This window comes from Boleophthalmus pectinirostris, unplaced genomic scaffold (assembly GCF_026225935.1).
Source record: "Boleophthalmus pectinirostris isolate CB_2022bp ecotype Guang Dong unplaced genomic scaffold, ASM2622593v1 HiC_scaffold_22, whole genome shotgun sequence".
NCBI lineage: Eukaryota > Metazoa > Chordata > Actinopteri > Gobiiformes > Gobiidae > Boleophthalmus > Boleophthalmus pectinirostris.
In genome coordinates this window covers 4,774,604-4,830,859 of record NW_026571190.1, presented here as the reverse complement: position 1 = coordinate 4,830,859, position 56,256 = coordinate 4,774,604, and the positions used below count along the sequence as shown (strand labels likewise).

Here is a 56,256-nt window from a genome sequence, read left to right as displayed (position 1 = left end):
AAAAGTAAATTTCAAAGCACTAATTAACAGTGTATGTGGATCTGGGCTCTTTCACATGATACACAACTGCCCAGGGAGCACAATGTGCTGATGGTAAATGCACAAATACAACAATAGATACATGCTCTCTGTGTATGTTGACGGGGATACGCGCCTACGCTCGTGTAGAGCGTCAAAAAATAGGATGGATCCTATTTTCTGAAATCTACACGCACAGGACGTGCTGCTCCGCGCGCGTATTATTTTACTTGGTACATATGTCAGTAACGCGCGTCACAATGCTTTTTTAACCTGGATTGAAATGGTGGGTTTTTCGTTTTTCTTCATACAAATTTGCTAAAATCACCGCGATATCAGCAGCGGTGAAACGCCGGAGGTGCGCCCGCGTAGACCGTGATCCTGAGCGAAAGGACCGACGCAGAAGTCCGCGCTCCACCGAGATAAACGCAGCTGACGCCCGATCGCACTCGGGGTTCTCTCAGGGGAGGTCCTAGATTCCAAGTTCTAGTCCAGGATTAGTCCTGGTTTGGTCCTGGTTTAGTCTTGGTTTAGTCCTGGTTTAGTCCTGGTTCAGTTCTGGTTTAGTCCTGGTTCAGTCCTGGTTCAGTTCTGGTTTACTCCTGGTTCAGTCCTGGTTCAGTTCTGGTTTAGTCCTGGTTCAGTCCTGGTTCAAGTTATTCTGGTTCTGGTTTAGACCTGGTTTAGTCCTGGTTTAGACCAGGTTCAGTTCTGGTTTAGTCCTGGTTTAGTCCTGGTTCAGTTCTGGTTTAGTCCTGGTTCAGTACTGGTATAGACCTGGTTTAGTCCTGGTTTAGACCTGGTTCAGTTCTGGTTTAGTCCTGGTTTAGACCTGGTTTAGTCCTGGTTTGGACCTGGTTCAGTCCTGGTTTAGACCTGGTTCAGTTCTGGTTTAGTCCTGGTTTAGACCTGGTTTAGACCTGGTTTAGTCTGGTTCAGTCCTGGTTCAGTCCATATACGGCGCAAAAGTTCAGCATCTTAACAGTTCTTTTGGTGAGAGTAAATTAAAAGTGCTGCAATAGTCATATAATGTTTTACATTTTAAATACAGTAATATTGTAATGTAACAAATGACTTTGAAATGACAGTAACAAGTCATAAATAACACATTACAGTTTTAAAATCACTTTTTCAACAGTGTATCTTGTAAAGTTGTTGTAAACTAGAAGTCAGTTTGAAAAATAAATGCAGCCTTTCATTTACAGATCTCATCTAAATATAAAATGAACTGAACTTTGAACTAGTTCAAAATTAAAATTGTGAACTATGAACATGAACTATTCACTTTGAACAAGTGTGAACTGAACTTTGAACTAGTTCATGAAAAGTGTGAACTTGCACAACACTGCCTACAGTTAGTACAATGAGCCCACATTTGGCACTATTGCCAAATAAATAGATCTTGCTGATCTAAACTGATGAGTTGATTCTCAGTCTAACGGTTGTTCTCTCCAACATATGTCAGCATGATTTCATTGTCTGAATCATCATTTGCACAATAGTTTGTTCAGTTGTCAAAATTAGTTAAGAACATCACACCATGAACATCATATATGCTATGTGTCTATGCATCTGTCTGTGTCTCTGTCTGTCTCTGTGCATCTGTCTGTGTGTCTGTCTGTTTATTTGTGTCTCTGTCTGTGTCTCTGTCCGTGCATCTGTCTGTGTCTCTGTGTCTCTGTCTGTCTCTGTGCATCTGTCTGTGTGTCTGTTTATTTGTGTCTCTGTCTGTGTCTCTGTCCGTGCATTTGTCTGTGTCTCTGTGTCTCTGTCTGTGACTCTGTCTGTGTGTCTGTCTGTGTTTCTGTGTCTCTGTCTGTCTCTGTGCATCTGTCAGTGTCTCTATCTGTCTCTGTCTGTGTCTCTGTCTGAGTATCTGTCTGTGTATCTGTGTCTCTGTCAGTGTCTCTGTGTATATGTCTGTGCCTCTGTCTGTGTCTCTGTCAGTGTCTCTGTCAGTGTCTCTGTCTGTGTCTCTGTCTGTGTCTCTATGTATCTGTCAGTGTCTCTGTCTGTGTCTCTGTCTGTGTCTTGTCTGTATCTGTCAGTGTCTGTGTCTGTCAGTGTGTGTCTGTCAATGTCTCTGTCTGTGTCTCTGTGTATCTGTGTGGTGTCTCTGTCAGTGTCTCTGTCAGTGTCTCTGTCAGTGTCTCTGTCTGTGTCTCTATGTATCTGTCAGTGTCTCTGTCTGTGTCTCTGTGTATCTGTCAGTGTGTCTGTCAATGTCTCTGTCTGTGTCTCTGTGTATCTGTTGGTGTATCTGTCAGTGTCTCTGTCAGTGTCTCTGTCTGTGTCTCTGTCAGTGTCTCTGTCTGTTTATCTGTCAGTGTCTCTGTATATCTGTCTGTGTATCTGTCCGTGTCTCTGTCCTGTCGTGTCTCTGTCAGTGTCTCTGTCTGTGTATCTGTCTGTGTCTCTGTGTATCTGTCTGTGTCTCTGTCTGTGTCTCTGTCAGTGTATCTGTCTGTGTATCTGTCTGTGTATCTGTCCGTGTCTTGGTCAGTGTCTCTGTCTGTGTCTCTGTCAGTGTCTCTGTCTGTGTCTCTGTCTGTGTCTCTGTCTGTGTCTCTGTCTGTGTCTCTGTGAATCTGTCTGTGTATCTGTCAGTGTCTCTGTCAGTGTCTCTGTCAGTGTCTCTGTCTGAGTCTCTGTGTATCTGTCTGTGTATCTGTCTGTATATCTGTCAGTGTCTCTGTCTGTTTATCTGTCAGTGTCTCTGTATATCTGTCTGTGTATCTGTCCGTGTCTCTGTCAGTGTCTCTGTCTGTGTCTCTGTGTATCTGTCTGTGTCTCTGTGTATCTGTCTGTGTCTCTGTGTCTCTGTCTGTATCTCTGTCTGTGTCTCTGTCAGTGTCTCTGTCTGTGTCTCTGTCAGTGTATCTGTCTGTGTATCTGTCCGTGTCTCTGTCCGTGTCTCTGTCTGTGTCTCTGTCAGTGTCTCTGTCTGTGTCTCTGTCTGTGTCTCTGTCTGTGTCTCTGTCTGTGTCTCTGTCTGTGTCTCTGTCTGTGTCTGTCTGTCTGTGTCTCTGTCTGTGTCTCTGTCAGTGTCTCTGTCTGTGTCTCTCTGTGTCTGTCTGTCTGTGTATCTGTTTGTGTCTCTGTCTGTGTCTCTGTCAGTGTCTCTGTCTGTGTCTCTGTGTATCTGTCTGTGTCTCTGTCTGTGTATCTGTCTGTGTCTCTGTCAGTGTCTCTGTCTGTGTCTCTGTGTATCTGTCTGTGTCTCTGTCTGTGTATCTGTCTGTGTCTCTGTCAGTGTCTCTGTCTGTGTCTCTGTGTATCTGTCTGTGTCTCTGTCTGTGTCTCTGTCTGTGTCTCTGTCTGTGTCTCTGTGATCTGTCTGTGTCTCTGTCAGTGTCTCTGTCTGGTGTCTCTGTCTGTTGTGTCTCTGTCTGTGTATCTGTCTGTGTATCTGTCTGTATATATATATACTATATATATATATATATATATATATATATATATATATATATATATATATATATATATATATATATATATATATATATATATAGTTATAGTTATAGTTATATTATGATTTGACAAATCCATATACAAGAAAACACCTTAATTTTGTTGAAATCATGCTTACAGTCTCAGAAAAAATGTATATTTTGCCTGTAAATTGTGTCTTCACTTCCTGCACTTAAAAAAATAACTTTTAAGATAATGACATTTGTCACTGATTTCATCAAATTGTAAATGTCTTAGTGCATGTCTCAAGTGTGTCAGTGCGTCTTTGCAAATGCTTCTGTACAAGTCGCCTACAGTTAGTACAATGAGGCCACATTTGGCACTATTGCCAAATAAATAGATCTTGCTGATCTAAACTGATGAGTAATAATTAGTCAAGAACATCACACCATGAACATCTTATATGAAGTTTTTGGAACATTTGATAAATTCATGACAGTAATTGTCAGTCAGGTGAAATTAGAACCTCCTATCACACTATGTGATCGTGTGGGACAGTGTGAATTTCCACTGTGGCTCATCAGGCCTGGTTCACTTCCATCTAAAGATGCTCATGGAGCTACTACTACCATACTTTCCTTTCCTCAATCTGAGTGAGTTTTATTCTGCTTGGAGGTGGAGAGTGTATGAACATGGGGCTCCAGACCTGAGGCCCCTGCTCCATGGAATCGATGCTGCATGTGAGGACATCACAGGGGAGGAGACGGTTGAGACATTTGTGTCGTTTCTTCCCTCCCTCTGATGACTTCTTCACAGTCATCAGAGGGAGGGAAGAAATGACAACTGCGACCAGTGAAAGTGTTACCGTAGAAACTTTATTTACTTTACTTACAGCACTGTACGCTAAATATAATATTTCTTTTTTGTGTGTGTGTTTATATTTGGTACATGTGCAGAATACTGTATACATTTTCTTTTTATTTACTCTAATGTGCGGAAGTGACTTTATGTGTGTGAATAAAATAGTTAGACTTTTGTTGGCAGTATGTGAGCAGTGTGTGTGATGTCACAGTTTGGAGGCTCTTGTGTTATTGTGTTAGAGGCCAGTCAGTCATTTTGAGCTGCAGTGACACGAGGCCAAAGGGACGATGCATTTTGGGGGCAATGACTATTTCTATGAGAAAGGAGTTTAGTTTTGACACATGGGTAAAGTGTTTTGGGAGAGATCTGAGCTTTTGCAGCTGATCCATGGTGCTGTGCTGAATCATCCAGGTTATTTTGACAAAAGCACTAAGTGAATGTAAAAGAGCCAAAGCAATTGAGAACGATCTTTGCAATTTTGATGGCACTGACTCTGTATATGGGAAAGAAATCTGCTTTGAAGCATGTGTGAACAGTTTTGGGAGAGATATGAGCTTTTGCTTGTGAGCTGTAGTTATAGTTTTAAGAATGTCATTTCTGTTTCAAGAAATGAGCCAAACCAAGTTAGACACTTGAGACATGCACTAAGACATTTACAATTTGATGAAATCAATGACAAATGTCATTCTGTTATGAACGACTGCAAGGTGTTTTGGAGATTTGTCCATGTTGTTTTGAGAATGTCATTTCTGTTTCAAGATATGAGCCAAACCAATGGAGAAAAACTGTAATAACTAAACATAACATGTCACTATTATATCAATGTTTGTTTAAGTTCATTAAGCAGATGTTAGGGGGCGCTGTAAATCTGGGCTCAAGCTTGGGTCAAGATGTCACTCAGAGTAGTTTGTACTTAGTCACAGTAGGTGCATGGACCCTGGATGAACTCTCTTTGTCTTAGGTTTTACAACCTGTCCAGTCAGTCCACTAGAGTTGGTGACCCCCACTTTACCTCATTAATATTAAATCACATAATTTAGTAACTGTTTATCTCAAATAATATAATCTATCATTTGTTTGTTTGACTTTATTTACTATATTTATCACCCATCAACCAATCAAAAGAAAAAGCAAAAACACAGTACTGAAAGGTGAGACATTTATTTATAATACATATTTTCTGCTTTTTTTCTCCTCCTTGAACCGTCACCTTATCGTGGTGGAGGGGTTTGAGTGCCCGAAAGATCCCAGGAGCTATGTTGTTGGGGGCTTCATGCCCCTGGTAGGGTCACCCAAGGCAAACAGGTCCAGGGGGACAGGTCAGACGAAGAACAGTTCAGAAGCCCCACATGATGAGTGTACCAATGAGGCCAGTTACGTCGCCCGGATTGGTGTCACCGGGGCCCCACCCTGGAGCCAGGCCTGGGGTGGGTGCTCAACAGCGAGCGCCTGGTGGCACAGTGGAGTGAAGGAGTGACGTGGGGCCATCCTTACATGGGCCCCATCACCTGCGGGAGGATCCATATGGGGCCGGCGCAAGGACATCGGCGGTCGAAGGCGGGGACGTGGGGGGGGGGGGGCCTGAGCTTCTGCGGGAGCTTGAGCGTTACTGAATAGATATAGTCAGCCTCACCTCCACGCACAGTTTGGGCTCTGGAACCCAACTCCTTGAGAGGGGCTGGACTCTCCATTTCTCTGACGTTGGCCGCGGGGAGCGGCGGCGGGCTGGTGTGGGCTCATTGCCCCACAGCTCAGCCGCCGTGTGTTGGAGTTCACCCTGGTGAACAAGAGCGTCGTGTCCCTGTGCCTTCGGGTCAGGGACAGGTCTCTCACTGTGGTGTCGGCCTACGGGCCAAACAGCAGTGCAGAGTACCCGGCCTTCTTGGAGTCCTTGGGAGGGGTACTAGACAGTGCACTGACCGGGGACTCCGTTGTTCTACTGGGGGACTTCAACGCCCATGTGGGCAATGACAGTGACACTTGGAGAGGGGTGACTGGGAGGAACGGCCTCCCTGATCTGAACCCGAGCGGTGTTTTGTTATTGGACTTCTGTGCTAGTCACAGTTTGTCCATAACGAACACCATGTTCGAGAACTAGGGTGTCCATAAGTGCACGTGGCACCAGGACACCCTAGGTCGGAGGTCGATGATCGACTTTGTAGTCGTGTCATGTGACCTCCTGCCGCGTGTCTTGGATACTCGGGTGAAGAGCGGGGCTGAGCTGTCAACTGATCACCACCTTGTTGAGAGTTGGGTTCGCTTTCAGAGGAGGAACCCGGAAAGACCTGGCAGGCCCAAGCGTGTAGTGAGGGTCTGTTGGGAACTTCTGGCGGAGCCCTCTGTCAGAGGGACTTTCAACGCGCACCTCTGGGAGGACTTCTCCTGGATTCCAGGCAGGCTAGGGACATGGAGTCCGAGTGGGCTTCATTCTCGGCCTCTATTGTCGATGCGGCTGCTCGGAGCTGTGGGCGTAAGGTCTGTGGTGCCTGTCGCGGCGGCAATCCCCGAACCCGGTGGTGGACACCGGAAGTAAGGGATGCCGTCAAGCTGAAGAAGGAGTCCTATTGGATCTTGTTGGCTCGTGGGACTCCTGAGGCAGCTGACAGGTACCGGCGGGCCAAGTGTGCTGCAGCCCGTGTGGTTGCGGAGGCAAAAACTCGGAGCTGGGAGGAGTTCAGGGAGGCCATGGAGGAGAACTATCGGATGGCCTCAAAGAGATTCTGGCAAACCATCCGGCGCCTCAGGAGGGGGAAGCAGTCCTTCACCAACACTGTTTACAGTGCGGGGGGAGAGCTGTTGACCTCAACTGGGGACGTTGTCCGGCGGTGGAAGGAACACTTTGAGGATCTCCTCAATCCCACCGTCACGTCTTCCGAGGAGGAAGCTGAGGCTGGGGACTCGGAGGCGGACTCAGCCATCACCCTGGCTGAAGTCACTGAGGTGGTTGGAAACCTCCTTGATGGCAAGGCTCCAGGGGTGAATGAGATCCGTCGTGAGTACCTTAAGTCTCTGGATGTTGTGGGGCTGTCTTGGCTGACACGCCTCTTCAACATCGCGTGGCAATCAGGGACAGTACCTCTGGACTGACAGACCGGGGTGGTGGTCCCTCTGTATAAGAAGGGGGACCGGAGGATATGTTCCACTTACAGGGGAATCACACTCCTCAGCCTTCCCGGTAAGGTCTATGCCAGGGTACTGGAGAGGAGAATCCGGCCGATAGTTGAACCTCGGATTCAGGAGGAGCAGTGTGGTTTTCGTCCTGGCCGTGGAACACTGGACCAGCTCTACACTTTCCATCGGGTGCTCGAGGGTTCATGGGAGTTTGAACAACCGGTCCACATGTGCTTTATGGATCTGGAGAAGGCATTTGACCGTGTCCCTTGTGGGGGATGCTCTGGGAGTATGGGGTCCGGGGCCCTTTGTTAAGGGCTGTCCGGTCCCTGTATGACCGGAGCAGGAGCTGTGTTCGCATTACCGGCAGTAAGTCAGACCTGTTCCCAGTGCATGTTGGACTCTGCCAGGGCTGCCCTTTGTCACCGGTTCTGTTCATTGTATTTATGGACAGAATTTCTAGGCGCAGTCAGGGGCTGGAAGGGGTCCGGTTTGGGGACCACAGGATCTCATCTCTGCTGTTTGCAGATGATGTTGTCCTGTTGGCTTCATCGAACCAGGACCTGCAATGTGCACTGGGGCGGTTTGCAGCCGAGTGTGAAGCGGCTGGGATGAGGATCAGTCCAAGGCCGTGGTTCTCAACTGGAAAAAGCTGGCTTGCCCTCTCCGGGTGGGTGGAGAGTTCCTGCCTCAAGTGGAGGAGTTCAAGTATCTCGGGGTCTTGTTCACGAGTGAGGGGAGGAAGGAACGTGGTATTGACAGGTAGATCGGTGCAGCTTTGGCAGCTCTCAATTTACCGGTCAGTCTTCGTTCCTACTCTCACCTATGGTCATAAGCTCTGGGTAGTGACCAAAAGGATGAGATGAGTTTCCTGAAATGAGTTTCCTCCACAGGGTGGCTTGGCGCTCCCTTAGAGATAGGGTGAGGAGCTCAGTCACACGGGAGGAGCTCGGAGTAGAGCCACTGCTCCTCCACATTGAGAGGAGCCAGTTAAGGTGGCTCGGGCATCTGTTCCGAATGCCTCCTGGACCCTTGGGAGGTGTTCCGGGCATGTCCCACCGGGAGGAGGCCCTGGGGAAGACCCAGGACACGCTGGAGGGACTATGTCTCTTGGCTGGCCTGGGAACGCCTCAGGGTCCCCCCGGAGGAGCTGAAGGATGTGTCTGGGGTGAAGGAAGTCTGGGAGTCCCTGCTTAGGCTGCTGCCCCTGGGACCCAGCCCTGGATAAGCGGAAGAAAATGGATGGACGGATGGATTTTCTGCTTTTGAGGAATAACCTCAAAAGCAGAAAATATGTATTATAAAAGTATTTACACAACAATATATTACATACATATTTACATCCTATAACTATTTTCTCATCATTCTAAGCCACTACTCCTTGGTGAGTGTTTCTCGGTTTGGGCAGTAAATTATGCCTTTAAACTGACCGGTCTATTTGTGTTTTTGTGGTGTATCTTGTGTTTGAGCAGTTATCAGTTGGAGTGCTTTCAGACGGTGGTGTGGAGATAGTCTCGTATGTTGTGTTCTGAGGTGGCATTAGCAGTGGTCTTAAAAAAAATGTCTGAGATGTTGGTAGTTTTGGTTGAATGGGCCTCAATTCTGCTCTGTCTCTCACATGCAGCTAGGTGTTAGTCTGCTCAGTTGTGTCAGGTGGCATTTTGTAAACATGTGCATGTCTGTGTGGAGTGACCTCAGTGTGCTTTGGGTTGATGGGGAGCAATGGTCCACTGGCAAGGGGCCGTTCACTGGGCAATGCCAGCCCTTGCAGCAGAATGGCAACATCTTGTGCCTTAAACCATTTATTATGCCACTCTATTAAGGTGGTTTGATTTACAACAAGATTACAAAACATAATTTAAACATAAAAAAAGGTTTTGGATATCGACCATCTGAGTGTGCTATGCATTTTTTTCACTTTTATATTCAACCCTGGAAGTGCCAATCTATTGCACCAAAGGTGGCTGTTAATGCGAAAACTACCACTACTTTAGAGTTTGAACTTAGTTTAGTTTAAACTAAACTAAACTAAACTAAAATTGGTTTGCCCCTCAAACCAAAACATCCACCCACAAAGGTTCAGGAGACTTCATCAAGAAGCTCACTGAGAGAAGGCCAAGGGTTTGAAGCACTGCTGACAAAGCAAAGGGTGGATACTCTGAAGATCCATCCCAGACTCCCAGACTTCCTTCACCCCAGACACGTCCTTCAGCTCCTCCGGGAGAACCCTGAGGCGTTCCCAGGTCAGCCGAAAGACATAGTCCCTCCAGCGTGTCCTGGGTCTTCCCCGGGGCCTCCTCCCGGTGGGACATGCCCGGAACACCTCCCGAGGGAGGCGCCCAGGAGGCATCCGGAACAGATGCCCGAGCCACCTCAACTGGCTCCTCTCGACGTGGAGGAGCAGCGGCTCTACTCCGAGCTCCTCCCGTGTGACTGAGCTCCTCACCCTATCTCTAAGGGAGCGCCCAGCCACCTTGCGGGGGAAACTCATTTCGAGTGCTTGTATCCATGATCTCGTCCTTTCGGTCACTACAAAGAACTCATAACCCTAGGTGAGAGTAGGAACGTAGACTGACCGGTAAATCGAGAGCTTCTCATTTCGACTCACCTCCCGCTTCACCACAACGGTCCAATACAACGACCGCATCACCGCCGAAGCTGCACCGATCTTCCTGTCAATCTCACGTTCCGTCCTCCCCTCACTCGTGAACAAGACCCCGAGATACTTGAACTCCTCCACTTGAGGCAGGGACTCTCCACCCACCCGGAGAGGGCAAGCCAGCTTTTTCCGATCGAGAACCATGACCTCGGACTTAGAAGAGCTGATCTTCATCCCAGCCACTTCATACTTGGCTGCAAACTGCTCCAGTGCACATTGCAGGTCCTGGTTTAATGAAACCAACAGGACAACATCGTCTGCAAACAGCAGGGATGAAATCCTGTGGTCCCCAAACCGGACCCCCTCCGGCCCCTGACTGGGCCTAGAAATTCTGTCCATAAATACAATGAACAGAACTGAATCTGAAGATCTATATATAAAATAGCAATAATTAATATTCAGTTTTTTATATTTATTTACTTTTAAAACTTTTTCATCTTCCATAAAATGTAAAAATGAGTAAACATGAAGAAAAAACAAAACAAAAACAAAACAAACAAACAAACAAAAAAACACTGAATGTGTGTCCAAGCTTTTGACCAGTAGTGTTTTTAATATTATTTCGCCACGAGATGTCACACTAAACCACAAGCCTGTAAATCACCCTTATGGCCCTCTGGTTTTCCAAAGTGGAAATCATTAAGTTGTTTTTAGGGGTATGTCTCTTTTCATTTTCTCCTTTTTCCTTCTCCTCTATTCCTCTCCTCAGTTCTGTAGAAAATGGGTGAGGAAACCTTGACCACAGAAGAGACACAGAGGAGAAAGGAGCAGAGAAGAGAGGAGCAGAGGACCAGTGCAGACACAGTGAGACATTGTTGGTCTTCTCTCTATGGGTTTCTTGGTGAAGTCTCCTGAAGCTTAGTGGTTCATGCTCAAAGTGGATGTAACAAAAAGGTTTACAGTATTGTGGACCAACAGTACATACAGTATCTCCTGGAAAGCCCTTAAATCTATCTGTCGATCTATCTACAGTGATGGAAGAACACTTTAAAAATGTGTTTAGTTACAGAATAGTGAGTACTGTATAAGTGTACCTGAATGCAGTCAGGGGTGGAGCCAGGGTGGGGCTTGAGGGGGCTCTGGCCTCCCCTAGACTGGCTGATGCTCCTCCACAGCTCCCACAAAGATTTCTGCCCCATTGTCATTGGATATGCAAACTTGAGTTAAATGTTTAAATGGCAACCACAGTTTGTGCAAAATGAGACTACAATAAAACAAACAATTAAACAAAATAATAATTCCATATTAGCTTTTATTAATCACTGCAGGGGATAACTACATATAAACTGGAACTGCGCTCACATCCATAAAATGAATGTTATGTGGGCACTCCCACTGAAGAAGTGTAGTATCTAGAAAATGTATAAGGGACTGGCCTGTCAGGCAGGGACATGCACAGACATTTGGTCCCTTTGATTTAAGTGCCCCACCACCACACATATACTGTAGTACCAAATCCAAGACTGTGGGAATGTTTGAAATAGATAGATGCTTTATTAATCCTCAAGACCATGAACTTAGAATACAAACTAAATGTACACAACACATAAACACAGATAGAAAGAGACACACAGAGTCCGCTCTACACCACCTTAAGCTTTGAGTTCGCTTCAAGTTCGCGATGTTATTTTGCAAAACCGCCGATGTGGAACACTGACTTCTAAAATAAGTGCATAAGTACAGGGTGATGCACCCATGGGTGCCGGGGCTCAGATCCGCCTATTTTAAACACGTGGACACGTGACAGACCCTCCCCCAAACAAAGCCTTAGGACTGCGCATGCGCGCGTGTCTGTTAGGTTCCACGCGTTTATTTTCAGCCTGTGGATCGGCTCGCTCTTTTCTCTTTCTGGGATTCTTGGGACTCATATTTGGAAATATCGATACTTCTGTGCAGTTATGTGAGATCAACGCGACGCAAACGTTTGGGTGACGCGGCGTTTCGGAGTTTGTGGTGACGTGACATGGTGCTGCGTGATCTGTGGGCTTTTCCACACGCACAGCCAGGCTAGTGCTAGTGCAGCTAACACCTGAACCCGAGCCCTGTGCCCGCTCTGTGCCCGCTGTGCCCGTCACACCGGAGACTCGGGGACGTCTTTATTCACAAGGTTGTACATTTAACTAAGAACACTTCCGTTCTTAGCCAAAGCCCGTACTTCTGATTGAACGATGTGCTGCGTTTGCAGCTAAGCTAATGCTAGCCACACTGTGCTGGGTTCACTAAAGAGGTCAGCTGGCACCAGAGCCTCAAATGACACCTAAGCCCAGAGCAGTGCCAGGGGGCAGAGCCGGGGGGCAGAGCCGGGGGGCAGCCTGTGCCCCCAAGCCTGTGCCATGGCCTTTCCTGGAGGAACAGGACACTGGCCCGGGCAGAGCTCAGACTGTAGAAGAATGAGTCGTACACGCTGCTTTTACTCACACTCATTCATTTCCATTTGATTATACTAAACACATGATTCATGACAATACAAATCTGTGGGAGACACAGCTCATACACGTTATAAATGAATATGCACAAACATACAGTGCCACAAGATGAAGAAAAAATGTAACTGTAAAATGATTAAGAAATATGTCAGGATTTATTTAACAAAGGTTCAGTTATTTGCACCATGTTATTATACAGATGGAGTAGTTACATATGATACATCAGTCCACAATAATTCACTCCTCTAGTCAGGTAACTCTGGTTAATCATCAATCATTTTGTGAATTTGCCTCTCAGTGTTATACAGCCCACTGTGTCTACTACTACTACTACTACTACTACTACTACTACCACTACCACCACCACCACCACCACCACGTGTATGTGTGTTAAACGTTGCATCTGCAAGTTGCTTGTTTTTATGGAGATGTTAATGCTTTACCTGAAATATTATGTAAACAATTATACGTTTTTATTATGGTGAGAGGTCTCCATAGAGATAAACATGTAATTCTTTAGATAAATTTAATGCCATATCAGGGAACATTCCAGGCAAAGTATTAACATCCCCATGGAGCCAAGTACATACATACATATATATACTATATATATATATATATATATATATATATATATATATATCCACAGTGCACGTCTGTGTCATTAAAAAAAAAAAGTAAATCAAAGAAACACAAGGGGGTCCGGTCAAGTGGTAACGGAGGGAAACGGGCAGATTTTTGACATTCAAATGTCTCTTATTCAGAAACTAGAGGGACTATTGAAATAAGTAAAGTATCAGAATGTAGGAAAGAGTTAACACTCCAACAGGGTCAAGTTAAACCTGTGATATTCTTTCAAGTTGTTGACAAAAAATTTAAAAACTCATGTCGGTAATGGAGGGAATGAAATATGCAGCACTTTTTGGGCAATAAATCCAAACAGTGATAACTCTTGGTTCTCACTTACATATCCTTAACAAACTGGTTTGAATATTTGCTTCATATAGTTTTCTACCATATGGTACAAGATTAGGTTGTAAAACCTCTTACTTTTTGACTCATGAGATTTTTTATTAAGAAAGGTCATGGTAACGGAGGGAAAATTGTGTGAGCAAGTAGAAGGTGCATGATTTTACATAATTTGTCGCTTTTTTCTTCCGAAAACTTTTATATAACTTCAAAAGGAAAGGAAACTATTTCTATAAAATATGTCAGTCCTTCCAAGCAAATTTTTATAATTTTAAATAGATTTTTTTTTTTTAAAAATCATGTACCTTCATCAACAGTTCAAAGATGGAAAAACACAAGATATGATGAAATACATCCATTTCTTTACATGATTTGCAGGTCTTTGAAATTTGGGAAATAATTTTTGTTCCATGTTTCATACATGGTCTGTTTAAAACGTATGTAACTTTAGAACCAAAAAAGGTCAACAGTTTCATAAACTAGAGTACATATACTATCTGTTGAATACAGTTTTATATCAGATTGATTAACTTGAATTTTTGGCCTTGCTGTTTACTTCTGCTTGACTGGGCCCAAGGAATGTATTGATACTATTATTGAATATCTTAACTGAAGAAATTGCTGTATGGGTTACATGGTATTGGTTAAGCCGATGTCCTGGTTGAGCCTTTAATTGGATGTAATAAGACTATTTACAGACTGATTTATTCATACAAAGCTGCTCAGTAGTGATATGAAAAAGAAATGAATTACATAACACAATTGGATCTCTTATGCAATAATTTAATTGTGTTTTTGAGAAATAACTGCCTGCTTACATCCCTACACTGATGGTTCATATCTGCATATGTTGAAAGTCTTGATATTGGTATCAGAACTGAGAAAGCTGTGTGCATCCCAAACATGATCTATAACATCTGAAAGGAAAAGATAAGCAGGATCTATTTTCTCCTGCCTGTTATAATCAGTCAAATTTTTTGCTGATTTCCTGTTCACTTTTCCAGACCCTACGTTCTTCTGACATGGCAGCCAGTGGCTACTCCGACCTGCGAGAGAAGCTCAAGTCCATGACCCCACACCGCGACGAGCACAAGAACAAGAGCGCGGAGCGGAGCAGCGACAGCGGCGCACGCAGAGGCCGCAAACGCAAACACCGCCACTCTGACTCCGACGACTACGACCACAGCGATGACAGCAGTGAGAGCCGGGAGCAAGAGGCCCGCCGCGTCCACAGCAGCGTCCAACAGAGGAGCATCTTCAGCCCCGAGGAGTGCCGGCACATAGAGGACAAGATTGATGAGGTGAGCATAATTTTTGTTTTGTTTTTTGCTTTGTGAGCTGTTAGCCATGCCAGAATATCCTCAAAAACTAAACATGGACTTTTTTTTGTTTTTTTTTATTCACCTTGAATTACTAAATGTCCTATACTACGCTTTCTAAGTGGTGTCTTTGTAAAGTTTTTTTCAAACCGTGCTGCTCTAATTAGCCAGGCAAGCATGGCCTGGAGTTTTTATTTTGTTATTTTGTCCATAAATCAATTCCTATTCCTAATTTGTAACTCTGCTCCAAATTCACAGTGAAGAATCATTCTGTCTGAAGTGAATACAACTAGGATGTACCGAGTGATTGATCAATGTAAGGACAACAGTCTTTTCACCCAGCCCTTTTAAATACAACCACTGATCTGTCAGGAGCCTACGCTACCCGAGTTATCCTTCTTGAGCAGAGGTTTGACCATGGCACCAGAGGGAAAACGTTGGAGACTCCTGGGCTAGAACTATTGCTGTAATGGAGCAGTTCCTGTATTGTCACTTACTTACATCAGTTTCAGTTTGAGAAAAGAACTCGGCCTTTGTTAAATATATGTGAATGAAACAAAACACAACTCCAGATATGTTTGTGATGAGGAAACATTATAACATGGATCAAAAATAGTGTAATATAGGCCCTGGACAGTACATATGAATCAAAGTGTCAGCGGCTTGTGTAGATGACATGGCTAGCCCTTTGGCCACCACATTCCAAGTAGAAAATGAGTGTGGGTATGAGAAAAAAAAATGGTTGCCCCTCTCTCTAACTGCTGATGTCAGGCTTCTAGACCTGTGACGCAGAAGCGAGTACCTTCTACAACCTCGCTTCTAATTGGCTCTGTATTGGCGTACTCGTATTTTCAAATATAGGACTTGGTTGCAGATGATCTGCTGCTGATGATTCCACTGCTAGCCTTGTTTGGCTTCATTTGGTTGCACCTGAGCGCTATAGGTGATGTCACACTCTGTAAATCCAGTCTATGGTCAGTAAGCAGCTGCAACATAAATATGCCGGTTTTAGCATAAACGAGCAAAATTTCATCCATTGTCCTGAGGCAGGTATTACATTAAAGTTTAGGCTCTTGACAATTCAATGTTTGTTTTTAAAGGTTGTATAGAAGATTTTCCAAGGAAAGAGAAATGCAGCGACTGTCCTTTTTCAAATGTCGTGCTTCACTCCTTTTCCCCTTCTCTTCTTGTTTCAGCAACATAAAAAAAAACAGACTTTCTTTTGTGGCGAACTGGGCGTGAATTCTTGTCTGCCAGTACAACAAACTTTGCGCAAACAGAGAGGAAGCTACAATTCGAAAAAGACTCTAAGAACCGCTGTGTTGGTTGAGTAAACAGAATCAGTGTGTGAGACTTGAATGTAAACCACGTAATCCGAGCGCGCCGGCGAGTCAGTGACACTAGAAACATAGGGAGCCTGATTGACAACCCAGCAGCCAATAGATAAAGAGGTAGCCTTGTTGGCTGATGTTTATCTGCCCCCACCACGTCCACAGTTGATGGATTTTCAGTCTTTTTTTTTTTGGTCATCATAATTAGAAGGCCGCTGCATCTTTATAATTCTGTTTTGAACTTTCATCAACAATTTGAATCAAACAAAAAAAAAATCTCCATACAACCTTTAAGGGCTGGGTGAGAAGACTGTTGTCCTCAGATTGATCAGTCACCTGGTACATCCTAGTTGTATTCACTGTATTCACAGACAGAATGATTCTTCATACTGCAACAGCTCTCTTTGTCATGCTCACCGCAGCTGCAGCTTTTCTGATTGTACACTGAGAAAGAAGATATCTGTAAACATGCTTTTTTATCATACTGAAAATATATTAGTTTAAATGTCAGGACAAAAAGTACACTAGAAAATATATGAAATAAAGCTCAACATCGCATGCTGTGTCTTATATAATGTTCATGTCTCACAAGGTGCTGGGGTGTAAACAGTTGTTTCACGTCTGTTGTGCTATATTCACTCACAAACATTAGCCAATAACCACTGTCACCCCTAAGTGCCTTGTTTTGTTGCAGCAGCATGCCATAGAACGCTTGTGTTTAATTCATAGTTCATCAGATATTAGATCTTTGAATCACAGATAAAAGCATGTTTGCTAAATGTTTGTGGACTGCCATATTTCTCTCCTGACATTTCTCCATCACATCTCATGAGTGTTTCATTATTGGATATTTTTGCACGACTAAATCAAACCCATTACAATCCCCCTTTGATTCTTGATAGTTTATCATAATACCTACAATATACATCTTAAACCACTAAATGTATTGTTCAACACATTATGTAGATTCATCTTAAAATGTCCGTATAGAACTCATCACTTCTAGTTACATGATCAGCCTGACTAGTTACAGCCTGAAAAAGGACAACAGTACCACTCTTTTCTGTTTTATCTTTAAATGTATTTATTTTGACTTATTTTGAATTGAAAATTTCATCAAATGCCCATCCCTATGTATGTATGTTTGTATGTATGTATGTATGTATGTATGTATGTATGTATGTATGTATGTATGTATGGTTGTATGTATGTATGTATGTATGTATGTATGTATGTATGTATGTATGTATGTATGTATGTATGTATGTATGTATGTATGTATGTATGTATGTATGTATGTATGTATGTATGTATGTATGTATGTATGTATGTATGTATGTGTATGTATGTATGTATGTATGTATGTATGTATGTATGTATGTATGTATGTATGTATGTATGTATGTATGTATGTATGTATGTATGTTGTATGTATGTATGTATGTATGTATGTATGTATGTATGTATGTATGTATGTATGTATGTATGTATGTATGGTAGAGCTGTGCAGAAATATAGAAATATCGATATATTGTATTGTTTAAGGTGATGACACAGTATCGATATTGTGGGCTGGTGTATCGATATATCACCAAGAGTATTTTTTGGTTTATTTTACTAAATTATTTTGTCACAGCGCTAGTGTTTTTTTGCTTGTTTAGTGGAAGGAAACTCGTTTATGTTACACATTTGACATTTTCACTGTTTTTGATGATTAAAATGTATGTGTGTTATATTAACTTTGCACAAGAAGTGGTTCAACAAAAACATTTAATATCACTGCCATCATTTAGCCTTTATTTTTTTTAATGAACCGTATCGAATCGATTTGAAATATGTATATTTAACCGAAAGTGCACTGTATCGAGATATGTATCGTATCATAGCCTATGTATCGAAGTATGTATCGTATCGGCAACTTGTTAATGATACCCAGCCCTAATGTATGGTTGTGTGGTTGTATGTATGTATGGTTGTATGGATGTATGTATGTATGGTTGTATAGATGTATGTTTGTATGTATGGTTGTATGTTGTTTGTATGTTGTTGTATGTTTGTATGTTGTGTGTGTTGTATGTATTGTATTGTAACTGTGTCTAAGAGAGAGTAAACTGTATGTTGTATGTTCTTGGACCTCCTGCTTCTCAAGGGGCTTTCCATGAATAAATTCAAGTCAATTCTTTGGTGTTAGTTGGTTTTGTTTATGATGGTCCATTTTTTCTAAAGATGATGTGTGTTTGCAGGTGGTAGCTAACGCGGAGGCGGGCTTGTACCGGGAGCACACTGTGGACAGGGCACCTCTACGTAACAAGTACTTCTTCGGGGAGGGCTACACATACGGGGCCCAGCTGGAGAAGCGCGGCCCGGGACAGGAGCGGCTCTACCAGAAAGGCCAGGTGGACGACATCCCTCAGTGGGTGCACGAGCTGGTCATCAAGAGGCTGGTGTCGTCGGGGGTGATCCCAGAGGGCTTCGTCAACAGCGCGGTCATCAACGACTACCAGCCGGGCGGGTGCATCGTGTCGCACGTGGACCCCCTGCACATTTTTGCCCGGCCCATCGTCTCCGTGTCCTTCTTCAGCGACAGCGCTCTGTGCTTCGGCTGCCGCTTCCAGTTCAAGCCCATCCGTGTGTCTGAGCCAGTGTACGTGCTGCCGGTGCGGAGAGGCAGCGTCACAGTGCTCAGGTGGGACATTCTATATTATGTACGTACAAGCCTGCATCTTAGAGATGGGCCAGTATGGTTTTTTGAGTCCGAAGTTTGGCCAATATCTGCTATTTGCTTTTAAAATCCATAGCAATGCCCCAAATGTATTCATATATTTTTACAGTAATTTTACGTTTACTGATCATGGAACCAATATATTGCCCATCCCTAAAGTATGTGTTAGTCACTATGTTTACAAGCACTGAGAAATCTGAGTGCGCTAAACAAATTCTGAGTTCAAATCAGACCATTTATCCTTTAGTTCATGAGATCTCATTTTGGCCAGTGCTGAAAATTATGCATCTAACAACTGGCTAAAGCCTACTATTCTTTTACATTGCTTTTTCTTTTACAGCATATTTTGTTACATGTTCAATTCAACCTACTGTTGCTCTGGACATTACAGCTTTTTGTGTTTTGTGCTGTAGTGCATTGTCATTTTAAAGCATTTCCACCATAAGGCTGTTTTAATAGCTCTTCAGTGCAGGTGGTTTTATTTTTAAAGGGTCACAGGAAGCGTATAGTTGATTTTGAAGGAACTTTGGAGGAACTTCCCCGAGGTTTTGGACTATATGTGAATTAACATGATTTGATGGTGTTCTTTCTTCTCAAAGAAAAACACACAGGTATGGTCAGGCACAGCAGCATTGGTCTGAGGCAGAAGGGAGAGATGTGAGAGGTGCCACTAAACTCCTTCGGCCCTCTGGCATCAAATTCTTGACTCTGGCCCACACAGGCTGCTGACTGACTCACCCGATTTCTATTCTACCACTGGATTCTGTTTGTCTTGTGTCTTATTATATGTATCCAGTCAGGTCTATACCACAGGGGCCTTTCTTTGTGCACTAAAACTGTATTTCCTTCGGGATCAATAAAGTATTTATCTATCTATTATGGGCTAGGAAAATAAAGGCTTTACTGTTTTTGTAGTGATTGGCTTGTGAAAGTCTTGACATAAAATATAAGAAAAAGAGATCACAATTTTGTCCCTGCAGGTGGATTAGAATGATAGATAGGATTCCTTTCCAGTGCTTAAATGCAGCCATTGGAGTGGCCCCATGTGTGTATTTGTTGAGTCCTGTGCTGCTGCTGTTTCTGTTGCTAAGTGCATGTGTTTGTGTTGTCTTCAGTGGGTACGCAGCAGATGACATCACTCACTGTATTCGACCTCAGGACATCAAGCAGCGTCGCGCCGTCATCATCCTGAGAAAGTGAGCAACACACTACACAAGCACACACACTTTTCTTTTCATGTCAACTTCACTGCTACAGCCATGGAGCTCAGCAGTGACCCTCTGCTCCGGTTCCAGAAGGACAGTTTCCATTCATTTATGGAAGTTTCAAGTGCAAGTCAAGATGTTTAAATAACTGTTATATTATTACAATTAAAAATTGGTCTTGTGGTTGTTAGTTAGTATGTAGCTGATTATCCCAAGCAAGCTTTCAAACTTTTAAAATTCATTTCTACCAGAAAGTGTATGAGAAAAAAGAAAAGGAAATTTATTTGCAAAATCCCTCAGTCGTCCACATAGAATCTGCTGCAAAGGAGAAATATCAGTTTGTGAACCGGACAAAAGTTTTTTGGTCAAATACGTTTCAGTTCATCCAAGCTGCTTCTTCAGTTGTGGTCAGACGCTGGTGGACACTGCCTTATATCTGCATAAAGGGAGAAGCTAACTACTCTACTCTGAAACTATACAACGTACTCTGGAAGTGTAAAGAAGTCGGTGTATTAGTTTCAGAGTAGTTTCATTGATAAAATTTCAAAAATACAATGTGCTCTGACTAAAGTGCAGATGTCGTGGCCATATAGCAGCTCAATCACTGATGTAAATGTAACAAACACACTCAAAACATCGATTTAACTGTAGTTAATGATTTTATTTTCTACATTCCACATTTCTAAGCAGTCAATAAACATTAAACACATGAACAGTGTTAAGCAAAAAGCATTTGGGATCATTTCTCTTCAGTTTACTCAATTGACAATACACAATAAACAAACTTAGTTTTTCAATCGTTATGAGACTATAGTTTAATCATTCAAATTAAACCAAAGAAAGAAAAAAGATACTGATGTAAAAGCACATTTATAGTTTAATTAATGCCTGGTTTGATTGAAATTAGCTGCTAGCCCGTTTAGCTGCAAAAATCCACCTTTGCAGTCAATCTGGAGTTTTGTAAATCGGGTTAAGGCTCAGGCTTTCTCCTGTCTTTGATCATGTTTTCATTCCAGTGCAACAATAATCCACAGTCTCTGAAACAACAATAAAGTTTGTTCATTGTGGCTCACGCATGGCCCACGCCATGAGTTTCTCTGGGAATACTCACTGTGACCCAACTGCCAGTGTGGGGTTTAGAGGTGCATTCTGGGACTGCGTGATGACAACTGTAGATCTACAGGCCAGTGTGAAGCTGTGGAACCTCCAAGTCCATAGTTCTACTACTGAGGGACCGTGTACTACAGGCTCTGAACTAGACCTGTCACAATAAATACTATATCTACTTATCATACAATACATGACAGATAGAAGATTTATTTTTGGGAATCACTATTTATCATGTTTTGTCTTTGTACTGCTTTCACATTTTTGCAGAAGGTAGAATTATGAACTTCTATGACTCATTATAGACACAAAACTACTTAAGTGTTGCATTCTGTTATCTATTCATTCATATTTATTTATACACTCATAGTTTTTAACACTGTTCTACATGTACTTTTTTGGAAAATTCTGCTTTATGATTTGGTTTGGTTCATCTATATTTACTTAATTAACGTATCGCACTTCAACATTTGTTATCGTGACAGGCCGCCTCTGAACAGGGAGCACTTAACATCAGGCAAACATACAAAATGTGCTCACCAACATGTTTGCCTGGGTGCACACTTACAGTACTGTCTCTTGATGTCTCTGTCATCCAGCCAAAGTGACCAAGGGACTTTACTGTGTACAAGACACTGTTCATATCATTTAAAGACAGGACAGTTCATATTTGAATCTTTACTCCAAATAGACCCCTTTCCCATTCCAAAATTCCCATAACGTCCCTTTAATGATTCACCTAACACTCGTGCACATTGTGATACACTTCAGATTGTAGCGTGTCTGTGTGTGTTGTTTGGCAGGACCAGACCAGACGCTCCTCGGCTGGACTCGGACAATTCTCCTCCTGAGAGACCTGTGCCGCTCAAAGCCAAGCGCTCCCACCGCAGAGCCGACCCGGACGCTGCCCACAGGTACTGTGCTGCTGCAACATTGGAATTCACTCACAATCTCAAACGCTCTCTTTTTATATATGTATGCTGGTTCAGAGGTGAAATGCTTGTCTTGTTGTTTTATTCTGGGCGGCAGTAGCTCAGTTGGTAGAGCAGGCATGTCCAAACTATGGCCCGGGGGCCAAATGCGGCCCTCAGACAAATTTTTCTTGGCCCTCAGGCTTCCAGGAGAATTGACCCAAATTATCTTGCATCAATTAAAACATAACTTTTTACTGCAAGTTTTTGGAAAATCTACCTTGATAAAGCCAATATTTCATATTTAGTGTGTGGTTTTGAGGATCTTAGCACGAATAAAGACTGATGGCTCATTCTAACATGTTAAACATGCACATATTTTAATTATTCACTGTACTGAGCACCAGTCTATGGCCCTCGATTGGCCCTCTGCTTCATCTGTGTTTAGATATGTGGCCCTTGATGAAAAAAGTTTGGACACCCCTGTGGTAGAGCATTCGCTCACTGATCTGAAGGTTGGTGGTTCGATTCCAGCTCTCGACATAAACATCACAGGTTGAGCGGTCAGATCCACTGACCCACAGGTTGGCTGGTGTGATTCCAGCTCCTACAGATGAATGCTGTCGTTGTGTCCTTGGGCAAGACACTTAACCCACCTTGCCCACAGTGTCTGCGTACACTGGTGTGTGAATGTGTGTGTGAATGGGTGAGTGGTTCCTTGTTGTAAAGCGCTTTGAGTGCCTTGAAGGTGAAAAAGTGCTATAGGAAAAATGTGACCGTTTACCATTCTGATCAGTTGGCCTAAATATTCTAGGAAAATATTTGACTTAAAGTTAAAGTTTCACTAAAACTTCACTCCAGCTAGGACTCTGCACTTAATCCAATTCTATTTGATTCTATATTTAATTGTTTCTGATGCACTTGGGCCTTTTATAATGAGGAGGTTTACAGCTAGTCCTCTGCTCTAAACTATATACATTTACTGAAGTGTACACTTTTTGACATGTCTTGTGTATATTCATGATGGAGATTAAATTGAAATCCATGACTGATGAGGAATAAAAAATAAAATACTGGGTGTCCCAAAACATTTGATATTTCGCTGGCCAATTATTTTGGTGATTCTCTTTGAAATAAACTCAAATTTTCACAGAATGTGCAGAAACAAATCAAGACTTTATATTTAATGTTTTATTTTTGTTCAGGTTGAGCTGTTCACTCCCAAAGAGAAGTCATTTTGTGTCTTGGAATCTGCTCGCTCACCGAAGACAGCTTGCCCTCAGTGCAAAATTTGGAGAAACTTCTCTAACTGGAATTTTGGCATAATCAGCCTTCCTTTTTACATTTTTGGTATCAAGTCCAAATTTGTTTGCCAGTTGGTGGAGTTTTCCTAAATTTGCACTGAAGGCTGCACAGTCTTGGGTGAGCGAGCAGATTTCAAAACATGAAATGACTTCTCTTTGGGAGTGAACAGCTCAACCTGAAAATGGAAGACAAATTACATAATTAATATAATATATAATATAATTCAACATTATAAAATTTTGATCTGTTTCTATACATTCTGTGAAAATTTGAGGTTATTTCAACAAGAACTGCCAAAATTATTGGCCTGCAAAATGTGAAATGTTTTGGGACACCCTGTATAAACTTCAAAATTTGTCATCATGCAAAGTTAAACAGAAAATCATCTTTTTTTGTTCAAATGAACTTGTTTAAAAAATGATGTAGATCAGTTATGAAATAATTTATTAACCTGCTGAATTCCCTTTCTTTCATTTAGACCCAGAGTTCTAGAGATGGACAAGGAAGAGAACCGACGACCGTCCCAGTGGCGCCCCCTGCGGCACAGCTCCGAAAACTACAGGAGGAGCAGCCACGACTCAGACAAACGCAGAGAGAGCCCCAGGCGTAAAGTCAAGATCAGGCGTCACTGAACTCTCCTGTCCTCCATGTACACTTATAAATATATCCTCTCTCCTTTTACAAGATGGAGCTTTTGTTTTGTCACAAAGCTGAATATAAGTTGTATATTTAGTTAGCCCAAAATAACTTCATTTAAGCTGCATATGCTTAAAAGTCCTATAAATTGTATTTTTTGTATCCAGATGTACAGATAGGCTAAAAAATTGGTTGTACATAGATAATGTACTGCAGACTAACTTGTACAGAGTTGTATAGTGTTGAATTGAGGCGTGAATGCAGTGGGCTCTTCCCTTTACTGTGCCGTGGCTGCACTGACCTGAAGTCTTCTGGACTGTGAAGACACTACAGAGGCGAGCATTTTCATTTGTGGACAGCTTTATTTCATACTAAGTGGCCTAAACGCATGAGACACTAGCCGTTTGGTAATAAACCCAAAACTGAAGTATTATCAAGTGTCTGTTGTCGTCATTGTTACATAAATGAAAGAATCATCTAATGAGTTCAGCCGGTTTGTTGATGTAGGTTATTTTAAATGTGTTTAAGGCGAATGATAATGAATGAAAATAAAACTTTTTTGCAGATTTTGGCCAAATAACAAAATATTGAAAGTAGCTGAACATTTTGTTTTTGCATTTTATGTGTAAAAATGCCCCATATGGAAGAGCCAGAATTATAATTTTGCATATCTTTGACATAATTAGATACAAAAAAGAAAAAATCTTTTAGACTTTTATGTGTTTTAAAGGAGGTAAAAGGGTGGAGGGTCTGTCACAGTATGACCATAAACTTATGATATCCATGGAGACTTGCAAGTCAAATTATAGGTTAGATTTATGGAGAGGCGACCCCACTGACAGTAAAAATGTATGTTTTTTTAAATACTTTTAAGCAATAAAAACTACCTGCAGTTGAATAAATGCAAGACTGATAGGTATAATACCAAACTGTGGACATTTAAACCAAAGCTTTAACATCTCCGTGGAGACTAGCACGTTGCAGACCCTCCACAGAAAAATTACACAGTGCACCTTGAACGACTTATATTGAGCTTTTTCTGTTCTGTTTCCTCATCACAAACATATCTGGAGTTTTGTTTCATTCACATGTTTTACAAATCCTACATATTTAGGCTGAATTCTTCAACAGAAAACACTGTTCCACCTTGTGATGTAATGTGGTAATACAGGAAGTGCTCCACTGTGTTTTTAAACTCTACATTCACTAGAATAACAGAAAATCTCAGCCCTGTCTGCCGTGGAAATAGACAAGTGACCATTCCTCCTCCTTTAGGCCAAGACCTGTCAATCAGTAGAATGATAGAAAAGTAGAGCTGAGGTCCTTTACTCCATACAGTACCATTACTCCATACAGTACCAGTACTCCATACCGGACCATTACTCCATACAGTACCATTACTCCATACAGTACCAGTACTCCATACAGTACCAGTACTCCATACCGGACCATTACTCCATACAGTACCAGCATCTCAGCAGCACTTCGACATGATTTCTAGATTGTCAAATTTACCTTAAACATTTCTTAAAATAATCTATATTTTTCTCAATCATTTGTGGTGACTAGATAGACTGTATATACAGTGTTGGGGAGTAATGGATTACATGTACCGGAGTTACGTAATCAGAGTACAAATTATGAGTAACTGTATTCGGTTACATTTACTGTTTAAGTGAGTGGTAATTAGATTACAGTTACTTTGTTGAAATAAATGGATTACATGATGGTATTTTCTGTTTTCACATTTCGTGCTATATCCCCCTTTTTTTTTTTTTTCCACGGTATTCCACTCATTGCCGGACACTGACCCAGGTCTAAACCAGGTCTAAAACCAGATCTAAACCAGGTCTAAACCAGGTCTAAACCAGGACTAAACCAGGACTAAAACCAGGTTTAAACCAGGTCTAAAACCAGGTCTAAACCAGGTCTAAACTAGGTCTAAACCAGGACTAAACCAGGACTAAACCAGGACTAAAACCAGGTCTAAACCAGGTCTAAACCAAGTCTAAACTAGGTCTAAAACCAGGTTTAAACCAGGTCTAAACTATGTCTAAACCAGGTCTAAACCAGTACTAAACCAGGACTAAACCAGGTCTAAACCAGGTCTAAACCAGGACTAAACCAGGACTAAACAAGGACTAAAACCAGGTCTAAACCAGGTCTAAACTAGATCTAAACCAGGACTAAACGAGGACTAAAACCAGGTCTAAACCAAGTCTAAACTAGGTCTAAAACCAGGTTTAAACCAGGTCTAAACTACATCTAAACCAGGTCTAAACCAGGTCTAAACCAGGACTAAACCAGGTCTAAACCAGGTCTAAACCAGGACTAAACCAGGACTAAACAAGGACTAAAACCAGGTCTAAACCAGGTCTAAACCAGGTCTAAACTAGATCTAAACCAGGACTAAACGAGGACTAAAACCAGGTCTAAACCAGGTCTAAAACAGGATTTAACAGGACTAAATCATGCTGTATGGACCGTGTCTCCTCATCTTCTATCAATAATATTTTTAATTTGGTTCAGTAAAGTCTTTTTAAAGTTTTTTTAAAGTTTCTTTTATCAGACAAAACATCTTATGTGAAGATTTCCTAGTCTTTGCTTCTCTACAGCAAATCAAGTAATCCAAAGTATTCAGATTACGTTACTCACTTTAAGTAACTTAATGGATTCCATTACAAACTACATTTTGGGATATGTAATCTGTAATCTGTAGGGGAATACATTTTAAAAGGAACCCTCCCAACACTGTGTATATATAAATGGACATGGCTTACGTACTAGCCACCGTGTTCCAAACAGGAAGTTCACATGCGGCTCTTCTGGCTCCTACTGACCCTGGCTCCCTTTGACTTACACTGGAATACTGTCACCCTCTGTGAACCTCGTCATTTTGGTCTGAAAATGGTCATTAAACCTCTTGACATGATCCTGGTGTTTTAAGTTTTTTTTTGTTTTGTTTTGTTTTGTTTTTTGTCCGTCAAAAAATTATATTCTTCTGGGATATGCCTGTGTCATTACCAATCAAGAAAAAATTTGCTGGTTGAATAAAAGCAACTTTAAGTCTAAATTTGTCAGGGGTATGAATCATTTTTGGCTTGACTGTAGATACACACAATGTGAGATAACGTCTTGTTTGATTTTCAAGAACGTACTACATATCACAGTACAAAAGTAGTGTTGATGTATTTACTATTCCAACATTTTTTGAACAGTTTGATCAAATACTGCTCTGAATCTATTCTGCAATTAATGTGTACATTTATATTTTATATGATACAAGACAGAGCTGAGCTGCTCTGTCAGATTGTGGTGGATCCCTCTGCCACCACTCCATAGTGTCAGTATTATTTAATTTTCATTATTATTTACATGAAGTTAATTACACTACACATAATTTAATTCCTTTATTTAGACTTATGTTCTAATTTGAGTGCACACATTTTAGTTAATATAAGTATAATTTACTTACACTTGTTCTTTTTGTTTTTTGAGCACCGGACGGACGACCCTGGGAGAGACCATCAGGACTCAGCAAAGGGGGGAGCACTATTTAATTTGTTTAGTTTGTGTTAAGGTCACATTATTATCACTTATTATTTTTCTGTGTTTATAATTATTTGCTTTTTTGTTACTTTGATGAAGTTATTGGTTTAGTTAGTTAATTAGTGTAATTCCTCCCTCTTGTGTTTAGCTTTAGTTGGTCCTCAGGTATTTAAACACACCTGTTCCTTTGTCTGGTTGGGTTAGTTTTGTTCTGTTCAGGTTGATTTTGAGTTTTCCCAGTTGGGCCCAGCTTTTTTTTGTTAATAATTTGCCTAATTTGAGCATTTGTTAAATTATATCTTTTTTGACTTTATTAAATTTAAACTTATTTTTTATTACACCTTGTCTTTGCCTTTCTGTTTGGTCCACTACACAGATGATTGAACTTGCAGAGAAATACACTTAAGTAAAGTGTGTGTGGGTGATGAAACTGTAAGAAGCCATTTTAATTTATTGATACATATGTACTCATCCCATCTTTCCCTTTTTTCTGTTTTCCTTCAGGTCCACAGTCCAACAGATGATCGTCTCCTTAGAAACTGACCTTCGAGTATCACTTTGGTGACCATGACAGTCCTCTTCATCCATAATACATGAAGAAGTACACGGTATTCTGAGGCTGTGGGACGTGCCAGTGAAAATGCCATAAACATGATGGGGAAGGAAGGAATTCTCTGTCGTCCACATGTCGCCAGGGGGAATCAAACCCAGGACCTTCTTGTTATGAGGCACTCCAGTTTTCTACATCTACTAAATACATTATGTACACATGTATTGTCAACACTCCTTTAATTAACATCAGGTATAAATGTGATACATGAGATTATATAAGACTGGACGTACACACACATATATATAAGATAAGTTGCAATATCAAACATACAGTGGGACTAAACAGCTAAACTCTGAAAAGCCCAAAACCACATTTCAACTGGGCAAAAGGCTTTATTCACGCTGACATCACAAAACCAGGAAGACATTTGGAAACATGCGATGACAACTTCCGGTGGGCTCTGTTCGCTGTAGTAAGTCTGACAAAATCTAGAAAAATGAGAAAATGTCCCAGATTTGTTCATCTCCATGTAATTGTAGTGTTCCGTTATGTTCGGCTCATCAACAGTTACAACCACACCTCAGTTTTCATCATTTCCACACTGACGCACAGCTCCAAGTGCACTGGTACATGTGATTAGAAGAGATGAGGCGCCAAATTCCAAAATGATTCCAAACAGCACATACGTCTGCAGTCTTCATTTTACCACTGATCACATTTACTTCAGTGGGTTTGATCACAGTGAGTCCAGTGTCGTAACTAGTGCTGTCAAGAGATAAAAAAATTGAGAGATTAACTAATTATGATCTGTAATCTGTAATTAATTTATTTTTTAATCTCACCTACAAATTGCTGAGAAAAGCCTCAACTTGAGGTATTTTCTTTTAAATTCATTATTACATTATTGTGGCAGATCAGAAGACTGATATAGAACAAAAAAGTAACTTTATAAAGTCATTTATTGTTTAACAAACTTTAACAGATGCAGTCATTTACATTCCGCTGTGTTCTTTTGTCAAACTCTAAATAATTAGAAAATACTAATAAAATTACAAGAATTAACGATAAATTTTCGATTAATCATTAACGTTTTCATGTAACAAGTATCATCATTATTATTACTATTATTAATCTGCATAAATAAACTCAACTTTAACATATAAACCATAATAAAGTCACATCAGCCCGTTTAACATTATAATGTGTTTAATGCAGCTTTGCACAAGTAGAAATGAAACTTAAAACCGCATGGCTCATTTGTTTAAACTTAGCAGAGGAAAAAAAACACACAAAAAACCACTCTTGTGCTTTGATGCGGTTCAGCTTCTGTCGGACTAAAGGACATGACTCGTGGGATATGAGTTCTCTGGGTGTCAGAGGGATGTTGATGGTGAAGTTGAGTTTGTTCTGTGTGTGTATCTTGATGTTTTCAGAGATCAGACGTGTGCAGGTTTATCGCAGATGCGGCCGGAATGTTACAATTCTTTGCGGAAGCGATGTGTTGTCCCAACAACACATAAAAATAGATTTTATAATAGGGGAACTCGCACACAGAAACAGTAAAATTAGAGATTAAAAATGAGATTAACGCGATTAAAAAACATAATGCGCTAAATATGACTGTAATTAATTAATTACAATTAACGCGATAATTTGACACCCCTATTCGTAGCTACACCAGAAGTTGTCATTGCACATTTCCAAATAACTTGCTGGTTTGTGACTACCTGGAGGAGTAAAATGAGCAGGGTTTGGATGTAGAAGATACAGTGTGATTTGTCTAAGGCTACGTTCACACTGCAGGGCTCAATACTCTCAATACTAGACTTTTTTGTGAAATCCGATTTTTTTGCAAGGTTGTTCACATTTCCAGTTAAATGTGTGACTAGAATTTGCTTAAACGCTAAATGTCTTAAACTCTGACATTTCTTTGGCAGTCATTTCAAAAACCGCCCAGTTCCCTCCAAGACTCCTCCAATTTAGCCTGAATACAATGATCCCCCCAAATATGAATAAACTCACCAACCTCGCTTTCCTTCCATTGACTAGACTCCGAGCCTGATGTGTAGGTGGATGAATGTGACCTGACCGTTCAGACTGAAGTCACAAGTCAAAAGATCAGATATGTATCAGTTTTAGGAGCACATATCCAAGTGTCCTCTGTCATATTTGAATGAATCAGATCTGTGTCGTTCAGACTCATTAAAAGATCAGATACAGGAGCATAGGGGCCAAATCTTCTTAAAAACTTTTGTATGGAAAATATTGGCATGAAATAGTTTAATTAGAAAAAAAAAAAATCTGGACTAATGTTCCAATGCAAACATATATAATTCCCCTAAAAACTATATCTTTATAATTCTAATTATATTCTTGAGTCCAAATTTAATTTCTATGACACTGTATATTTAAGAAAAAAAGAATAACACAGACACACAATTTTAATTCATTATTAGTATTCATTAATTATGTTCAAATTAAACTCTCTGTCAGGGGCTGTTAGGTTTTCACATGAAAAAAAATCATTTCAAAACTTTTCATTAACTTGACTTTTCCTGGAGACTGACACGTTTACCCATTATTACTCATTTTGGTGTCTGGATGGGTTTTCTCCAGACACTCTGGTTTCCCCCATCAACCCAAAACATGCCTCATAGGTACAATCCACCAGCTGACACTGACAACAAGACCACGGAGATGTGCTCTGCCCAAGTCTAACAAGACCATGGAGACGGGTCCCACTGCAGAGGACAAATGTCCCTATAGGGACAATAACCTTCTAATAAAATAAAATAAATCACTTAAATATGAGATTGACTGAAAATATAATTAGTCACATGAAGGACATGGTGTTATAGGCTACCCATGGGTTTCAGAGTGATAAAAAATACAGCAGTTTCCATGGCAATTAACAATTCAAATATAATATATCTTTAGAATGGGGAGAAAAAGTCCTCAAAATGTGACCTAGGCCTACGTTCAGACTGCAGGGCTTAACGCTCAATTCTGATTTTTTGTGAAATCCAATGTTTTTGTGAGGTCGTTCACATTTCCAATTTAATGTTTTCTGTATGTGACTCCAGTGGGAACATTAAACAGCCCTAAAGTGTCCCGCATGTGCACTGGAGACACGACGACGTCAACCTCAGCGAGCGTCTCTGTGTTTACGGAAGTTGTCCAAACATGGACGCAGCATTGAGCACCTGGAGATTTTAAAGTTCCTCTCGTACCAGAGCCAGAACATGAACAACTTACTTGTTTTAAGGAGGAGAATGAGAAGGAGAAGGATGAGGTTTTTGGTCGTGGTGTTTTGTGGTTCAGTCCATTGAAAGAAACATGTGGATGTGGAGACGTAGTCAAGAGTGGTGAGTGGTGATGTGCTTCGCTTCAGTGACATGAGTTCATTCACAATTTTCGCCTACTTCAGCGCAGAATAGTGACGTTTGTGTCTTGTTGATAACGTGTAGGTGGATGAATGCACTGAGGCCGTTCAGACTGAAGTCGCATGTCAAAAGATCAGATATGTATCAGTTTTAGGAGCACATATCCAAGTGTCCTGGGTCGCATTTGAAAAAATCAGATCTGTGTTGTTCAGACTGTCATTAAAAGATCAGATACAGGAACATAGGGGCCAAAAAAATCGGATTTGGGTCACTTCAGGCTGCAGTCTAAACGTAGCCCTATAAGCAGGTAGCTGAAGAGACAGACACTTTATTGATCTTGAAGAAAATTCTAAATCTAATAGAAGAGCAGTTGTGTTGTGTTGTAGTTACCTGCCAGGGCCACGTGGGGGCGCACCTCCTCTCCTCCCACTACTCTGCTCAGCACCGGGGATAGGTGGGCCGACCACAGCCCCACGCTACAACTCCCACACAAAGTATTTTCACTGAGCTCTGTTAAATAAGCTGTCAGCTTACTCCCAGAGGCAACCTGAACAGACAGTCTCAAAGAAGAGTCTGGGAGTTAAGGTAGTTCACAGACATGTCTCTTTATTGGCTCAAAACAGGTACAGGTCCCCGATTCAAGTTGATTTACATGATGAAATGAATGAAACTCGCCTATACACTCAAAGTCCATAACAACATCATATCTCAACCCCACTGACACTTCAAAGTCCAGACACAACACATCACGTCATTGATCACTGCACTGCTTCTATAGGTGAGTTTCATTGTTGACAAAAGCGTGCGTTGCATGCTGGGAATTATTTTGTTCGGCGGCAAGAAACACTAATTCAACATGACGGACGGAGCAAGAAAGCACGTAAAGGGTATTGATCCCGGTTATTTATCCACTCTAACGGCAGAGGACCACTTGACCATTTGACCAGAAATTGGTCATAAGCATCGATGGAGCCAAATCACCCATTTCAACCCCGACAGAACCTGGACCAAACCAAATTTCTGGTCAGAATCACCAACTACCTGGACAAATATTCACTTTGGCGATATCCACAATGACTTGGTGGAAACTCCTGGGCCATTCACAGCAGAAAAGATGAAAACCTCCAAGAGTCTCGATGTGTTGTTGAACTTGTTGGAGTCCACGGTTTGTTAGGATCTTCGTTTACGTTTGTTCTTTTCTCAGCGAAAAAGACATTTTCCTTCTCTCGTGCTTCTATTTGTGCATCCGATAATGCAGCAGGAATTTACCATTATCGGGGAGAAATAAGCGAGGTTACGCACTGGGTTTGACCACTACCGTGTTTCTTGCCTCCGACCAAAATATTTCCCAGAATGCAACGCGGGCTTTTAATAACAATGATGTCAGCTGAAACTTGCCTATACTGCATGGTAAATTAACAGAATGAAACATTAAAAACACAGAGAATGATTCCCACAAAGCACACCAAGAAATAGTGAGATACGCTTCATTTGTATAATTTAAATAATCATTAAACATGTTCTAATATGACTGAGTGAAATTCAGGAGCAGGACCACGCCTCAAACTCCCTCTGCTCCTCTCCAGCCAATCACTGCTCACCTCAGCCTCACCTTCAATTACCCAGAAGCCCTCTTTATACGGGCCTATCCTGAAAACACCGTCTGTCTCCACTCTCTCTCGACTCCCTCCCTCCCTCAATGAGACAGAGCCCCCCCTCCAGAGCCTCTACCCAGCCACCACATCCATCACTGTCCATATCAATAAATATCTTAATCATACACCGTTGTTGTGCTGTGGTCCTTGATATTGAATCTGTATTTTGTATCCTAGTGCTGTCAGTCCATTTACAAAAAGAACCCAATTAATCACACAAATGTTTTAGTTGCAAAGCGTACACAATGGATATATATTTTTAAAGTCCTACACAGATTAGAAAGTACTCCACTGTGTTTTTCAACTCCATGCACTTTCATCAGAATTAATTGGATAGTTTCAACCCTGGAATTGCACATTTCTACAGAACTAAACGTAAAAAGCAGCTGTTAACTTCAAAACTACAGCTTGAACGTAAAGTATCCCTGTCTAATATTCAACTATGACATTAACAACCACTGTTTTAGCCCTATATAACCAGTGATTACAGATTACATGTACCAGAGTTACGTAATCAGAGTACAAATTATGAGGAACTGTATTTGGTTACAGTTACTGTTTCAGTGAGTGGTAATTGGATTACAGTTACTTTGTTAAAATAAATGGATTACATGTCGGTATTTTCCTTTTTTTCCTGTTTTCACATTTTGGGCTATATCCTCCTTTTGTTTTGTTTTTTTGTTTGTTTTTTTGTTTTTTTCCGGTAATTTCACTCATTGCCGGAAACTAAACCAGGACTAAAACCAGGTCTAAACTAGATCTAAACAGGTCTAAACTAGATCTAAACCAGGACTAAAACCAGGTCTAAACCAGGTCTAAAAACCAGGTCTAAACTAGATCTAAACCAGGACTAAAACCAGGTCTAAAACCAGGTCTAAAACAGCACTAAACCGGGACTAAACCGGGACTAAACCAGGACTAAACCGGGACTAAACCAGGATTTAACAGGATTAAAACAGGACTTAACAGGACTAAATCCTGCTGTGCGGACGTGTCTCCTCTTCTTCTATCAATTATATTTTTAGTACGGTTAAGTAAAGTCTGGGCTTTTCATTTTCTTCTATCAGACAAAACATATTCTTACGATTTCCTCGTCTTTGCTTCTCTACAGCAAATCAAGTAATCCAAAGTATTCAGATTACTTTACTCACTTTACGTAATTTAATGGATTACGTTACAAACTACATTTTGGAGTAAGTAATCTGTAATCTGGGAATACATTTTAAAAGTAACCTTCCCAACGCTGTATATAACACTCCTATATCACACAACATTGACTTGTGAGCTTTAAGTCAGGCTATAATGTTTACTCATTGAAAACATGCCCGGAGTTTTGACCTTTAGTTCAGTAGAGATTGACAATTCCAAGGCTGAAATGATCCATCTGATTCTAGTGAAAGTGTGGAGTTTAAAAACACAGTGGGGCACTTCCTGTATTACCACATGACATCACAAGGTAGAACAGTGTGTTTTCTGTTTGAGCAAGAACACAACCTAAATGTCTGCAGGCAGTTTGTGTCTTTTTGTTTGAAAAAAAATGACATTGATTTTGAACAAAACAACAACACAGCTCCAGTTCTTTTTAGTCTGTATTGTGATGATTGTGAAGAAACATTCTCTTCCAAAATAGAACATAGAAAATACAGTGATTTTATAGGGCCCTTTAATCTGCTACTTCTTATAGGCGAGTTTCAGCTGACGTCATTGTTATTAAAAGCCCGCGTTGCATGATGGGAATTATTTTGGTCGGAGGCAAGAAACATGGTAGCAGTCAAACCCAGTGCGTAACCTCGCTTATTTATCCCTGATAATGGTAAATTCCTGCTGCATTATCGGATGCACAAATAGAAGCACAGAAGAAGGAAAATGTCTTTTTCATATTCTGAGTGAAAAGAACCACTAACGGTGAATTAAATGGGTTTCAAACAGAAAGAGCAAACATAGAAGATCCTAACAAACCGTGGACTCCAACAAGTTCAACAACACATCGAGACTCTTGGAGGTTTTCATCTTTTCTGCTGTGAATGGCCCAGGAGTTTCCACCAAGTCATTGTGGATATCGCCCAAGTGAATATTTGTCCAGGTAGTTGGTGATTCTGACCAGAAATTTGGTTTGGTCCACCTTTTGTTCGGGGTTGAAAAGGGTGATTTGGCTCCATCGATGCTCATGACCAATTTCTGGTCAAATGGTCTTGGGTCCTCTGCTGTTAGAGTGGATAAATAACCGGGATCAATACCCTTTACATGCTTTCTCGCTCTGTCCGTCATGTTGAATTAGTGTTTCTTGCCGCCGACCAAAAATAATTCCCAGCATGCAACGCACGCTTTTTGTCAACAATGAAACTCGCCTATACACTCAAAGTCCATAACAACATCATATCCCAACCCCATTGACACTTCAAAGTCCAGACACAACACATCACGTCATTGATCACTGCACTGCTTCTATAGGCGAGTTTCATTGTTGACAAAAGCGCGCGTTGCATGCTGCTATTTTTTGTAAGTAATCAAAAAAAAAAAAAAATGTTTTTTTCAACTGACAGTTCAGATCAAGAACTTTGGCCCAAACTCTGTCATTTTCAACATAAAAACTCAAATATAACAGCAAAAACTAAGTTGTGAGCACCAAAAACTGAAAGGATGTTGTGCTGTGGTCCTTGATATTGAATCTGTATTTTGTATCCTAGTGCTCTCAGTCCATTTACAAAAAAGAACCCAATTAAACACACAAATGTTTTAGTTGCAAAGCGTACACACTGGATAGCTGGATTGGATAACAATAGCTCCAGTTTGACATTTAAGTTGTAGGCATTTTATATTTGTTATTTTTTAATATCTCACGTTGGGAGAAGTGGGTGGAAGGTGTACCCCGTGTACCACGCCCACTACACCCCTGCTTTTGCGTCACCGTATGCACGCAGATTTCCTCCTGAAAATGCTCGTATAAACGCAGAATAAAAAGTGAAGACACGATGCCACTTTTGTGTTTTCTGTTCAGACGTCATCATATAAACGTTGTCTAAGTGTGCACCCTGAGTCACTGCAGAACACGCTAGAGGTTATGAAAAAAGAAGTTTAATGTACATCCAGTAGAGAGAGCCCTTTACAAATGAAGTCAAGGGAAATTCTATTTTAATTAATAATTTGAAAATGGTAAGAGTGATATATGTACAAGACACGGCCAACAGATTTGAGAAATGTTTACTGTTAAAACTGTTGTGAGTCTTTTTTAAATAAATGAATCACATTCAGACTAATCATGCTTTTGTCTTTTTATTATAATCAGAGTAGAACATTCCACATAATTATACATGCAGTGTTGATTAGAGCATAAAATACACATCACTCTGAGATTTGATTTGATTTTTGATTTTGATTGGGATCCACATGAGCTGATGTCAGTGACACCGGCTGCTCTTCCTGTTGTTGTTCCCATACAACACACAACAACAACAAATGAAACACTTAGAAAATAAAACACAAAACTGACAATCATACAAATCATTTCTGATTGGAATACATTACTGATTACTTGCAAAGGGCTATAAAATAGTTTTTTAAATGTATTATTAGCCAGTTAAAAGGTTCCATCTAAACATAGGATGTCCAAACAATTCCAAAATCTCACCTCCCATGTATTAAAGTCATATTACATTTAATTTTTTTTTCCATATGAAGAGTCAAAACTTCTTGACACTCAACACAAAACACTTGAGAAATAATGTTTTGTTTGTTTCACATGGTTAATGGGACGTCACTGGTGGAAGGGGCTTCTATTATTCATTGTTGGAGTTGTTGGTGGGTCATATTAAACATGTTTCATTGATCAAATAAGTACAAAATTTTCTATTTTGCTAAAAATCTGCAGATATATGTTTACTAAACTGCTTAACTAGATTTTAAAAGTTCCGTAAAATATCTGAGATTAAACCCATATTGGAGTTCTTGCTCTTTCCTGGTAATCTCTGATCATAAACCGCGCTTGGAGTCCTTTATCAACTGCTGTACCAGTGCAGTACTCGTAAGTCTTATATTTACCAGAATCAGGGCCTTCAGCAAAGTAGGTCACCCCACTGCCACTGCCCAGAGTTGTAGTTATCTGTGCTCTCTCTATAGGACTCATACAGCGCTACCCAGGCATCAGGAAACCACCGGTCCAGAGTATAATCTTTTTCAAAATACAGGCGGAAACAGCTGTAGCCATTTCTAACAAAGAGCTGCAGTTTGGCAATGTCATAACCTCTAATCGGAACTGGCTTTGGACTTTGAAATTCTGGACTTCTGCAGTACTCTCCTATAAACGATAACCTGAGCCCGAAATCGCCGTAATTTTTCAACCTCGCCTGAAGCCCGTCGTTCAGTGATACCGAAGTTTCATAACTGCCACTACTGCTTTCAAGTACTATGTATGTTTGTAGTATATCGTTCGAATTCGAAGAGTAATATAGCTGCTTGTTTATCTATCCAGCTCTGATAAACATCTCTCCACACAATAGTAGCATATCCATTGCTTCCACTCACCACAGCAACATGCATCTGATCAAACTCTTTTCACATTGGCTTGGTATTGGGCCACCACAGCGTTTCATCCTTTTTCTGGATAGGTTCATGTGTAATATAAGCAGCCCTAGAGGAGCTTGCTCTCTCCCCCATGTGTTTATAATGCTGTTTAACTGGGAGTTGTCTATGTTCTGGTTGTACTGGTCCCTCAGCCTCTGCAGTGCCGCCACATCGTCGTCGTTGAATGAAAACTCTTGGAGTTCTCGGAGCAGCTCGGGGCTTATTTCAAAGGTGCGAGCTGGGTCATGTGCAGTGCCCTGAGACCTGGATTCATAATGTTGGGTGAGATACACTTGGTGGATGCGCCACCTTTTTCCATTGTAGCTTAGGCAAAGGAGAATGCGAGCCCTGTTCATATTGGGCATGTTCAGACCTTTGGGATGACGCACATATGGAGGAATGGTCTTGGAGTCATTGAATTTCTTATTAACATTGCCTAAAGTGTAATATTTGCAGTCTCTGTCCAGCAAATTTTCAGGGTTTTCATAGGGGTCGGACCCATAATCTGTAGTTGGGTCAAAATCTGGATAGACATGGGTGTTATTGTCGATAGAAACGTGGTTGGCGAGCAGGTGGAGCAGAGGGAGGCTGTGCGCAGAAACAGGATTTTCTTTTTCTGCATAAATTCTTTTCAGATCCTGTGTGGAGTTGAGCTTTAGAAAAGTCTTAGCAGAGACACAGCTCAGTGCTGCCAGAGTGAGGAGCCAGACGAGGATGGCTCTGGATCTCTTCATTGTTCTGTTCACAAAATAAAACAGGAAAAAATGTCATTTAAAAAGTACCAGCTTCCAGTTCCAACTAACTGTGACAAAGTCCAACTGAACAGTCCTCATGTGTGCTCTCTGTTCTGTAGGAGCTGAAGCTTTAGATGCTCTCACATGACAAAACTATAGGACCAAACACAAGGAACTGTATGTAGCTGTATGTAGTTTTAAAAAGGTGCTACAATCACAACTGAACCTCGAACCTGCCAGAGTCAAACCTTTGTAGATACAGTTCCTTTTAATAAAATACAAATGTTATATGACAGTTTCTAGACATGAAGAGGTGCTCACCGTCAGATGTGAAGAAGCTTGTTTGGAGATGTTCAGACTGCAGCAGATTCCACACAGACTCCAGGTCCTCAGTGTGCTGTGGTCCAACTCCAAGCAGATGAGACGAGTGTGACCACTGCAGAAGAACACACTCTGTCAGACTGTCACACACACATTTATGAAAGCAAAGTTCAGTGTAGTTTTGTGAAGTTCAAAATCCACAAGATCATTGATTTAACCAATAGAAAGTTAGAAAATCAAACAGTGAAAACACACACACACACACACACACACACACACCATCTCTCACAAAGCTGAATATAAGATGTATATTTAGTTAACCCAAAATAATGTCTGTGTTCCCTTCAAAGTCCAGATGTACAGAAAAGCTAAAAATAAGTTCTTTTACTGTGCCATGGCTGCACTGACCTGATGTCTTCTGGACTGTGAAAAACACTACAGTCATTTCTGTTTAGATCAGATCCTTTTTGTGTGATCCAAACCCAACAAAAGGATTTGCAAGGAAAACCAGCCTTAATATTTCCTCTTTGAAATGGCCAGGCCAGTTAAGAACAGAAATAAAACCCAGAGTTTGAGCTCAGCTCAAAGTCTGCTGGGGAAGTATAGTAACTATGGGAAGGCACTATCTTCTGGATTCTTCTACTTTGCCTGTCAATAAATTTCACTGTTCAGTTCACCTGGAGTCTGTTCTTTTGCTATTCATAAGTTGTTCCATGTCTCGTTCCCTGTCCTCCCACTGACTTCTCGGTGCTGACTGGACTCTAGTTACCTCTCCTGTGCCCTGATTCACTTCTGTGGACCTACATCCTCCTCTTCTCTCACCTGACTGGATGACCCTCCTCTGTCCTGGATGAGCCCCTCTCTGTGTCTCAGTCTTGAGTGGGCTCTGACCCTACACACTTGAACTCTATCTGCAGGAGGATGCTCAATAGTCTTGGATTAGTCCTTTTGATTTTCTAACTTTCTGTTGTTTAAATCAACGATCTTGTTGATTTTGAATGTTACAAAATTCTCTCAGAGATCTTGTAGATGTTAGAATAGCTTCAGGTGACAGTCTGTAAACATGAAGAGGCGCTCACCGTCAGAAGTGAAGATGTTGTTTGGAGACAGATGTTCAGACTGCAGCAGATTCCACACAGACAGGAGCCACTCGAGGAAGTCCAGGTCCTCAATGTGCAGGAGAGTACAGTCTGTGAAGCTGTCATCGCCACATTTTATAAGGCCCAACAAGTGACTGTGGATAGAGGAGGAGACTTCGAGGAAAAATTTCTTAGAGATCCCGAATATGAGGTCAAAGGTCAAGTGTTAAAGAAACGTGAAGAAGTTAAAAAAAAGAGCAGAAATGAGGGTGGAGATGCAGTGTGCACAGAAGTGAGAGTCGATTATCAGCATTTTAGCAGCTTTTCCTGAAACCACAGAAAGAGGAACAGAAGAAACACCTGCAGCTCTGAGAAATCATATTCAATTTATTTTGTAAACCCAAAATCACAGCAGCAGTTGGGTGATTCTCATGAATGATTTATCTTTGTTGAAAACCAATACGAGTACGGGTATAATCATTTGTATACTTGCCGATACTGAGTACCGATACTGATATTTTCACCCCCATGAACATACACTGAGTGTGTTTACATGTACATCAGTGTCCTGGTTATTCGTCATATCCTGGTTATGGCAGTATTCAGGAACTGCTGTTTACATGTGCGCTGAGAAACCGGGATATTCACATCCCTGTGTACATGATCAAATGGAGTATCCCGGGATACTCTTATCCCTGTGTACATGATCAAATGGAGTATCCCGGGTATCCTGTGTACATGATCAAATGGAGTATCCGGGATACTCTTATCCCTGTGTACATGATCAAATGGAGTATCCCGGATACTCTTATCCCTGTGTACATGATCAAATGGAGTATCCCGGGATACTCTTATCCCTGTGTACATGATCAAATGGAGTATCCTGGGATACTCTTATCCCTGTGTACATGATCAAATGGAGTATCCCGGGATACTCTTATCCCTGTGTACATGATCAAATGGAGTATCTTGGTTTCTTGACATAATCTTACAAATGCACAAGCTCAAAAATTATATATTTAATTAACCAGAAATGCACAACCATGAGATTATCATGTGTTTAATGCAGCTTTGTGCACATTTGTTTATGTTTTACAGAAACAAAACTTAAAACCACATGGCTCATTTGCATAAATGATAAGCGCTGAAAAACTGCTCGCTCTTTCTGTTGGACTAAAAGACAAGACTCAGTGGAATATATGTGTTCTCTCTGTGACAGAGGGATGTTCTGCTGATGGTGAGTCTGTTCTGTGTGTCTATCGTGTTGGAGATGGTTCATGTTAAACTTTTCGGAGATCATACGTGTGCAGGTCGTACGTCAACAAAATCGTACACAGCTCTTTCTTTAACAGTCATTTCACTCATGTACAGTCACTTGATTTATCCGTGTTTCTCATAAACAGGATATTCTCTTATTCAGGACACTGAAACCGAGCTACTGTGTAATGCGTCGTGTAGTAGTGGTATCGGTGTGTGGTATCAACAAATGTTTAACAAGTACGAGTACAAGTATATTAAGGGAGTATCTGTATCGGTGCATCCCTAAAAACAGATTTTTCACTTATCTTCAAATATTTCAACAGTTAAAGTACTGTAGCAGAGGGGAGGCTTCAAAGGGGTTTCCCACTTTTTATTATTAAATTATTTATAACACAGGTAAGTTTGGCTGAAATATAGGACAAAGGCAGTAAATAGTGGGAAAATATACAATTCTTTATTTTAGTTAATATTAAAAGAGCTCATTTTACACATTTTTTAAAAAGGCACACAATCAACACAACAACTTCGGAGCTAAAATCTGGGACACAACTAAAACCAGATCACACAAACACTATTAGTAATGCAACAAAGACAAATTAATCAAACCAAAACAAATAGTTGCATCCCAGTTTCAGGAACCAAAGTGCTAGTGCAGTGCAAATATCTGTTTATAAATAAAAAGGTGCTATAGTATGTTTTTTAGATGTAAAGTGCTAGGTGCGTGGCTTTAATGTTAAGACTTTAGATGTTTTAAAGTGCAAGGTGCTGTTAAACACACAGAGATACACTGATTAGAGATACACCGATTAACACACGCCAACAAACGCCACCACCCCCAAACATGCATCACCCAGAGCCTCTATCTGGTTTCTAGAATAGGAGTATTCTACATGGGGGCCGGGAGCGCGTTAGGAGCGGCCGCCATCTCCGCCTGCTCCAGACAACACACGCGCCGTGTTTGCAAGTCACGAAAGCCCCGACTGCCCCACTACAGCATGCGCAGCCTTTTCTAATCGCTTAATCAGGTGGACGCCTTCACGGACGCACTACAGTCAGAATAGTCCAAACACCCGGTTACAGTACATCTCACCAAAATAAAATGTACATATTTTAAAGCATCTATCCATGGTCTATTCTGGACATATTTTTATGTTAGAATAATAAATGCTTTTTTTTTTTTTTTTTTTTTAAGGGTCAGATTCTCATAACTGCAACATGTCCACAACGGAAATATTGTGGTTTAGAAATAAATATATTTTAATTTAAATATATATATATATATATATATATATATATATATATATATATATATTATATATATATATATATATATATATATATATATATATATATATATATTAAAAAATGTGTTTCTCACCTTCCACGGTGGTTGGTCTCGCACCCTCATTGAGCTCGGGTCGTCTACCAGAGGCCTGGGAGCTTGAGAGTTCTGCGCAGTATCTTTGCTGTTCCCAGTACTGCACTTTTCTGGACTGAGATGTCCGTTGTTTTTCCCGGTATCTGTTGTAGCCACTCTTCCAGTTTGGGGGTTACAGCCCCGAGTGTCCGATCACCACAGGCACCACTGATGCCTTTACTTTCCAGGCTCTCTCCAGCTCTTCCTTGAGCCCCTGGTATTTCTCTAGCTTCTCGTGTTCCTTTTTCCTGATATTACCATCGCTTGGTATTGCGATGTCAACCACCACGGCTCTGCTCTGTTTCTTATCCACCACCACTATGTCTGGTTGGTTCGCCATCACCATTCTGTCAGTCTGTATCTGGAAGTCCCACAGGATCTTGGCTCGGTCATTCTCCACAACCTTTGGAGGTGTTTCCCACCTTGATCCTGGGGTCTCCAGCCCGTACTCTGCACAGATGTTTCTGTACACTATGCCCGCCACTTGGTTATGTCGCTCCATGTATGCTTTCCCTGCCAGCATCTTACACCCCGCAGTTATGTGCTGGACTGTCTCAGGAGCCTCTTTGCACAGTCTACACCGTGGGTCTTGTCTGGTGTGGTAGATCTGGGCCTCTATTGCTCGAGTGCCCAGGGCCTGCTCCTGAGCAGCCAGGATCAGTGCCTCTGTGTGTCCTTCAGACCAGCCCTCTCAAGCCATTGGTAGGATTTCTTGATATCAGCCACTTCAGTTATGCTCCGGTGGTACGCCCCATGTAGGGGTTTGTCCTGCCATGATGGTCCCTCCAGCACCTCTTCCTCTGGACCCCACTGTCTGAGACATTCTCTGAGCACCTCATCTGCCGGGGCCTTGTCCTTGATGTACTCAAGGAGCTTGGATGTTTCATCCTGGACAGTGGTTCCCACACTCACTAGTCCTCGGCCCCCTTCCTTCCGGCCTGCGTACAGTCTCAGGGTGCTGGATTTGGGATGGAACCCTCCATGCATGGTCAGGAGCTTTCGTGTCTTAACATCTGTGGTCTGTATCTCCTCCTTTGGCCAGCTCACAATCCCTGCAGGGTATCTGATCACTGGCAGGGCGTAGCTGTTGATTGCCTGCACCTTGTTCTTGCCATTGAGCTGCTTCTAAGGACTTGCCTCACTCTTTGCAAGTATTTGGCCGTAGCCGCTTTCCTTGTTGCCTCTTCGAGGTTGCCATTTGCTTGTGGGATACCAAGGTACTTGTAACTGTCCTCAACGTCTGCTATTGTTCCCTCTGGGAGTGACACCCCCTCTGTGTGGACTCTGTATATAATCGACCGCACTGGCTATGGATACCGACATATATATATATATATATATATATATATATATATATATAAATATACACACACATATATAATGAAAATGTTCAGTGCATGTTATACTACTGTTAGTTGCAGTAATAAACAATATGCACTTTGTCAGTATAAGTTGTGACCAAAGATCTGAAAACAGCAACATGTCAGGGCCTGTTGTGGAAGAGAGAATCAGTGTTTCGATAATGAGATAAACTAACTTAATGTAGATACATGTGCATAAATATTCATTTCCTGAAAAACATATGTAAATTTTGTTAATTTTGTATACATAGTAAAAGTTGTTTTTTGAATATGTAACATCATGTTCTTTAACATCCTGCAGTGACCACTAGATCATAAGTAGTTAGACTGAGCAAAGTGTTATTTAGACCTATTCCAACATGAATATTGATAACAACGACATAATAATGAATATTATAATATTATAAGAATATAATATTATATTGTTATTATAACAATATCATGGAATTTATTTACTGAAAATAATAATAAAGTTGAAATCCTGAGTGTGAGTGTGATTCCAATCAAGTATATATATATATATATATATATATATATATATATATATATATATATATGTGTGTGTGTGTGTGTGTGTGTGTGTGTGTGTGTGTACACACACACACACACACATATATATATATATATATATATATACACACATATACATTGGCCCGGTCAAGCAGAAGTAAACAACAAGGCCAAAAATTCTAGTTAATGCATCTGATATAAAAAAGTATTGAACAGATACATATGTACTCTAGTTTATGAAACTGTTGATCTTTTTTCTGTACCATTTTTGGTTCTAAAGTTCCATACATTTTAAACAGACCATGTATGAAACATGGAACAAAAATTATTTCCCAAATTTCAAAGACCTGAAAATCATGTAAATAAATGGATGTATTTCATCATATCTTGTGTTATTCCATCTTTGAACTGTTGATGAAGGTACATGATTTTATTTTATTTTTTTATGTATTTAAAATGATAAAAATTTGCTTGGAAGGACTGACATATTTTATAGAAATAATTACATTTCATTTTGAAGTAATATTAAAGTATTTGGAAGAAAAAAGCTGACAAATTATGCAAAATCCTGCACCTTCTACTTGCTCACACAATTTTCCCTCCGTTACTTTTCCCTCCGTTACCATGAACTTTCTTAATAAAAAATCTCATGAGTCAAAAAGTAAGAGGTTTTTCAACCTAATCTTGTACCATATGGTAGAAAACTATATGAAGCAAATATTCAAACCAGTTTGTTAAGGATATGTAAGTGAGAACCAAGAGTTATCACTGTTTGGATTTATTGCCCAAAAAGTGCTGCATATTTCATTCCCTCCGTTACCAACATGAGTTTTAAAATTTTTTGTCAACAAGAAATATCACAGGTTTAACTTGACCCTGTTGGAGTGTAACTCTTTCCTACATTCTGATACTTTTCTTATTTCAATAGTCCCTCTAGTTTCTGAATAAGAGACATTTGAATGTCAAAAATCTGCCCGTTTCCCTCCGTTACCACTTGACCGGACCAACATACATACATATATATATACATATACACACACACACACACACATATATATGTGTGTGTGTGTGTATATATATATATATATATATATATATATATATATATATATATATATATATATATATATATATATATATATATATATATATATATATATATATATATAAAAATATATAAAAAATGTGTTTCTCACCTTCCACGGTGGTTGGTCTCTCACCCTCATTGAGCTCGGGTCGTCTACCAGAGGCCTGGGAGCTTGAGAGTTCTGCGCAGTATCTTTGCTGTTCCCAGTACTGCACTTTTCTGGACTGAGATGTTCCGTTGTTTTTCCCGGTATCTGTTGTAGCCACTCTTCCAGTTTGGGGGTTACAGCCCCGAGTGTCCGATCACCACAGGCACCACTGATGCCTTTACTTTCCAGGCTCTCTCCAGCTCTTCCTTGAGCCCCTGGTATTTCTCTAGCTTCTCGTGTTCCTTTTTCCTGATATTACCATCGCTTGGTATTGCGATGTCAACCACCACGGCTCTGCTCTGTTTCTTATCCACCACCACTATGTCTGGTTGGTTCGCCATCACCATTCTGTCAGTCTGTATCTGGAAGTCCCACAGGATCTTGGCTCGGTCATTCTCCACAACCTTTGGAGGTGTTTCCCACCTTGATCCTGGGGTTTCCAGCCCGTACTCTGCACAGATGTTTCTGTACACTATGCCCGCCACTTGGTTATGTCGCTCCATGTATGCTTTCCCTGCCAGCATCTTACACCCCGCAGTTATGTGCTGGACTGTCTCAGGAGCCTCTTTGCACAGTCTACACCGTGGGTCTTGTCTGGTGTGGTAGATCTGGGCCTCTATTGCTCGAGTGCCCAGGGCCTGCTCCTGAGCAGCCAGGATCAGTGCCTCTGTGTGTCCTTCAGACCAGCCCTCTCAAGCCATTGGTAGGATTTCTTGATATCAGCCACTTCAGTTATGCTCCGGTGGTACGCCCCATGTAGGGGTTTGTCCTGCCATGATGGTCCCTCCAGCACCTCTTCCTCTGGACCCCACTGTCTGAGACATTCTCTGAGCACCTATATATATATATATATATATATATATATATATATATATATATATATATATATAAATAATGGGCAGAAGCAACTTCAGGCTTCCATAGACCTCCATTAAGTTGCTCCAACTCAGTGCACTCAAATTTATTTACTTATTTTACATGACTCAAATAAGTGATTTATTTATTTAACATGATAAAAAATATGTCTATGCACGTCACAATCACGCGAATGAGTAGAGTATTAAAAAATTTGAGCCAAAATAACTATGGAACGTTGTTAAATCCAGTGGCAGTGAAGCAGTAGTAGATCAGAGCAATGATGTGTTGAATACAGGAGAATAAAGATTATTCAAACATACAACAGTCACACTAAATACAACCTCCAGAGGGTCAGTGAGAAGGGAAACAATCAGAACTTATATTTTGCAGGATTGGTCACTTTAAACCCGTTAGTACAGTGTTTCCCAAACTTTTTTTCTGGGGGCCCAAATTTTAAAAGTCACAAACCTTCACGACCCAAGTCAATAAACATTAATCATAAAACACAAAATAAAGGTGGATTTGAGCATTATTGAACAAGAATGAGGATATTTTATTGTTGACACTGATCGTTTCTCTGAACAGTTCGTATTACTCAAGTTTTAAACAATGAAGAACAGTCATTGAAGCAGCAAGAGAAGGATCCAGAAGTGACCTATTGGACATTAAATGTAGAACATTCAGAGCACAACAGCACATCCGGCGTATAGGTTGAACTGTATATTATAGACCTACATGCAGATCGTGACAAGGCCTTTATGTTATAAGGTTATTATTGTGTACAACTGTGGTATTTGTAAGTCATTATTGACAAATTATTGAAAAGTATTGACAATAGTCACATAAGATAATGTAGTGCAAAGATCACACCTTACACCTTATAACAACTGCATGGTTTACAGTTCATTTGATGGAATGGATGGATGGAGGATGGACATTTCTTGTAAACCGCAGATGGATGTAAAAGAATAAGATGTGCTGAGCTGCTAAAATGCTGATGCTGGACTTTTCACTTCTGTACACAAACTATTTCACATCACCATTTCTGTGAATTCTTAAAGAGGCACTTCCCTTTAATACTTAATACTGATTCTCCAGGGAAAAAAGACACAGTGACTCAAATATCACAATATAATATAATAAAAGAGAAAAAATGGTTTAAATGGCAATAATACATTTTAAATCCGTAGAAAAAAGAGCAAGAGACAGGTGTGAAATAAGGCATGATTATATTAATTTAAACGTACAAGTCAAAATAAAATAGAAAGTTATAAAATAGTAATAAAATATGAAATCTCAGCTTTATACAAGAGGTAAGAAAGACAGAGCAACAATGATGAGATGATTGACAGGACATAGAGTTCTCTGTTACATAAGGGTGAGTTGAACAGTTGTAGGGAGTATTATCTGTTACATAAGGGTGAGTTGTACAGTTGTAGGGAGTATTATCTGTTACATAAGGGTGAGTTGAACAGTTGTAGGGAGTATTATCTGTTACATAAGGGTGAGTTGAACAGTTGTAGGGAGTATTATCTGTTACATAAGGGTGAGTTGTTGTACACTTGTAGGGAGTATTATCTGTTACATAAGGGTGAGTTGTTGTACACTTGTAGGGAGTATTATCTGTTACTTAAGGGTGAGTTGTACAGTTGTAGGGAGTATTATCTGTTACATAAGGGTGAGTTGTTGTACACTTGTCAGGAGTATTATCTGTTCCATAAAGGTGAGTTGTTGTACAGTTGTAGGGAGTATTATCTGTTACATAACGGTGAGCCACTTTCTATTCAAATGTAAATAAAAGCTGAGAATTTTTTTTTCCCACAATGATTTGCCTCTTGTACATCGTCTTATATCTTCTGGGAGACGCCTGTGTCATTTCCAATATATATTAGGGCCGGGCACATTGACGCGTTCATTTTGCATTAACTACTCAATTCATTATCGCCGACAATTATTTTATCGCCGTTAACGCACTTTTTATTATTATTATTATTTTTATCATTAACGTCTGATGCTCACTGGCTTTTATTTTGAAATAAAAGCAAGCGTTTCTTTAAGTTTGATGTCTTTTCTTTACACATTCTTCTGACCATGTGAGATGCAACATGTTCGAGCCTCCGTGAGCCACGGGCTCGGCCTGGCTGCGGAATCGGAGCCCACGGCTGGGCAAAAATAAAAAATATTATTCGCAGTAATCGCATGAGTTTGAGTGTGATTAATCGCGATTAAAATTGAATTAAAAAGTGGCGTACAGTGCACTTTTATTGGAAATGTAAATGAAAGAGCCATACATTTGTTGTGCAAACAGCATTTCTTTGTTTTAACTTTATATTTATGCACACGTATCTACAGTAAGTTTTTGCTTTAAAATATGTACATTTTATTTTGGTGAGATGTACTTTAACTGCTGAAGTATTTGAAGATAAGTCAAAAATCTGTTTTTAGGGATGCACCGATACAGATACTCCCTTAATATACTTGTACTCGTACTTGTTAAACATTTGTTGATACCACACACCGATACCACTACTACACGACGCATTACACAGTAGCTCGGTTTCAGTGTCCTGAATAAGAGAATATCCTGTTTATGAGAAACACGGATAAATCAAGTGACTGTACATGAGTGAAATGACTGTTAAAGAAAGAGCTGTGTACGATTTTGTTGACGTACGACCTGCACACGTATGATCTCCGAAAAATTTAACATGAACCATCTCCAACACGATAGACACACAGAACAGACTCACCATCAGCAGAACATCCCTCTGTCACAGAGAGAACACATATATTCCACTGAGTCTTGTCTTTTAGTCCAACAGAAAGAAAAGCGAGCAGTTTTTCAGCGCTTATCATTTATGCAAATGAGCCATGTGGTTTTAAGTTTTGTTTCTGTAAAACATAAACAAATGTGCACAAAGCTGCATTAAACACATGATAATCTCATGGTTGTGTATTTCTGGTTAATTAAATATATAATTTTTGAGCTTGTGCATTTGTAAGATTATGTCAAGAAACCAAGATACTCCATTTGATCATGTACACAGGGATAAGAGTATCCCGGGATACTCCATTTGATCATGTACACAGGGATAAGAGTATCCCGGGATACTCCATTTGATCATGTACACAGGGATAAGAGTATCCCGGGATACTCCATTTGATCATGTACACAGGGATAAGAGTATCCCGGGATACTCCATTTGATCATGTACACAGGGATAAGAGTATCCCGGGATACTCCATTTGATCATGTACACAGGGATAAGAGTATCCCGGGATACTCCATTTGATCATGTACACAGGGATGTGAATATCCCGGTTTCTCAGCGCACATGTAAACAGCAGTTCCTGAATACTGCCATAACCAGGATATGACGAATAACCAGGACACTGATGTACATGTAAACACACTCAGTGTATGTTCATGGGGGTGAAAATATCAGTATCGGTACTCAGTATCGGCAAGTACACAAATGATTATACCCGTACTCGTATTGGTTTTCAACAAAGATAAATCATTCATGAGAATCACCCAACTGCTGCTGTGATTTTGGGTTTACAAAATAAATTGAATATGATTTCTCAGAGCTGCAGGTGTTTCTTCTGTTCCTCTTTCTGTGGTTTCAGGAAAAGCTGCTAAAATGCTGATAATCGACTCTCACTTCTGTGCACACTGCATCTCCACCCTCATTTCTGCTCTTTTTTTAACTTCTTCACGTTTCTTTAACACTTGACCTTTGACCTCATATTCGGGATCTCTAAGAAATTTTTTCCTCGAAGTCTCCTCCTCTATCCACAGTCACTTGTTGGGCCTTATAAATGTGGCGATGACAGCTTCACAGACTGTACTCTCCTGCACATTGAGGACCTGGACTTCCTCGAGTGGCTCCTGTCTGTGTGGAATCTGCTGCAGTCTGAACATCTGTCTCCAAACAACATCTTCACTTCTGACGGTGAGCGCCTCTTCATGTTTACAGACTGTAACCTGAAGCTATTCTAACATCTACAAGATCTCTGAGAGAATTTTGTAACATTCAAAATCAACAAAATCATTGATTTAAACAACAGAAAGTTAGAAAATCAAAAGGACTAATCCAAGACTAATGAGCATCCTCCTGCAGATAGAGTTCAAGTGTGTAGGGTCAGAGCCCACTCAAGACTGAGACACAGAGAGGGGCTCATCCAGGACAGAGGAGGGTCATCCAGTCAGGTGAGAGAAGAGGAGGATGTAGGTCCACAGAAGTGAATCAGGGCACAGGAGAGGTATCTAGAGTCCAGTCAGCACCGAGAAGTCAGTGGGAGGACAGGGAACGAGACATGGAACAACTTATGAATAGCAAAGAACAGACTCCAGGTGAACTGAACAGTGAAATTTTATTGACAGGCAAAGTAGAAGAATCCAGAAGATAGTGCCTTCCCATAGTTACTATACTTCCCCAGCAGACTTTGAGCTGAGCTCAAACTCTGGGTTTTATTTCTGTTCTTAACTGGCCTGGCCATTTCAAAGAGGAAATATTAAGGCTGGTTTTCCTTGCAAATCCTTTTGTTGGGTTTGGATCACACAAGAAGGATCTGATCTAAACAGAAATGACTGTAGTGTTTTCACAGTCCAGAAGACATCAGGTCAGTGCAGCCATGGCACAGTAAAAGAACTTATTTTTAGCTTTTCTGTACATCTGGACTTTGAAGGGAACACAGACATTATTTTGGGTTAACTAAATATACATCTTATATTCAGCTTTGTGAGAGATGGTGTGTGTGTGTGTGTTTTCACTGTTTGATTTTCTAACTTTCTATTGGTTAAATCAATGATCTTGTGGATTTTGAACTTCACAAAACTACACTGAACTTTGCTTTCATAAATGTGTGTGTGTGACAGTCTGACAGAGTGTGTTCTTCTGCAGTGGTCACACTCGTCTCATCTGCTTGGAGTTGGACCACAGCACACTGAGGACCTGGAGTCTGTGTGGAATCTGCTGCAGTCTGAACATCTCCAAACAAGCTTCTTCACATCTGACGGTGAGCACCTCTTCATGTCTAGAAACTGTCATATAACATTTGTATTTTATTAAAAGGAACTGTATCTACAAAGGTTTCGACTCTGGCAGGTTCGAGGTTCAGTTGTGATTGTAGCACCTTTTTAAAACTACATACAGCTACATACAGTTCCTTGTGTTTGGTCCTATAGTTTTGTCATGTGAGAACAGCTAAAGCTTCAGCTCCTACAGAACAGAGAGCACACATGAGGACTGTTCAGTTGGACTTTGTCACAGTTAGTTGGAACTGGAAGCTGGTACTTTTTAAATGACGTTTTTTCCTGTTTTATTTTGTGAACAGAACAATGAAGAGATCCAGAGCCATCCTCGTCTGGCTCCTCACTCTGGCAGCACTGAGCTGTGTCTCTGCTAAGACTTTTCTAAAGCTCAACTCCACACAGGATCTGAAAAGAATTTATGCAGAAAAAGAAAATCCTGTTTCTGCGCACAGCCTCCCTCTGCTCCACCTGCTCGCCAACCACGTTTCTATCGACAATAACACCCATGTCTATCCAGATTTTGACCCAACTACAGATTATGGGTCCGACCCCTATGAAAACCCTGAAAATTTGCTGGACAGAGACTGCAAATATTACACTTTAGGCAATGTTAATAAGAAATTCAATGACTCCAAGACCATTCCTCCATATGTGCGTCATCCCAAAGGTCTGAACATGCCCAATATGAACAGGGCTCGCATTCTCCTTTGCCTAAGCTACAATGGAAAAAGGTGGCGCATCCACCAAGTGTATCTCACCCAACATTATGAATCCAGGTCTCAGGGCACTGCACATGACCCAGCTCGCACCTTTGAAATAAGCCCCGAGCTGCTCCGAGAACTCCAAGAGTTTTCATTCAACGACGATGTGGCGGCACTGCAGAGGCTGAGGGACCAGTACAACCAGAACATAGACAACTCCCAGTTAAACAGCATTATAAACACATGGGGGAGAGAGCAAGCTCCTCTAGGGCTGCTTATATTACACATGAACCTATCCAGAAAAAGGATGAAACGCTATGGTGCCCCAATACCAAGCCAATGTGAAAAGTTTGATCAGATGCATGTTGCTGTGGTGACTGGAAGCAATGGATATGCTACTATTGTGTGGAGAGATGTTTATCAGAGCTGGATAGATAAACAAGCAGCTATATTACTCTTCAATTCGAACGATATACTACAAACATACATAGTACTTGAAAGCAGTAGTGGCAGTTATGAAACTTCGGTATCACTGAACGACGGGCTTCAGGCGAGGTTGAAAAATTACGGCGATTTCGGGCTCAGGTTATCGTTAATAGGAGAGTACTGCAGAAGTCCAGAATTTCAAAGTCCAAAGCCAGTTCCGATTGAAAACTACAACTTCGCCAAACTGCAGCTCTTTGTTCGAAATGGCTATAGCTGTTTCCGTGTTTATATACACAAATTATTATCATTTGGAGCCTAGTTTTTCTGATGCCTGGGTAGCGCTGTATGAGTCTTATAGAGAGAGCACAGATAACTACAACTCTGGGCAGTGGCAGTGGGTGACCTACTTTGCTGAAGGCCCTGATTCTGGTAAATATAAGACTTACGAGTACTGCACTGATACAGCAGTTGCTAAAGGACTCCAAGCGCGGTTTATGATCAGAGATTACCAGGAAATAGCAACAACTCCAATATGGGTTTAATCTCAGATATTTTACGGAACTTTTAAAATCCTAGTTAAGCAGTTTAGTAAACATATATCTGCAGATGTTTTGCAAAATTCATAATTTTTTGTACTTATTATGTTTAATATGACCCACCAACAACTCCAACAATGAATAATAGAAGCCCCTTCCACCAGTGACGTCCCATTAACCATGTGAAACAAACAAAACATTATTTCTCAGGTGTTTTGTGTTGAGTGTCAAGAAGTTGTAAAAAAATGTAATATAACTTTAATACATGGGAGGTGAGATTTTGGAATTGTTTGGACATCCTATTTTAGATGGAACCTTTTAACTGGCTAATAATACATTTAAAAACTATTTTATAACCCTTTGCAAGTAATCAGTAATGTATTCCAATCAGAAATGATTTGTATGATTGTCAGTTTTGTGTTTTATTTCTAAGTGTTTCATTTGTTGTTGTTGTGTGTTGTATGGGAACAACAGGAAGAGCAGCCGGTGTCACTGACATCAGCTCATGTGGATCCCAATCAAAATCAAAAATCAAATCAAATCTCAGAGTGATGTGTATTTTATGCTCTAATCAACATTGCATGTATAATTATGTGGAATGTTCTACTCTGATTATAATAAAAAGACAAAAACATGATTAGTCTGAATGTGATTCATTTATTTAAAAAAGACTCACAACAGTTTTAACAGTAAACATTTCTCAAATCTGTTGGCCGTGTCTTGTACATATATCACTCTTACCATTTTCAAATTATTAATTAAAATAGAATTTCCCTTGACTTCATTTGGAAAGGGCTCTCTCTACTGGATGTACATTAAACTTCTTTTTTCATAACCTCTAGCGTGTTCTGCAGTGACTCAGGGTGCACACTTAGACAACGTTTATATGATGACGTCTGAACAGAAAACACAAAAGTGGCATCGTGTCTTCACTTTTTATTCTGCGTTTATACGAGCATTTTCAGGAGGAAATCTGCGTGCATACGGTGACGCAAAAGCAGGGGTGTAGTGGGTGTGGTACACGGGGTACACCTTCCACCCACTTCTCCCAACGTGAGATATTAAAAAATAACAAATATAAAATGCCTACAACTTAAATGTCAAACTGGAGCTATTGTTATCCAATCCAGCTATCCAGTGTGTACGCTTTGCAACTAAAACATTTGTGTGTTTAATTGGTTTCTTTTTGTATATGGACTGACGGGGTGTAGTGGGCGTGGTACACAGGGGTACACCTTCCACCCTCTTCTCCCAACGTGACATATTTTTTAAAATAACAAATATTAAATGCCTATAACTTAAATGTCAAACTGGAGCTACTGGCACTGGTGAAAACAACCTGCACAGGCTCATGATGTCTGCACTACTGTCCTATAGAGCAGTGAGTTTCAACCACTGTGCCGCAGCACACTAGTGTGCCGTGAGAAATTATCCAATATCACTTTTTTTAAATTAAAATGTATTAATTATTACCTGCAAATATTATGTCATTGTCGAGTGTCCGTGCTGTACTTACTACAGCACGGACACTATACTACAGTGTAGTATATAATGACTGGCAGAGTGATCTCATAGTCGTCCGGGTGGCAACAGGCAGCTAATTGCCTCGTTCCTTTAAAAGAATTAGTAACGCATGTGTGTGGTGTCAGTCATGGAGAAGCAGAGCTTTTCAAGCTTAACTGCTATAAAAACTAAAAACAGAGAGAGACTGAGAGCTGTTGATGAAGAGCTTCGTGTGTGTCTTTCTTCTATTCCTGCCAGGATATCAGCTTTGTGTTCATCTAAACAGGCGCAGGTCTCACACTGAGTAAGTAGAAATTAATGTAGAAATGATATTGTAATTAAATATACTAAATAGTGTCATTTTGTAACATTTTGGTTAGTGGTGTGCCGCAAGATTTTTCCAATGTAAAAAATGTGCCGTGGCTCAAAAAAGGTTGAAAAACACTGCTATAGAGGGACCAGGACTAAACCAGGACTGAACCAGGACTGAACCAGGACTGAACCAGGACTGAACCAGGACTGAACCAGGGTTGAACAAGGACTGAACCTGGTGTAGTCCCAGTATAGTCCTGGTTTAGTCCTGATGCAGACCTGGTTTAGTCCTGATTCAGTTCTGGTTTAGTCCTGTTTACTCATAAACTCATAAAACAGCAGCATGTAGCCTGTAGCTTTCTACACAGCTCGCTGCACATCAGCCTGGAGCAGAAGCTCTGAGTTCAGGTAACAGCGTTAAAGACACAAATGCACTCACTGTCATGCGCAGCCCCTCAGGACAGGGCTGGGTATCTTGTCCTTGGTCTTGTGCTGTCCTCAGTTTATGTTGGTCAGATAGTCCTCCATGTCCTGGTTCCACAAGGGGGCGAGCAAGACCAGGTGTGCAGTGGACTGGGTCCGAGTGGTTCCGTGCAGTCGTCTGTGCACTGGTTCTTTGCGGGGAACACGAGAATGTGCAGTGAACTACAGGTCCTGCTCTGGTCCTTTGTGCTCAAGGACTGTGGCTGGTTCTGAGGTGGTGCAAAACATCCGGACAGAAGCATGAACCCAGTTTGGTTGGTTATATATTGTTCTGAGCGTCTGTCCTCCGTGCACTCCAGGTTCTTTCTAGGAAAAGTGCTTCTCAGGCTGAGGCTCCTAACATCCCCGCTCCAGCTCCTCTGAGCCCGGCCTGAACCCGAGCTGCTCCCACTGGTTCAGTACTCTGGTTTGTATCTAGTCCGACTGTATTTCTCACAATAGGCTAAAAGCAGGGCATTGTTGAAGTTGAGTCAATTGAATAAGCTATTGCCTATTGCCATAAAATTATTTGGTTAATTAATAGCCTTAAATAACAAATATTGATTGCTACGTGAACACGGGGAACACCGAGACCTCTCTGTTCATGCACCATCACCCGTTCTTTCAGGTCTCATCCATATCCGTCTGGCTCGCCTGCAACAAACTGGTGCCTCCAAAATTTGACAGAGGAGGTTGACCAGCCCTTTCAACTGAATCCATCCAGGTTTTGCTCTTGCTCTTTTCACTTTGTATTTTGATCTAAAAAACCAGCACAATAGCCAACTGTGTCCTTAGACTTTGTGAATACACCT

The 56,256-nt window shown here is 40.9% G+C and overlaps 2 protein-coding genes and 1 long non-coding RNA gene across 3 annotated transcripts; 2 read left to right on the top strand and 1 right to left on the bottom strand.

Annotated features, from left to right (window-relative positions):
• Positions 1-11,841: 11,841 nt before the first annotated feature.
• alkbh5 (alkB homolog 5, RNA demethylase) lies at positions 11,842-24,424 on the top strand. The gene is made up of 6 exons (XM_020917422.2): positions 11,842-12,167; positions 14,460-14,756; positions 18,349-18,791; positions 19,943-20,023; positions 21,943-22,053; positions 23,834-24,424. The coding sequence occupies exons 2-6, from the start codon at positions 14,478-14,480 to the stop codon at positions 23,985-23,987; spliced, it is 1,068 nt and encodes a 355-aa protein (XP_020773081.1). The 5' UTR covers positions 11,842-12,167; positions 14,460-14,477; the 3' UTR covers positions 23,988-24,424.
• Positions 24,425-37,871: 13,447 nt separating this feature from the next.
• On the bottom strand, positions 37,872-39,945 carry LOC129410256 (uncharacterized). The gene is made up of 3 exons (XR_008632798.1): positions 39,826-39,945; positions 38,747-38,861; positions 37,872-38,429 (listed from the first exon to the last, which is right to left on the bottom strand). It is a non-coding gene; the product is annotated as an uncharacterized LOC129410256 (long non-coding RNA).
• Positions 39,946-50,283: 10,338 nt separating this feature from the next.
• LOC110153522 (uncharacterized) lies at positions 50,284-53,801 on the top strand. Its single transcript, XM_020917428.2, has 3 exons — positions 50,284-50,422; positions 51,374-51,488; positions 51,807-53,801. The coding sequence occupies exon 3, from the start codon at positions 51,811-51,813 to the stop codon at positions 52,948-52,950; it is 1,140 nt and encodes a 379-aa protein (XP_020773087.2). The 5' UTR covers positions 50,284-50,422; positions 51,374-51,488; positions 51,807-51,810; the 3' UTR covers positions 52,951-53,801.
• The last annotated feature ends 2,455 nt before the right edge of the window (positions 53,802-56,256 follow it).

Excerpts from the sequence above, each read along its gene's own strand:
- LOC110153522 (XM_020917428.2), top strand. The coding sequence starts at position 51,811 with ATGAAGAGATCCAGAGCCATCCTCGTCTGGCTCCTCACTCTGGCAGCA.
- alkbh5 (XM_020917422.2), top strand. The coding sequence starts at position 14,478 with ATGGCAGCCAGTGGCTACTCCGACCTGCGAGAGAAGCTCAAGTCCATG. Across the intron at positions 14,757-18,348 it reads TAGAGGACAAGATTGATGAG|GTGGTAGCTAACGCGGAGGC; the intron begins GTGAGCATAATT and ends GTGTGTTTGCAG. Across the intron at positions 22,054-23,833 it reads GACCCGGACGCTGCCCACAG|ACCCAGAGTTCTAGAGATGG; the intron begins GTACTGTGCTGC and ends TCTTTCATTTAG.